We start from the raw sequence: 60,948 nt of genomic DNA, 5'->3' as shown, positions 1-60,948 counted from the left end.
AAAATTTGACAAACATACTTTTCCTCAGTGGGTTAAGCTTCTCTTGTAGTTTAGTAAACGCATAGTTTTAAGCTGAACAAGAAAAATGACTGAATAGTAAAACAACAATAATAAAAAAAAAACGAGAAAATTAATAGTAAATTTTTTTCTGAAAATCTTAGTTTTCGACTTATCGACCCCTAAAAATTGGTATTTACTGCATTTTTTAAATAAATTAAAAACAAAAAAAATGATTTTTTGTACATCCAATGAAATTTGTTAGTAGACACAGTAGAACAACCTGCTAATACAACATAACATCTATTGACAAGGGTCCTCCTTTTATAGCCGAGGCTGAACGGCGTTCCACATTGCAGTGAAACCATTTAGAGAAGCTTTAAAACACTCAGAAATGCCACCAGCATTACTGAGGTTGGATAATCCACCTCTGAAAAACCTTTTGGTGTTTGGTCCAAACTGGATGTGAACCCACGACCCTGTGCATGCAAGACGGGCATGGTAACCATTGCTCCCCGGTGGCTACCTCTGCAATAGCAACGCCATAAGACTAATAATAATTATTCAATATCTTCTCAAAATCAATAATCTTTATTGCAGTTGTTTTTTTTTTTCTTAAATGAAAAATATATCGGTAATAAAAGAAAATCGGTTACAAAATATAAAAGTTTGCAAAAATAAAACTAAAAAAATATATAAAGTATAGTACATGATTTGCATTAATCTAATATCTATAATGATCAGGTTTGAAGGGACCAGTTTGTGGGATACCCAAATATTTAGCTTGTTTGTCGGTCAACTTGGTCAACTTAACACCCAATTTCTCCAAATGTAAACTGGCGACTTCTTCATCCAAAAGTTTAGGTAAAACATGGACACCAACAGCATATTGTCCAGATTTTGTCCATAATTCAATTTGAGCCAACACCTGGTTAGTGAAGGAATTGGACATAACAAAACTGGGATGGCCATGAGCACAGCCAAGATTGACCAAACGACCTTCGGCCAAAACGATAACATGGCGACCATTGGGCAGGGTATAACGATCGACTTGAGGTTTAACATTGACCTTTTCGACGGCATTGGTATTCAACCAGGCTACATCGATTTCACAATCGAAATGACCAATATTGCAAACAACAGAATCATCATTCATATTCATGAAATGTTCACCGGTGATAATGTCAACGCAGCCAGTGGTAGTAACAAAAATAGTAGCTTCTTTGCTAGCCTCTTCCATGGTGGTAACTTCATAGCCTTCCATAGCGGCTTGCAAAGCATTAATGGGATCAATTTCAGTGATGATAACACGACCACCGAAACCCTTCAAAGCTTGGGCACAGCCCTTACCCACATCACCGTAACCGGCAACAACACAAACTTTTCCAGCAATCATGACATCTGTGGCACGTTTAATACCATCGATAAGAGATTCACGGCAACCGTATAAGTTATCAAATTTGCTCTGGAAAAAATTAGAAAACGAAAAAATTACGAATCGTCTAAAATACCGGCCTTCAGCCAATTTTTTTCAGGTCCATTGATTAGCATTAGAAAACAAAATTCAACATACTGAATCTGTGACCCTCATTCAACCTCTAAACAATAATTTAGGCTATATTCTTGTATGGTACTTCTATAGTTCTCTTATATTTACCTTGGTAACAGAATCATTGACATTGATAGCTGGTACACCCAAACGACCTTCTCTGAACATCTTATATAAATTGTGTACACCAGTGGTGGTTTCCTCGGACAAACCCTTGATACCCTTCAAATATTGTGGATATTTTTCATGGACCAGGTTAGTTAAATCACCGCCATCATCCAAGATCATATTCAAGGGTTGACCATCGGGGAAGACCAAAGTTTGTTCAATGCACCATTGATATTCTTCTTCGGTTTCGCCTTTCCAGGCATAAACTGGTACACCAGTTGCAGCAATAGCTGCAGCAGCATGATCCTGGGTACTGAAAATATTACAGCTGGACCATTGAACCTAAAATTTAAAGGAAGACAAAATAAAAATATTAACAAATTACGCCATTTGAAAGTAAAATTTTTAATAATACCCAAAGATGGAAAGCTTTCTATAGAGATAATGGGTAGTCACAAAAAATAGGAAAAAAATTTTTCTAAGAGATATTTTCTACTAGGAAATCAAATACATATATATGGTTGGCGTTATGGAATTTAATCATTTAAATGAATAATTTTTATTATCTACAAAACACTCTCTTTAGATTGCTATTAGACAATATATATAATGCGTAAACCCTCTAAAGAATAACAATGATGAAATTATATTCCGAGATTATCTTACGTTAATAACAACAACAACAAAAATCTAAAGATCTGTGATAACAGGAAGGAAGGTCTTCTAGAGATGACCCCTGACCACCTTTCATCGACGAAAAACTGATCTAAAAGTATTTTCGGTTTTGCCTCATTTGTGTATTGTACATAATACCCACATCACTTAGAAACATGACGCAAACAAACCATGGCTTTGTTTGGGAAGAGAAGTAAATCAAGCATGGTTCTATTTTGTATTTTAGTTGCCATAAATAATAAACAATATTTATAGGCTTATCAGTTTTGAGAGTTCCTGATTAATTCCAGATTTTTTTGAAAAGTAAAGTCTCGTTTAATAGCTATACTTATGATGTGGTGATTTTTAGGGTCTTAGGAGAATATTCAGGAATATTGGAATATAGTGACTTTTCACAAAAACGTTTTTTTTTTATTTTGGAGAATACGAAACAAGTCTATATTCAAAAAAAAAAAAAAAAAAACCAAATGAAAATGCTATAGATTTTAAAGGGTTCTAAAGGGCTTGTGATGAAAATTTCCAAAAATTAATTGCTTAAATAAATTGAAATAAAAAAGTAAATAAAGATGATCAAATATGTAATAATTATCTTTTGAATTTTGATTACATTTAATTTTTTTTTACATTACATTATATATTTTTTTTGTTTGGTTTCTTATTCGATCTTGTTTTGTTTAAATAAAATTCTATATTTTTGCCAAGCTGGAGATTTTTGTTTGTTTTGGCAAGCTTGGCAAAAATATAGAATTTTATTTTTTAAATCTCATTATTGCTCTACTTTATATATCTATCAACATATGGCCCATGGGGGCTCAGTTTGATTAAATAAATAATAATAAATGCTTGTTAATTTCAATGACTGGTGTAGTTGTTTGGTTGGTCTCTAGTTCCGGCCCTTAACTACCAAATAAATGGTAATGCATTTTCTTTATTTCCCTCCTGAGAAGATATTATAATTATAACATATAAAAAATATCACCAAAATTTTTCCAATTAAAATTTTAATTGAATTCTAAAAATTTTATCGTTTCAATAATTTTTTTAAATGAAACAAAATTAAATCACAGAAATGGTTAGTATCAAATAAATTTTTAATTACCCGTGTAAAAATTGAGAGATCTAATCATGTCTAATAATATCAAAGTATATATAATTATATCTGCTCAGATAGGGTCGTAGATATAAATAGATCTACGGAGATATGTTATGTATAGTGTTATATATGATTAGATCTGATTCAAGATCTCATTATATATGTTGTTATATCTATTTATATCAGTCATATCTGGTAAGATCTAATTATATATCGTCATATATGACATCATATCTAATTATATATACTATATATATCTCCATATCTAATTATATATATCGCATTAAATCATGAACCAGTTGTGTAACACGGATAAAAAATATTTGTATATGTTTGTGTGTAAAAATAATGTGTTTGTTATGAGAATACTAACGTGATATACTTGGTTACAAGCACGTATGTATGGTCGCACATCAAAACATATGGTGACATAACCAAAAAATCTTTATATGTTGTGACAGTTTCAAGAAACCCTTTTAAATATCATTTTGAAGTGTCTTCATAAAATGCTTAACTTTCAGACACAACCGTCTTTTTGTTTTCAAAAATGTCACCCCATAACTATCACCATTAGCAACGCCTGTTGTTATTAAATTTGAAAAAAATATATATCAAATATTTGATAATGCGAGTTTCATATTTTTATTTCATATAAAAATCGAATGTCTTCTCATTTTTCGAGGAAGATAAAGGAGTATGAGAAGCTGTGATAGGGTAAGTTTATTATTTTGTTCCTATTTTTATATATTGAATATTTTCTCTGTTTTAGGAGGATGAATTTATGGTAGTCCAGGATAAGATTAAAAGAAGACAGAGGAAGACAACGTAAAGATTTATGACCAGGCCATATCCGAAGTTGCGATAGAAGGAAGTATTTTCCAATATCAAAAAGAATACAAATTTGGAGATGATTTGCATTGTGAACCGGATAAATTCCCGTGCAATTAGTTATAGTATGGCATTTGGAGCTTCGCACAAACCATTCAATACAGCGCTGGTTTAAATTATTGGGTACGAGATGCAAATTTTGGTAAGTATATGTATTATTTGCAAATATATCTTTAAATACTGATAATTCTTCTGTATATTTTATATTTTTCAGAGTTTTCATTCCGAGTAGCAAAATAAAGGAATTGCGAGACTCATTTAAAGAACTGTTTGCAGAGAGCAATGTACTAACGCCTTGGGAAATTTAAATGCCAGGACCCTTGGTGGCTATGTATATATTTTGTTTTTTAATTCTTAGGCTTTTATACCTAGACATATATATAATGTACATATGTTTGATCCAACTTATAATATTAAATACTCTTTTCATTATAAAACAATAAAATAAATCTTTTTTATTAATTACTGTAATTTCACTAATTTTGGAAATTTGTAGATAAAATTATATATAATTAGATATATTAACATCTAATTATATCAAATTAGATATAATTAGATATAATTAGATGTGGGCCAAATTTGAGATCTGATCAGATCTAATTCCTTTAGAATTAGATCTGAACAGATATTACCATTTTTCGGATCTGTCCAGATCTGCCTACATATACTATCATATCTAATCAGATATGGCAGGAGATCTAATAATATCTGGCCAGATCCACCAATTTTTACACGGGTAGATCAATTAATTTGTTAATTGGCATTAGTGATTGATACTATCATTTCTGTGTTTGAAGAAATTTCAATTGAAATTACTTTCGTGATTGAAGACAAAAATATTTTTTCAAAATTTTCAAAAAAAAAAAAAAAAAAAAAAATGCCATTAAAAAAATTTCAAAATTAAAATATAGAATTTTCGCTTCAAATGAATTTACATTTCAAATGAAACATTTTTAATGAATTTACATTTGAAATGAAACTTTTCCCAACCAAATGAAATCTTTTTAAAATAAAATATGTCCTTGTTCAAATCAAATGACAATTTTTTCAATTCATAGAAAAGTTTCAGTTGATTTGAACAAGAATACATTTTATTTTTTTGACAAAAATAATTTTTCTGTGAAGCTTTTTTTACGAATTTTGAGGCTGCCTATGATTGAAAAATTCTTAATACCTTACAAAATTAAAATATAGAATTTTCGCTTCAAATGATTTTACATTTCAAACGAAACTTTTTCAAACTAAATGAAACCTTTTTAAAATAAAATGTATCCTTGTTCAAATCAAATGAAACTTTTTAATTCATATCGACTGTGTATCTGTCACACAAAGTCCATATGGGATCGGTTTGATTAATGGCGTTTTCGTTTCGCAAAAAAATATGTTGCCTTGTTGTCAAATGAATTTACATTTCAAATGAAACGTTTTCAATGAATTTACATTTGAAACGAAATGAAATCTTTTTAAAATAAAATATGTCCTTATTTAAATCATATGAAACTTTTTTCAATTCATATAAAAGTTTCAGTTGATTTGAACAAGGATACATTTTAAAATAATTTTTCTGTGAAGCTTTTTTTACGAATTTTAAGGCTTCCTATGATTGAAAAATTCTTAATACCTTACAAAATTAATATAGAGAATTTTCGCTTCAAATGATTTTATTTTATTTTATTTATTTAACTCATTTTACAACCAAGCCGAAATGGCCATATACGGTTACAGGGATACTCAAAATAAAGAATTACATTAAATTTACTTAAAAAAAATATAAAAATAATTAGGATTTTACACTTCGAACGAAACTTTTTCAAACCAAATGAAACCTTTTTAAAATAAAATGTATCAAATGAAACTTTTCAATTCATATCGATTGTGCATATGTCAACACAATGTCCATATGTGATCGGTTTGATTAATGGCATTTTCGTTTCACAAAAAAATATGTTGTCTTGGTGTTACACTACTTTTTTCCTCGTTATATTTTCGCAAGTTATTTTTTAATTCATAATATTGTGAGGTAAACAGACCGCATAAGCTGTGACAGTGTCCTTCATATTTTTCGAGAATGTTGCTCCCTTTTTCCCCAATCGAAATCGCCATACATAAATATAAAAAAATCAGAATCTTGTTCAATGCATTTACTTTCATTAGGAATTTTCAAAATTAATTTTATCTGCCAAAACTGTTATCGCTTCGAATTATTTGCACATTTTTGGGTGACAAAAATTTTAGTTGAAGATCATTTTGTTAAAAAATTATTTTTTTTTTGTTTTTTGAATTACATTCATTCCAAAATTGCTAAAAAAAATAATAAAAAAATCTTCAAACTATAAAAACAAAGCTTCAAAATCTAGCGAAACCCTTAATTCATTGTTCCAAAAAAAAGGAGCAATTTTATTTCTAAAAATATAGTATTCCCGTGAAAATTGTTTTGTATCTTGAGGTAAGGAGTTACACTCCAAACAAATGCTTCAGAATATTATGTTTTAAATTTTCTATGAGTATTTGAGATGTCCTTGTTGTACTCAAAAGTCGGAAAAAAGAGTAACAGAAGATGGTTTACACGATTTCAAAGCACTATAAAGAAAAACAAAGGAATCTAATCTCTAGATAAGTCTCAGCAGGGCACCTGATTTCCCATAGTGTACTTGGTCAGAATGATTTTGATTGTTATGAAAATGGAACTATCAAATATTCTTGTCTAGATCCCCATTATTTACATCTTTGGGTAACAAAATTGTTTCCAGAGTCCTTCTAATCAGCTCTTTCTTGTTCGCACGGTAGAAATTTAATATTATCAATGATTATTTTTAAGATATATCTCTGTTTATCTTAGAAAAGTTATAGTAAACACAATCGCAGAATTGTAGAAAATGATTATTTTAACAATGAAAGCTTTTCCAATTAAAAATTCAAAAATTTTAGAAAACCAAAATTCTGTTATTTTGACCTTTAATTCTACACTGTTTCATATGAATTGCTAAAATAATATTTTGATTTATAAAAGATTTTACTCAAAATGAAAAAAAGTTTCACTTGATTTGAATAAAAAAAAATAGATTTGAAAAATGCTATCCATTGCAAATTTAAAAGTTCATGCAAATATAACAACAATGCTAATTGCCGACAATTATTAATAATTAAACTATGAAAATTCCATGTTATGAAATTTCTAATTTTCTCTGCAATACCACATTCCCGAACAGCTCGTTCTATGATGTTTTAAAAAATACTAAGGACACTTTTTTAACTCGCCGCCTCCTTCTCCCTATTTATTCATTCCTTGCTTCATAATAATCACTTACCTCAGCTCCCAATTCGACCAACGTTTCAATGAGTACAGCAGTTTGAACCGTCATATGCAAGCAACCAGCAATACGGGCTCCCTTCAAAATCTTTGAAGGTCCGTACTTCTTACGACAAGCCATCAATCCCGGCATTTCATTCTCGGCGATTATAATAGCTTTACGCCCCCAATCAGCTAACTTAATATCAGCTGTTGAAATGTCAAAAGGTGTTGGTGTTGCATATCAGTGGAGGCATGGAGGACCGGCAAGATGAAATGTAGAAGAAAAGAAAAAAAAACAAAATTAGAAAACGTGCTTTTTCGTGGACATCATCAGGCAATAATGCTATCTCGTAATAAATCACATACAAATGCAGCACATTGATAACATTTCTAAGATGGTGAAAAACATCCAATAATTTCATTGCCGACATCTCAATGTAATACTCACCGACTTTGTAGGTAGGTTTCGACATTTTTCGTTTCTTGTTAATTTTTGCGAATTAAAATGATAAACTAAGTAAACACAAAACGGGATCTGAAAAATGTACAATAAAAAATACAACATAATTATTGTGAGAACATTTTAAGATGTATTTTTTTATTTATTTAAGGAACTAATACCCACGCGGTCAACTGACTACTGCTGTTGGCGCTGTACGACGATTCAAAGCAAAAAGAATCGGACTATTTATAAGTTCTGAAGACAGGGGCTGTGTTATCACACCACAGGTTATTCTCTGTGACGCCGTTTGAAATTCACAGTGACCACGTAGTATGAGTTATTATTCATAGGTGATTTCCATTTAGTGCTACCAAATTGCCGTTTTAAAACGATGTTGCTAATTACTACCCATTAAACACAGAAATAGCGTTTTTCAAATGCAACACTTTTCAAGTTTGAGGGCCAACTTTCATTATAAGGGCTGTTTTCTTTTAGCACTGGATATGCTAAGCAGTGGAGGACTAAACGAAAACAGAGTACTCGTTTATCCAGGACATCTACAAAAATATGCAACACTGTCATCAGCTGTTTAAAAACAATCACAGAAAAAAGTGAAATTTTGCATTTTTAATGTATGAAATGCTCCAATTAGTAATAAATATTTACTGCTGCGATTATTTATGATACTGTACCACTTTGAATTTCATGTTTTTCGAAAAAATAGTCACGATAAATTGCTATTGTGAATCGATGAAGCGTCAGTTTATCAAAATACAATCTGGCAACATCGGCGCGACTTGCACTGATGAGATGTTCTGGATAGAACACCAGTGCAACGATGTTCTGGATAGCCCATACAAATGTTGCATCCAGTGCAAAAAGAAAACAGCCCTCCCTGCCAACATTTTTTGAATTTGGGGGCGCTTCTGTGAATCCCCACTACGTCGAAAACAATCATATACGACATCAAAAACTCGTCGGAAAAGCGCCGTCACTATTGGGAAGTTGTACCACGCCAAGTTACTACGAAAAAGTTTCTCATCAGTGCAATTATTAGGTGCCTATTTAGATCAATTTCGAAGGACGCCAATAAGAACCCCTGCAAACTATCAGAAAAAGTGCATTTTAAGGTAATTGTAGAAGAATCATTGTGGTCAAGTAAAACACGATTGTGTAGATGTTTATTGATTTGATTAAACATTTATAATTTCTTATAAATATATCATTTTTAGGTTTATCTCATCACATTTAACATAATTTTTTGTATTAATAAAAGAATGATGTTGAGTTTTAAGTAGCAAGTTACATATTGCAGCGTCTATCAGCCAGTTTGTTTATTTTCGATGGAGACAGCGTGCCTGGAAAAATATTTGAAAAACGATCACTTTATTCTATTTTGGAATGTCGTAAATTGTTCACCATATACCTTTCACAATTTTAAGCGTAATATCTATGTTTTCAGAACTTTATTTTCATTTTTATTTAACTTAAATATAACAAGCTAGTTGCGCTTGGCGTTTCACAAAAAATAAAATGGCTCTTCTAACAGTAGTGATGGCAAAATACTTTCATGTACATTTTGTACTTTTTGATATGCTTCCCTCAACACAGTTCGCGAGTCTGTGGTAGCGATGAGGATGAAATGGAACTTTGAAATGCTGGCAGGGCTATAATGGCCCGTACACTGTTCGGTTTTCGCGTTGAAACTCCATACAAATCCAAAAAATGCGAAAAACTACCGAAATTTTTTCCATTTGTGATACTTTTTTTTCGAGTTGAAAAACTGACGTTTATAGCATGGCGCCATTTGCAATGTGAATTAAGAAATAATTTATTTATTAAAACTATTTGTGGGTTTAAAACGCATCCATCCTTTGTATATTTTTGTTTCTAAAATATACAAAGGATGGAGTTTCAACGCGAAAACCGAACAGAGTACCGGCAGATGAGCCGTTTATCTGCCTTTAATGCTTTTTCAATTTTTTTAAGAAAATTGAAGAAATCTTTGAAAATTGGTTGAAAATGATTGGAAAAAACTTTGAAAAATATACTACCATTAAATGCAAGGAAAAACATGCAGCTTCAATACTTCTATGTGCAACGAAAGTACTAAACGAAGTCGCTAAACCATAACATCCAATTTCTCATATCAAAAACAATCTTTCGTTCGACTAGAATGTCCAAGACAACTGAATATATAACGGAAAATCTGCTGTTTTCGCCATTTGAGACGAACGAAAGAGTTCGTTTCGGATATGAGAAATTGGTGAAATTTTTTTGGTATAAACCAAATTGGTACAAACTTGATGTCAGTTTAATATATATCTCATCAACAATTTAAAATCAATACATCGCTAATTAAACAACGAACATTTTTTGTTTGTTTGATGGACAGCATTGATGTTATCAGCAGAAAAATTCATTCAGGCAAAATAGTATGTTTAAGGATGTAGGTTACTTTTTTATAGGAAAAGAATGGATCCCTTTTTTATTACAAAAGAGTTTTCTGCAATATTTAAAAAAAAAAACAAAGGTGAAACCCCCTTCTAAAAATTTTGTCAGGCGGAACTGCTTTAAATGGTCTTAAACTAAAGGAAATTTCATATAGATAGCTTTTTTCACATTCCACCGTTGTCCGTAGCATAGTTTCCAAGCGCAACACATCTTAAACAACAGTTCTTAAAGATTACTTGCAGAATGATCCGATCGTTAGTGCAAACACATTTTTCGTAAACAACATTAACGATGGGATTATCGTGAAGAAACGCAGAATCCCACTACCCTGCCAACATTTTTTGAATTTGGGGGCGCTTCTGAGAATCCCCACTACGTCGAAAACAGTCGTATATGATATCCAAAACTCCTCGGAAAAGCGCCGTCACTATTGAGAAGTTGTACCACGCCAAGTTACTACAAGAAAGTATCGCATGAGTGCAATTATTATGTGCCCTTCTGGATATATTTAGAACGACGCCAATAAGAGCCCCTTCAAACAATCAGAGAAAGTGCATTTTAAGATAGTTGTAAAAGAATCATTGTGGACAAGTAAAACTCGATTGTTTAGATCTTTATTAATTTTATTAAACATTTATAATTATTATATGAATGAATACTAATAAAAAAAATCATAAATATAACATTTATAGGACTGTCACATCACATTTAACATATTTGTATGCATTAATAAACGATTGATGTTGATTTACATGTTGTAGCGTCTATCAGCCAGTGCTTTTATTCCCAATGGAAAATATTTAAAAAAAACTATCACTTTATTCCATTTGGAAAGTCAAAAATTGTTCACCAATATACCTTGTACAATTTTAAGGCCGGTACTATGTTCATTCTTGCGAAAAATTTTTATGGAAACCATTATTTCGCACATAGAAAGCGGCGTTTTTTAGGTAGCTTGGAGCGCTATTTTACAGGGAGCGATATTGGATTAAGTTGGTGGTTGTTGCTTGTTTTTACAAAATAACATTTTATTTTTCCTTGGGCAATTGATCTGCTATTCCTTTGATCCTTTGTATAGTTTCGGAACAAAAATATGGTCCGTGTTTGATTTATAAACCCGCACAAATAGTTTTTAATAAATAAATTATTTCTTAATTCACATTGCAAATGGCGCCGTGCTATAAACGTCAGTTTTTCAACACGAAAAAACAAAGTATCACAAATGGAAAAAATTTCGCAAATTTTTCGCATTTTTTGGTTTTGTATGGAGTTTCAACGCGAAAACCGAACAGAGTACCGGCCTTTAAGCGAAATAACTATGTTTTCAGCACTTCATTATCGTTTTTATTTAAAAAAATTATAAGAAGCTAGTTATGCTTGGTGTTTCACAAAATATAATGTTACGAATTTGATAATTATAGACATAAGTTTATTTAAATTAGTTTCCGTTAATTTAAAATTGTAACCATAAAATTTCGCTATCACTTGTTGGAATCATCTATTCATTTTCTCGTATTTTCCTGAATTTCTTTTATGTTCGTTTGTTTGCTTACCGAAATGTTAGTTCTTACTCTCTCATAGAATAGCAACCCCTTTGCTTTGTTATTCTGCATTCTCATTTCATCTCATTGTCTATTGTCATTGTTGTTGTAGTAATGCGAGCATATATCTATGTGAGTGTGTATGTGTTTGGCAGCCACCAGACGAATAACTTAATGGTCGTAGATCCTTCTAGCATTGCCAGAATATTGTAGTGCTACCAGAACGTTCTCGTATTGCCACACCGTCATATATAAAAACGCTCGCATGCTGCTAACGAGGCAGTTTAATTAAAGCGTCAAACCATGGCTGAACAAGAAGGTTAAATCATGGGCCCATATGATTAAAATTTTTTTATTTCGACAAAATTTTAAGATGTCAAAATCATATGTTTATGGTGGTTGCAGCTCTCCAAATGACACTGCATAGTAAATGCATCTCAAACAAACTTGCGCATTTATAGCTGGAGAATTGTTCGAAGATGACTTGAGTATCATGATAACATATTCCAGACCCAAAATACCACGCACATCAATTTTTAAACTGTATCATAACTGTTTTTGTTAATAGATGGCGAAGATCCATTTGACTGACTTCCATTCTTAACTTTGGCGGGTATTATAGTCGTATTTGTCTCATATCGGCGTTCCTCGGATGAATTATCCACTTCACAATCACTCATAGGTGACGCAATTAAATTTGAACCTTTATTTTAAGGCCGGTACTCTGTTCGGTTTTCGCGTTGAAACTCCATACAAAACCAAAAAATGCGAAAAATTTGCGAAATTTTTTCCATTTGTTATACTTTGTTTTTTCGTGTTGAAAAACTGACGTTTATAGCACGGCGCCATTTGCAATGTGAATTAAGAAATAATTTATTTATTAAAAACTATTTGTGCGGGTTTATAAATCAAACACGGACCATATTTTTGTTCCGAAACTATACAAAGGATCAAAGGAATAGCAGATCAATTGCCCAAGGAAAAATAAAATGTTATTTTGTAAAAACAAGCAACAACCACCAACTTAATCCAATATCGCTCCCTGTAAAATAGCGCTCCAAGCTACTTAAAAAAACGCCGCTTTCTATGTGCGAAATAATGGTTTCCATAAAAAATTTTCGCAAGAATGAACATAGTACCGGCCTTTACTCTGGATTTTAAATATTTTTTTCTGGACAATTGAAAGAATAAATAATTGCCACTTTTACCAATGCCATACGATTCCTTTATCAGCTGATTTTGACTTCTTAAAATTGTAAACAACATATTGAAATTTGTTGTTTTTGTTATCGTGATTCAACCTCCTTATTCAGCCATGCGTCAAACGAATAACTTCAGTGTGAACGAATTGTAAAGTGTGAAGTCATAGTAAATAAATTGTAGATTGTCGTTATTTAAAAGAACTGTGTTTTAATTGTCGGGTAATTAAAAACGCCTAAATATAAAAACGTAACAATAAAATGGCTCTTGTAACAATAGTGATGGCAACATACTTTCATGCGAATAGTGATGGCAAAATACTATCACAGTGTACGATTGTTGCAGTGTCACTTACGAGTCTGTGGTTGCGATGAGGATGAAATGGAACTCAGTATTATGAGATGTAATATAGTTTTATTTGGCCTGTTTCGGCTTTTTATATTACGTTGTTGAATAAATAAATAAATAAAAAAATAATACACTACACTAAATGGAACTTTGAAATGCTGGCAGGGTACTGGAACCCGGTTTTTTATCATTGATCGAGGCGGTATGTTGCACCAAGAGACCTTTCACAATTTTAAGGATAATAGCAATGTTTTCAGTGCTTAATTTTTGTTTTTATTCAAATAATTTTTAAGAAGCTATTCGTTCTTGATTTTCACAAAACATGCTATTTTTCATTAGATTTTGTGGCTTTGGCAGCACTGTTGTATATACGTCGTCGTTGAATTTAGATATGCTTTTCATATATACCTTAAAATTTATACAAACAGCTGATCATCATATTAAAAATATTCGTTTGTCCGTCCGATTCGATTTACGGAGGAAACAATGTGGAAGGAGATAACAATTTCACAAAAATCTTATTTTATTAAATGTTGTTTTATTGAGGATGATAAAAAACGCCTGATATGTACATTATACGATCGCAAGGATTTTCCATGGATAGCTGAACAAGAATTTTGCGATGTAAAACGCAAAGTTAAGGTAAAACAAGATCACGATGTGAAACGCATAGTTAATGTAAAACAGGAATATAAAATTAAACTACATTGTATCTTTTTGTAGCTATTGAACCGTCGATATGATTTCAATGAGGAAAATATACGTGATACACTTACAGGCGGTGAATTGGAATTGGCCACATTGGAGAAGGAAAATGAAAAGACGATATTGAAACTTAAATATCGTTTTAAAAATTGCCCTTTCAATTTCGAATGGTCAATGGTGAAACAAACAATGCAACAGGCATGTCTAAGTTGGAGTTGCACTAGTAATTTGGTTTTGTAACATGAACTTGTTTTACAGTTTCAGGAAATGTTTGTCAATCCTATGTTTTCAGCATTGCTTGGTTGTAAGGAACAAATCGATATTTTAAAAGATTGCCTAACGAAGAAAGATACTGAAATACTACAATATCGACGTGAGGGAGCAATATTGGGAAGAAGTAAGAACCATTTTAATATCATAACATGTATTTGCCTCAATGTGGTCTTTATCAAATTTTACATTTTAATGGAGCACTGTACTATGCACAAAACAAGCTACCACATGGCTGTTTGTAACGTATTTCTTTTCTAATACAATGTTGTTTTGTTTTCCCACCCCTTATGGAAGAAAACAAAAACTGTTTGAGTGAGGTAGTGTGTGTGTATAGGTATGCCATGGCCATGAAAACATAACGAAAGCAACAAGTCAGTCGAGTTGTGCACATAATGGAAAACCAAAGTCTACGATTAAAAAACTTTGTTCTTTTCAAAACGCCTACTACGATTTTATGTTTGTTGATTCGAAAATCAACTCCAGACGATTCGAATAAATTGAAGCCAAAATAAATTGATATACATTTTACAATTAGTTCCAGATGGAGGTGTGCCGAATATAGCGTGTATCGTTCCATGTTTTGGTATAGCCCTCATATAGACCGATCTATATATGTGACTTATTCGCCTTCTAGATACCGCAATTTTCAACCGATTTGCATAAAATTGAAAATATAGAGATACTTTGGATTCACAATGAGGTGTGCTAAATATGGTGAGCAACGGTCCATGTTTTGGTGAAGCCCCAATTTTGAACGATCTCCTGATTTGACTTCTTTTGAAATTCAACAAAGAGGTGTGACGAATATATCCATGGTTTAGTATAGCCAACCTATAAACCAATCTCCCGATTTGACTTCTTGGACTTAAAGACACCGCAATTTTTATCCCATTTGTTTGAAATTAGAAATCTGGAGGTATTTTAGGTGCACAAAGAGATGTGCCAAATATGAAATTGGAAATCTATAGATATTTTAGGTTCACAAAAAGATGTTCCAAATATAGTGTGTATCGGTCCATGTTTTGGTACAGCACCCATTTAGACCGATTTCCTGTTTTGACTTCTTGAGTGTCTAAGACACCCCAACTTTTATCCGATTTGTCTGAAATTCAAAATGTAAAGGTATTGTTGGTCCATAAAGAGGTGTGACGAATAAGGTGTATATCTGCCATGGGCAGGTATATTATGGCCCACATATATAGACCGATCAAATATGGTGTATTTCGGTCTATGAATTAGTATAGCACCCATATACATCGCAATTTTAATCCGATTTGCCTGAAATTGTAAATCTAGAGATACTTTAGGTTCACAAAGAAGTGAGCGGAATATGGTCCATGGTTTGGTATGGTCCCCATACAAACCGATCTTCCGATTTGACTTCTTGGACTTCTAACGTCGCAATTTTTATTCGATTTGCTTGAAATTGGTAATATGGCGGTAATTTAGCTCCACAAGGATGTCTGTTGAATATGTTACATGTTTTGGTATGCCCCCATATAGACCGATCTCCCGATTTGACTTCTAAACACCGCATTTTTTCTTCAATTTGCATTTACTTCGAAATCTAGTGGTATTATAAGCCCACAAATTCATGTGTCTGATTTGGTTTACAACAGCCTATATTTCGGTAAGGCAACCATATAGACTGATAACAAGTTTTGAATTTTTGGTTACTTAGATAGCGAAATTTTTATCCGATCGTCTTGAAATTGTAAAGGGTCTCCCTTTTTCTTGAGGGGATAGAAGCACGGTGAAATTTTTTTCTATAGAAATAACATTTTGAAAAAAATTAATTAATTGTAATTATTTTATTTTGGCCAAGTGGGCTTAGAATGAATAAATAAATTATATTTTGAGAAAATTTTCTATAGAAATAACGTTGACAAAATTTTCTATATAAATAAAATTTTGTCAAAATTTCTATAGAAATAAAATTTTAACAAAATGTTCTATAGAAATAAAATTTTGTCAAAATTTTCTATAGAAATAAAATTTTAACAAAATGTTCTATAGAAATAAAATTTTGACAAAATTTTCTATAGAAATGAAATTATGACAAAATTTTCTATAGAAATAAAATTTTGACAAAATTTTCTATAGAAATAAAATGTTGACAAAATTTTCTATAGAAATAAAATTTTGACAAAATTTTCTATCGAAATAAAATTTTGACAAAATTTTCTATAGAAATAAAATTTTGACAAAATTTTCTATAGAAATAAAATTATGACAAAATTTTCTATAGAAATAAAATTATGACAAAATTTTCTATAGAAATAAAATGTTGACAAAATTTTCTATAGAAATAAAATTTTGACAAAATTTTCTATAGAAATAAAATTTTGACAAAATTTTCTATAGAAATAAAATTTTGACAAAATTTTCTATAGAAATAAAATTTTGACAAAATTTTCTATAGAAATAAAATTTTGAAAAAATTTTCTATTGCAATAAAATTTTGATAAAATTTTCTATAGAAATAAAATTTTGAAAAAATTTTCTATAGAAATAAAATTTTGACAAAATGTTCTTTAGAAATTAAATTTTGACAAAAATTTCTATAGAAATTAAATTTTGACAAAAATTTCTATAGAAATAAAATTTTGACAAAAATATCTATAGAAATAAAATGACAAAATCTTCTATAGAAATAAAATTTTGACAAAAATGTCTATAGAAATAAAATTTTGACAAAATTTTCTATAGAAATAAAATTTTGACAAAATAAAATTTTGACAAAATTTTCTACAGAAATAAAATTTTGACAAAATTTTCTACAGAAATAAAATGTTGACAAAATTATCTATAGAAATAAAATTTTGACAAAATTTTCAATAGAAATAAAATTTAGAAAAAATTTTCTATAGAAATATAATGTTGACAAAATTTTCAATAGAAATAAAATTTTGAAAACATTTTTTTTTATTTCTATAGAAATAAAATTTTGACAAAATTTTCTATAGAAATGAAATTATGACAAAATTTTCTATAGAAATAAAATTTTGACAAAATTTTCTATAGAAATAAAATGTTGACAAAATTTTCTATAGAAATAAAATTTTGACAAAATTTTCTATCGAAATAAAATTTTGACAAAATTTTCTATAGAAATAAAATTTTGACAAAATTTTCTATAGAAATAAAATTATGACAAAATTTTCTATAGAAATAAAATTATGACAAAATTTTCTATAGAAATAAAATGTTGACAAAATTTTCTATAGAAATAAAATTTTGACAAAATTTTCTATAGAAATAAAATTTTGACAAAATTTTCTATAGAAATAAAATTTTGACAAAATTTTCTATAGAAATAAAATTTTGACAAAATTTTCTATAGAAATAAAATTTTGAAAAAATTTTCTATTGCAATAAAATTTTGATAAAATTTTCTATAGAAATAAAATTTTGAAAAAATTTTCTATAGAAATAAAATTTTGACAAAATGTTCTTTAGAAATTAAATTTTGACAAAAATTTCTATAGAAATTAAATTTTGACAAAAATTTCTATAGAAATAAAATTTTGACAAAAATATCTATAGAAATAAAATGACAAAATCTTCTATAGAAATAAAATTTTGACAAAAATGTCTATAGAAATAAAATTTTGACAAAATTTTCTATAGAAATAAAATTTTGACAAAATAAAATTTTGACAAAATTTTCTACAGAAATAAAATTTTGACAAAATTTTCTACAGAAATAAAATGTTGACAAAATTATCTATAGAAATAAAATTTTGACAAAATTTTCAATAGAAATAAAATTTAGAAAAAATTTTCTATAGAAATATAATGTTGACAAAATTTTCAATAGAAATAAAATTTTGAAAACATTTTTTTTTATTTCTATAGAAATAAAATTATGACAAAATTTTCTATAGAAATAAAATTTTGACAAAATTTTCTATAGAAATAAAATGTCGACAAAATTTTCTATAGAAATAAAATTTTGACAAAATTTTCTCTAGAAATAAAATTTTGACAAAATTTACTATAGAATAAAATGTTGACAAAATTTTCTATAGAAATATAATTTTGACAAAATTTTCTATAGAGATATAATTTTGACAAAATTTTATTTCTTTGTAAATTTTAATTTTCGTGTTATTTCAAGAATCTGATGTAGTCTCCAAATGTAGAAAATTTAAATGTAACATCGACAAGAGTACAATTTGAACCGATCTGCTTCGGAGAGTATTTTTAGCTAAAGAATGTCCAATAATTGTTCCAGTTTTACAAAATTTCCTTTGTTTTTTAATTTTTTAGAGACTTTGGCAACAAAAATTTTCGATTTCGCAGATTTTGATCGAAAATATGAAGAGCGTAATATTCTATTAGAGGATTTCAATGATTTGGGAAAATATGTTTTGGAACATAGTGAATCCAAGGAAAAGAACCTATTCTCTAGTCCCAAGAAAGAAAAACAAAACGATACAAAGACAATGGAAAAACCAGCACCATTCAGTCCAGGACAAAGGTATTTTTACGGTACTATTGATTAAAATTTTAAATTTTTAATTTATTATGAAATGATGCCTTTCAGAAAAAGGAAACAATTGAAACAACAAATGATGGAAACTGCATTAAATACCCGTGCAACAAGATTTGAATATGAAAGCAGTCAAAGTCAAGTTCTAAGCCAAGAAATGGAGAAAGTTATGCCAACAGGTGATAATGATGCTGGTCCAAGTAAGTTGCGAGCAAAGGAATCATCGACAAATTCTCCAGAGAAACCAATACAACCGATTCAAAGGTGAATTTTCTAATTACATTTTTCAATTTATTTATGACGTATACAATTTTGTGTAGTTAATATGGTACATGACAATTTACATATTCTTTGAATAAGAATATATGTAACAAAGATAAATATTAAAAATATTATAATACGCATGTAAATAGCTAATAATTGGCCACGCTTTGAAAACTTTTGGGTGAGAATATGAAAGTATCGACTTTACTTCACAAACAGTACCATAAATTATTTATTTTATTTGTGCATTTAAGTAACATAGTCGAAATATTCTAAGCCAGTTGCATAAATAATACAATTATTAACTTTATAATACAATATTTAAATTAGTTGGGACGGTAGTCGAAACTTTCTTTTCAGCGCCCAAACTCCAAACTCTAGCAAGATAAGTAAATGCTCAGATTTCTTCATACTATTTAATTCTTTTCAGAAGAGATAATATTTCTACATATATGGGAAATGGAGATAATAAAAATAATTCTGCAAAAAGTACAAAGGAAACTGCCAGCAACGATGAGAAGAAAAATTTGATATTATCGCCATCCAAGCCCAACAATCAACCAACCAAAAAATCACCAGAAAAAGGGTAAGATATATAAGTCGCTCAACTATTGCAATGTTAGCACATTTCAATTGTAGGATCCTTGTAGTTTGCGTCTCCACTAAATAATGAGCAATGCATGGACCGATATATTTTAAATTTAGCACTGCTCTTTGTGGACCTGCTGTTTTCATGCCTTCAGGAAGTCAAATCGTAGATCGGTCGTTATGGGGGCCATATCAAAACATGGGCCGATATATCCCAAATTTGCCAGAGATCTTTATGGACCTAATATACCTATAGATTTCCAATTTCATGAAAATCGGATAAAACTTGGGGCTTCCATCACCTCGAGAAGGCAAATTGGGTGATCGGCCCATATCGGGACCATATCAAAACATGGACCGATATATTCCAAATTTGGCTCATATCTTTACGGACCTAAAATACCTCTAGATTTTCAATTTCATGCAAGTCAGATTAAAATTGCGGCTTCCATGCCCTCCTTCACACTTTGTAATTTCAAAGCCCCATGGCCAAATTGGTTGATCGAGCGTTGTGGAGGCCATATTAAAACATGGGCCGATATAGACCATATTTGAAGTTGACCTGTCTGCAGGCAGACGAGTTAAGCATTTCATTATTGACATCGTTAGATCGTTTTAGAATTTCTCCCTGATCAAGAATCTATATATTTCATACAGTCGGAAATCTATATTTCGATGTGTTGCAAACGGAATGATTATAACGGAACTTATTATATCCCCGTCATCATCTATGGTGGTAGGTATAAAAATTGACTTCTGATTTTTATACCCACCACCATAGAATGGTGACGGGGGTATAATAAGTTTGTCATTCCGTTTGTAACACATCGAAATATCGATTTCCGACTATATAAAGTATATATATTCTTGATCAGGGAGAAATTCTAAGACGATATAACGATGTCCGCCTGTCTGTCTGTCTGTTGTAATCACGCTACAGTCTTCAATAATGAAGCAATCGTGCTGACATTTTGCACAAGCTCATTTTTTTTTCTACAGGCAGGTCAAGTTCGAAGATGGGCTATATCGGTCCAGGTTTTGATATAGTCCCCATATAAACCGACCTCCCGATTTGGCGTCTTGGGCTTATAGAAATCGTAGTTTTTATCCAAGTTGCCTGAAATTTGAAATCTAGAGGTATTTTGTGACCATAAATAGGTGTGCCAAAAATGGTGAGTATCGGTCCATGTTTTGGTATAGCCCCCATATAGACCGATCTCCCGATTTTACTTCTTGGGCTTATAGAAACCGCAGATTTTATTCAATTTACCTGAAATTGGAAATCTAGAGGTATTGTAGGACTACAAATACGTGTGCCAAAAATGGTGAGCATCGCTCCATGTTTTGGTATGGTCCCCATATAAACCGACCTCTCGGGCTTATAGAAACCGTAGTTTTTATCCAATTTGCCTGAAATTTAAAATCTAGAGGTATTTGAGGACCATCAAAAGGTGTGCCGAAAATGGTCCTTATCGTTCCATGTTTTGGTATAGCCCCCATATAGGCCGATATACCGATTTTAATTCTTGGGCTTCTAGAATCCGAAGTTTTTATCCAATTTGCCTGAAATTTGAAATCTAGAGGTATTTTCGGGCCATAAAGTGGTGTGCCGAAAACGGTGAGTATCGGTCCATATTTTAGTGTAGCCCCCATAAGAACGATCTCCCGATTTAACTCCTTGGGTTTCTAGACACCGTAGTTTGCCTGAAATTGTAAATACGCTGGTATTTTAGGTTCAAAAAACGTGTATCGGATTAAGTTTTTATCGGTCCATTTGGTAATGCCTCCATATAGACAGACTTCACCTCTTGAGGGTATAGAAGGCGCACTGATCATGAAAATTGCTTGAAACTCAATGTAAAATTTCCAGATTTTATTTGAGGACCATCAAAAGGTGTGCCGAAAATGGTCCTTATCGTTCCATGTTTTGGTATAGCCCCCATATAGGCCGATATACCGATTTTAATCCTTGGGCTTCTAGAATCCGAAGTTTTTATCCAATTTGCCTGAAATTTGAAATCTAGAGGTATTTTCGGGCCATAAAGTGGTGTGCCGAAAACGGTGAGTATCGGTCCATATTTTAGTGTAGCCCCCATAAGAACGATCTCCCGATTTAACTCCTTGGGTTTCTAGACACCGTAGTTTGCCTGAAATTGTAAATATTCTGGTATTTTAGGTTCAAAAAACGTGTATCGGATTATGTTTTTATCGGTCCATTTGGTAATGCCTCCATATAGACAGACTTCACCTCTTGAGGGTATAGAAGGCGCACTGATCATGAAAATTGCTTGAAACTCAATGTAAAATTTCCAGATTTTACTTCTCGAGTGAAAATCTACAGATTGCAAGAGATGTTAATGATTCCTCTAAAACTCAAACAAAAATGGTTCTTATAAATCCAGAATCTGATATAGTCCTCATAGCTGAAATCTTTAAATTTATCTTCGGGAAGTGTCCTCAAGCCCTCCTGAAATTTCAAAGGAAACCCTAATATTTAGTTCATGGGGGTGGGTATTTAAGATTCGGCCCGGCCGAACTTACTGCTTTATATACTTGTTTAATATTCGAAATATACAACTTTTGCAGAATTAATTTAAAATATTTCAACACTTTCCACATTTTGGTGAAGTCGATTTTTCATTTTTTTTTTAAAGTTTTCGAAATGCTTAAATAAATTGAAATATGTAAATAAATAAGCCGACTTTCAACTTTTGCGGTTAGAGAAAGTCGTCTTTTTTATGGCACAAGTAACTCTCTACTTTTTCATGAGTTAACATACCCCGAAGATCTCATTATATTCCCTTTCCCGCATACCAAAACACGCATACCAAAAAATGGTTCCAAAAAAATCGCATACCAAAAAAAAAACGGTTCCAAAAAAATGCGTATCAAAAAAAAAAAAAAACAACGCATTCCTAAAAAACGGTTTCAAAATTTTGACAAAATTTTCTATAGAAATGAAATTTTAATAAAATTTTCTATAGGAATAACATTTGACAAAATTTTGTATTCGTTGTTTAAAAAAATTTTCTAATTTTAAATTTAAAAAAAATATCAATAATTTTTTAACTGACTTACTTTTCCGAGTTTGATTAAAAAGTTAATTGCATAAATTATTTTTACAATTTTTTCAAAAAGTTGATCAGTCAAAATGTTGATTTTCGACTTCTCTATCACTAGATTGGGCCCAAACATATATTTACTAATTGCTAGTATTGAGATTATTTATACGCTTTCTATCATTTCAATCATTTTACAGAAAAGACAAATCTATGCCGGAGACAACAAATAAAAAAGGATTCAAATACGAAAGTAGTTCAAGCCAAACAGCAAGCAGTAGCAGCAGTCAATTGACCGAAGAATATATCCACAAGGGGAATTTGAAAAAACAATCAAATAATGATCAAGTTATTAAAAATGGACTAAAATCACCAAAAAAGAAGAAGGACAACAAAAGCGATACAGAAAGTGATGCATCGACCATCTTAATCATACCAAGACGAAGACAATCTAGACAATTGAGTCTATCTCAAGAAGATGAAAACGCCAATGATAATAAAAAAGAAAAACCTAAATCTCCTTCAAGCAGTCGTGGGCAATTATCAATGAGAAAACGTAAAGATTCCATTGAATTTTCCAGCGATACCGAAGATGAAGGAGTTTTAGCTGAAACCTCTCCGATAAGAAGAGAAAGACGTAAATGTCAAACAACACCAACTTCACTTGGTGGCAGTACAACAAATAGTTTTAGAAGCTCCATACAACGAAATACCAAAAGGTCTCTGAATTATGCTGATATAAGCGATTCTTCTGATAATGATGTGAGTGATGTTAGTACACCAAGAAAACGCAAACTTCTCAATATGAGTTTAAATCGAAGTCCAAAGAAATCTCCTAAAGCCATGCAAACAAATATAAAGAAAGCAATTGCAAAATCTGGCACGGATACAGACGATCCAATTGTCGTTGAGATTTCTACAGATTCCGAAATCACTGAAAATCCATCGACACCGTCTACAAAGCTAAGAAGAAAAGTTGTGGCCTCATCGTTGGCTCAAGAATCTCTTGCATTTTCAATTAAATCAAGAATAACACGGTCTTCACCACAAATTCTATCCGCACCCAAGCCGGTTGACAATTTACAATTGGTACCAAGTAGAACTATCGAAAAAAGTCTCAAAAAGAATTCAGATGGTTTAGTTATTGGAGAAATAACCTCACAATTGGAATCAATACGTAAGGAACTGGAGTCTTTGGAAGCTTTACGTTTGGCCGATTTAAAACGTCGTCCTTGTAAGGCATAATCAGTTTTTGTTTTTCATTTAGGACAGTTAGTAATTTTTTAGCTCTATAATTTTAATATACACATATTTTATTGACATGAATTATTTTAAAATTTATTGTAAATCACTAATTATTATTACTTACATAGCAAGTAATAATGTATATTTTTTATACTTGTAGTTTTAATAAGTAAATTTTATTAAATCTATTTTTTATAGATAAGTAAATTGTACGTATATGAAATTTTTAAGAAACTTTAATAAAGCTATTGTTGCATGTAAATGCAAAAAACACCTGAAAATTACAGCGATTATAGAGAGGGAAATTTATTAAAATGGTGTGTTGTTATTGCTGTAGCAGCTTGCAGAAGTGCAGGCGAAACATTATTCATCCAGGCTGAATTAAAGATTTTCTATAAAAAAAACGGTATTCAGTCGGGCTGAATAATAAAAAAAAAACAAAACATTATTTCTACAGAAATAAAATTCTGACAAAATTTTCTATAGATATAAATTTTTTACAAAATTTCGTATAGAAATTAGATTTTGACAAAATTTTGTAAAGAAATAAAATGTTGACAAAATTTTCTATAGAAATATAAAATTTTGACAAAATTTTCTACGGCAATAAAATTTTGGTAGTTTATTTTTGGCTCGAGTGGCAATCGTGATTTTTCTGTTATTGGGGATCGGTTTATTTGGGGGCTATATATAATATAGATTGATACGGGCCCATTTTGGCATGGTTGTTATCGGCCTATACTAGCGAAATGTGCCAAATTTCAACCGGATCGGATGAATTTTGCTCCTTCAAGAGGCTGCGGAAATCAAATCTGGGGATCGGTTTATATGGCGGCTATATATAATTATGAACCGATATGGACCAATTTTTGCATGGTTGTAAGATACCACATACTAAGACCACGTAGTAAGTTTCAACCGGATCGGATGAAGTTTGGTCCTCCAAGAGGCTCCGGAGGTCAAATCTGGAGAACGGTTTATATGGGGGCTATATATAATTATGGACCGATGTGGACCAATTCCGGCATGATTGGTAGAGACCCTATACTAACACCACGTACCAAATTTCAACCGGATCGGATGAAATTTGGTTCTCTTAGAGGCTCCGCAAGCAAAATCTGGGGATCGGTTTATATAAGGGCAATATATAATTATGGGCCGATGTGGATCAATTCCGGCATGGTTGTTAGAGACCCTATACTAACACCACGTACCAAATTTCAACCGGATCGGATGAATTTTGGTTCTCTTAGAGGCTCAGCAAGCCAAATCTGGGGATCGGTTTATATGGGGGCTAAATATAATTATGAACAGAGAATGAAGCCGACCCATTTTTGTCGGCGGCGGCTGATACTATTTTTTTGCCTCCGGCGGTGGCGGCTTGACGGCTAAGCCGATATAAATTTGTCTTATCGGCGGCGGACAATTATCCATAATAAAATCAATTTGATGTTATCTGAATGGTAATGAGATTAGTTGTACAACTTATCTTACAATCACATTTACATTTTATTCAAATGTTCTGAGCCAAATTTTTGCAGAATTATTATAGGAACTTGATACGGACGGATTTTGGACGGAAAGTTAAACATTTTGGCAAAAAATGCAACCATTATTAATAATTTTTTCTGATTCAAATCAATATTTTTGATTAATTGGCGGCTAACTTTGAGTCGAGATGAGTCGACAAATTCGGCGACGGCTTCGACTGGTAAAAACTAGTCGGCGGCGGCTAAAATCGGCGGCGCAACTCGGCGGCTTCATTCTCTGATTATGAACCGATTTGGACTAATTTTTGCATGGTTGTTAGAGACTATATACCAACACCATGTACCAAATTTCAGCCGGATCGGATGAAATTTGCTCCTCCAAGAGGCTCCGGAGGTCAAATCTGAGGATCGGTTTATATGGGGGCTATATATAATTATGAACCGTTGTGGACCAATTTTTGCATGGTTGTTGGAGACTATATACCAACACCATGTACCAAATTTCAGCCGGATCGGATGAAATTTGCTCCTCCAAGAGGCTCCGGAGGTCAAATCTGGGGATCGGTTTATATGGCGGCTATATATAATTATGAACCGATATGGACCAATTTTTTCATGCTTGTTAAAGACCATATACCAACACCATGTACCAAATTTCAACCGAATCGGATGAAATTTGGTTCTATTAAAGGCTCCGCAAGCCAAAACGGGGGATCGGTTTATATGGGGGCTATACGTAAAACTGAAACGATATGGCCCATTTGCAATAACATTCGACCTACATCAATAACAACTACTTGTGGCAAGTTTCAAGTCGATAGCTTGTTTCGTTTGGAAGTTAGCGTGAACAGACGGACGGACGGACAAGCTTCGATCGACTCAGAATTTCACCACGACCCAGAATATATACACTTTATGGGGTCTTAGAGCAATATTTCGATGTGTTACAAACGGAATGGAAAAGTTAATATACCCCCATCCTATGGTGGAGGGTATAAAACCTTTATTCAGCCAGGTTGAATTAAAATTTTTATATGAAAAACGTTATTCAAAAAGGCTGAATTAAAGTTTTTCTGTGAAAAACGTTATTCAGCCGGGCGGAATTAATTTTTTTTCTTGGAAAAACGTTATTCAGCCAGGCTGAATTAGAGTTTTTCTATGAAAAACGTTATTCAGCCAGACGGAATTAAATTTTTTCTATGAAAAACGTTATTCAGGCAGGCGGAATAAAAGTTTTTCTTAGAAAAACGTTATTCAGCCAAGCGGAATAAAATTTGTTCTATCTTTTACTATCTTCTATTTTCTTAGAAAAACGTTATTCAGCCAGGCTGAATTAAAGGTTTTCTATGAAAAACATTATTCAGCCAGGCGGAATTAAAGTTTTTCTATGAAAAACGTTATTCAGCCAGGCGGAATTAATTTTTTAACGTTATTCAGGCAGGCGGAATTAAAGTTTTTCTATTAAAAACGTTATTCATCCAGGCTGAATTAAAATTTTTATATGAAAAACGTTATTCAGACAGGCGGAATTAAAGTTTTTCAATGACGTTATTCAGCCAGACTGAATTAAAGTTTTTCTATGAAAAACGTTATTCAGCCAGGCTGAATAAAAATTTTTCTATGAAAAACGTTATTCAGTCAGGCGGAATTAAAGTTTTTCTATGAAAACTTTATTCAGCCAAGCGAAATTACAGTTTTTTCTATGAAAAACGTTATTCAGCCAGGCTGAATTACAGTTTTTCTACGAAAAACGTTATTCAGCCAGGCTGAATTAAAGTTTTTTATGAAAAACGTTATTCAGCCAGGCGGAATTAAAGTTTTTCTATGAAAAACGTTATTCAGCCGGGCTAAATTAAAGTTTTTCTATGGCGTTATTCAGCCAGGCGGAAAAAAATTTTTCTTAGAAAAACGTTATTCTGCCAGGCGGAATAAACGCTTGAAAAACGTTATTCAGCAAGGCTGAATTAAAGTTTTTTGTATAAAAGATGTTATTCATTAAGGTTGAATTAATTTTGTATTGTATAAAAAACGTTACTCAGTCAGGCTGAATTGAAGTTATTCTATAAAAAAAAATTATTCTGTGAATTTGATTTAAACTTTTTCTATAAAAATCCTTAGTTAGCCAGACTGGCGAGTCTAGAAAACTTATGCTTAGGAAAATGGGTAATTGGCTATGGTATTTTTTTATGTTTTAAAATTATTTTTTAAAAATAGAATAATCCAAAAAAAAATGTTACTGGGAATACTTTTTTCTTGGCGTATACTATAAAATCTAATAGCTTCTTTTTAATTGCTCATCGAGCTGAGGTGTTCGATGACTTGTCCCATTTCATTTTGTGGTCACCTTCAACCTATTATGGGGTAAATTTAAAATTGATTTCGTTTGAGAATTTATCATAATCCCTTTGATATTTAGGTACACCCCATTGGAAATATCGTAAATTAGATAAGATATCATAGTTTTGTCGATCTTTGTTATCATATGATAGGACGTCTCTGCTACCTTCTTGCATTACGCATTTGGAAAATGTTTAACATTGGAATTATATGTGTGTTTTTTTCAGGGAATGGGTAAATGATACGAAACTCAGTAGGTCCCTTTACGGTAAAAGAAGTGGACAAATTTAAATATTCGCAAAAATTCTACAAACGAAAATTACTTATATATCGAGGAAAAAATAAGACTGTTTTGAGAATAATGTATTCGAAGTTATTGATTTCGGTGTTATTAGGCTTAGCCTTTTATACAGATGTAAAGGCAACATGTAAGTTCTGTTTGAAGAAGATTCTCCTTAATGAGAACTTGCTACGTTGACAATATGATCGGTGTTAAATGAACGACAAAGAATATCGGTGTGAATTTTAAGATGATCGTAAACAGTAATATTTTCCATATAACATAGCTCCGTGATTTCGTAATATATAATCCGTGTTCGAGTAATGCCTAGCGATTGAATTGTAGATCCAAGTCTCAATAGTTGAATGTTACAGTGATTCAAACACAATTTGTGATTGATCTGCAGATTGCAGGCTCAGTGATAGTAGTTTCAGTGATTGAACTGTACAACGAAGTCTTAGTGATTTAAACACAGAAGAGCCTTAGTCATATATAGTGTAGTCTGGGTTGGAGTTATGTCAACTGTTGCCACTCGAACCAAAACTTCCAAACAAAAAAATCTTTTTATTGTCAAAATTTTATTTTTATAGAAAATTTTGTCAAAACATTATTTTTATAGAAAATTTTGTTAAAAATTAATTTTTTGTCAAAAATTTTATTATTTTGTCAAAATTTTATTTTTATAGAAAATTTTGTCAACATTTTAGTTTTATAGAAAATTTTGTTCAAAATTTTATTTTTATAGAAAATTTTGTCAAAAATTAATGTTTTGTCAAAAATTTTATTATTTTGTCACAATTTTATTATTATACAAAATGCTGTCAAAATTTTAATTTTATAGAAAATTTTGTCAACATTTTAGTTTTATAGAAAATTTTGTCAACATTTTATTTTTACAGAAAATTTTGTCAAAAATGTTATTATTTTGTCACAATTTTATTATTATACAAAATGTTGTCAAAATTTTAATTTTATAGAAAATTTTGTCAAAATTTTAATTTTATAGAAAATTTTGCCAAAATTTTAATTTTATAGAAAATTTTGTCAAAATTTTATTTTTATAAAAAACTTTTTATTTTATTTTATTATTCTGTCAAAATTTTATTTTTATAGAAAATTTTGTCAAAATTTTATTTTTATAGAAAATGTTGTCAAAATTTAATTTTTATAGAAAATTTTGTTAAAATTTAATTTTTATAGAAAATTTTGTCAAAATTTTATTTTTATATAAAACTTTGTCAAAATTTTATTTTATATAAAACTTTGTCAAAATTTTATTTTATACAAAATTTTGTCAAAATTTTATTTTTACACATAATTTTGTCAAAACTTTAATTCTATAGAAAATTTTGTCAAAATTTTATTTTTATACAAAATTTTATCAAAATTTTATTTCTGTAGAAAATTTTAGAAACATTTATAGAGAATTTTATGTAAACTTTATTTTTATAGAAATTACGTAGTACGAAATAAAAATAAGAAATAAAAATAAGATTAAGGGACTTGTAAGTTATATGAAAAGATGATGTACAGTGGGAGAAAAGATGATTCAATTTGTAAGAGGAAATTTCCCAAATGTTTTCTCCATAAGGAGTTAGCATAAAGGGCCCAAAATTGAGTTATCTCTCCCAGCCAGATCTATACTAAAGGCTGTGGAAAGGTTCATTCGCCCGAACCAGGCGTGTATAGATTTGTATCTGGCGTTTTCTTTTCAATGGCTCTATTAACCATGTTCCTTAATCTATATCTGTCCATAAAGCTCGAATAATAATTGTATAATTAGATATAATGCATTTGGACGTCAATTGCCTGTTTCGGTATCAGGCTAACATGTAATATAATAAGCAACGGTGAGCCCGTCGTAAAACTAGGAAAAACACGACTAATGTACGCGTTAGAATTGTTGTTGTATCCTGGAAACCAGTTTCTGTTAATTGTCATATGTTGTAGTTGACTGTAGAAACAATAAGCATTGTTCGACTGTTCACCACTTAGGTGAATTCTAACAAATTAGCTTTCTAAAAATAAATTTCGTGTTGTTGCATTACTATGTAACAAAACGAAATAAAAATAAGATTGAGGGACTTGTAAGTTATATGAAAAGATGATGTACAGTGGGAGAAAAGATGATTCAATTTGTAAGAGGAAATTTCCCAAATGTTTTCTCCATAAGGAGTTAGCATAAAGGGCCCAAAATTGAGTTATCTCTCCCAGCCAGATCTATACTAAAGGCTGTGGAAAGGTTCATTCGCCCGAACCGAAACACGTACAGTCCAGGCGTGTATAGATTTGTATCTGGCGTTTTCTTTTCAATGGCTCTATTAACCATGTTCCTTAATCTATATCTGTCCATAAAGCTCGAATAATAATTGTATAATTAGATTAATTTTTTTATTTTGTCAAAATTTTATTTTTATAAAAAATTTTGTCAAAATTTTAATTTTATAGAAATTTTTCTCAAAATTTTATTTTTATAGAAAATGTTAACAAAATTTTAATTTTATAGAAAATTTTGTCAAAATTTTATTTTTATAAAAAACTGTCAAAATTTTATTTTTATATAAAACTTTGTCAAAATTTTATTTTATACAAAATTTTGTCAAAATTTTATTTTGACACATAATTTTGTCAAAACTTTAATTTTATAGAAAATTTTGTCAAAATTTTATTTTTGTACAAAATTTTATTTCTCTACAAAATTTTGTCTACATTTTATTTTTATAGAAAATTTTGTCAAAATTTTATTTTTATAGAAACTTTTGTCAAAATTTTATTTTTATAGAACATTTTGTCAAAATTTTATTTTTATAGAAAACTTTGTCAAAATTTTATTTCTATAGAATTTTTTTTTAAGTTTATTTCTATAGAAAGTTTTGTCAAAAATTTATTTTTATAGAAAATTTTATCTAAACTTTATTATTATAGAACATTTTCTCATTCATTTTATTTTTATAGAAAATTACGTAAGGAACTGGAGTCTTTGGAAGCTTTACGTTTAGCCGATTTAAAACGTCGTCCTAAGGCTTAATCAGTTTTTTTAATTAGGACAGTTTGTAATTATTTAGCTCTATAACTTTTAATATACATATATTTTATTGACATGAATTATTTTAAAATTTGTTGTACATCACTAATTTTTATTACTTACATAGAAATTTTTGTCAAAATTTTATTTTTATAAAAAATTTTATCAAAAGTTTATTTCTGTAGAAAATTTAGTCAAAATTTTATTTTTATAGAAAATTTAGTCAAAATTTTATTTTTATAGAAAATTTTGTCAAAATTTTATTTTTATAGAATATTTTGTCAAAGTTTTATTTTTATAGAAAATTTTCTCAAATTTTTATTTCTGTAGAATTTTTTTTTCAAAGTTTATTTCTACAAAAAGTTTTGTCAAAATTTTATTTTTATAGAAAATATTATCTAAACTTTATTTTTATAGAACAGTTTGTCAAAATTTTATTTTTATAGAAAATTTTGTCAAAATTTTATATTTATAGAAAATTTTGTCAAAATTTTAATTTTATAGAAAATTTTGTCAAAATTTTATTTTTATATAAAACTATGTCAAAAAATTTTTTTATACATAATTTTGTCAAAATTTTATTTTTATACATAATTTTGTCAAAACTTTAATTTTATACAAAATTTTAATTTTATAGAAAATTTTGTCAAAATTGTAATTTTATAGAGAATTTTGTCAAAATTTTAGTTATATGCAAAATTTTATTTCTGTAGACAATTTTGTCAATATTTTATTTTTATACAAAATTTTGTCAAAATTTTATTTCTACACAGAAAAAAAAGTGTCTTGTAAATTTAAGGACCATTTTAACTTTCACATAGTTCAACAAATTTACTGTAATATAGTTCATTTTTCGTAACCACAACGAAAATTAACTTCGCTAAAGGAAAACTTATAAAAATTCAGTATATGATTTTTAGTTCACTAACTACGAAATGGAAAGGATTTTTCCTTAAATAAATTTCCAACACAGTAGTTAATGCATCGTTGATTCTATTATAAAAATACATGGGCAATATAAAAATCTTACTACGAAATGTGGACAATTTACTAGAAAAAATTTTGTATGGAAAAAAAATTTGTTGTAAAAATTAACTTAAAGACATTACTGATTCGTATTATGACTACCTACAGATTATTCCCCTTTTTATTATAAAGTGAAGTGTTTTTCCTCACACTGAAAATTTTAGATAAAGTAGAATAAAAAGTAGTTAATATAATCCTTGCCGGGTGTATATCATTTTTTATAGATTCCTCATAAATTTGGTATATATTTTACCTTAACTTATAGATAGAATTCCAACTAATCAATAAACGTGGTACTGGAAAATGAAGTGAGAAATCATTGCATCATGTGAGGGAGTTTTTAGAGACATTTTGTGTATATCTTGTATGATTGTTTTTTTTTTTGTTATTGCGTCATTTATGCTGTTGTTGGTTGTTTTGATTCTAGAGACAATTGAATGTTCATTGTGTGTTGTTGGTATCTTTTGTGGTGAGAGTTGTTTTCTTGCAATAGCGAGATCAGAAAGGGATCGTGTGTGTGTGTGTGGAGTTGTTTTTCTTTACGTCAGGTATGTATCCTTTATGGCTATTTGTGTCTTTGAGTTTTATTGCTGCATTCAGTTCTGTTGATGTATATATGAAGTGCACACGTGTATTTAATTTTGCAAAATTGTACGTGCGGTATTGGTGTTTATTAATGAAAATACATTTATTTCGAAACATTTTAGAAACTGAAAAGTGAATGATGTGATGTTAGAGAAATCAAAAACGCTTTTTATTGATAAAAACAAATAACAGATTAAGGAACTGTATATTTCTGTTAACAGTTTAAAATTAGTGCGGATTTTTAATTGATTTACATAAAAATATACAACATGAGTGGTATTAGGACGATCTATATTTATTCTACATCTGGATCACAGGTTGGAGATGCAACCATTTTTTTCAATCTATATTTTTTATGTTACGACAATTCCTACAGGTGAGTACTAAGTTCGAGTTTAGTCGCTAAAATTAAAAATAAATCACTAAGAAAAATATAAGATTATAAGTCTTCGATACAAATTTAAATATAACTTGATGGAGAATAGCCCAAACCAAGTTTTTTATAAAGATTATTTTTGTATAATCGATTATTAAATAAAACTTATCATGAAAATTGCGATTTTAGCCTCTAAACTCGAACTTAATATCCTCCTTAAATACTAAATGCTATACTGACAAGTGGAAATTATGTCTAATTTTATAATATTTTTTATTTCAAATATATTCTGAGAATAATTTCAAAAACGTCCCATTAGTCCATGGATATGATTCCAATAATGTACATACTGGATGGATTTTTCAATGTGGTAAGTTTTTCTATATACCGTATTTTGTCCGTTTTTAATAAAACCAAAATTTCAATTTATTAAAAATAATTATTTTCTCTTGCAGGTAGACAGGTCTTGTAATGGTAATTTTTTTGAATATTCTTACTGTTTAATACTAACTAAGCTGATATCCTTATTGGCTCTAGGAAATACTCTTGAAAACCGTAAGTTAAAAATCAATACGAACTATAGAATTTGATAATATTTTTCTTATATTTTATATAACTTTGCAATTTCAGATGCTTATAAGACAAATCCGCCCAACAAAAGTTAGCCAAAATCGATATTTTAATAAAACCAAAATTTCAATTTATTAAAAATAATTATTTTCTCTTGCAGGTAGACAGGTCTTGTAATGGTAATTTTTTTGAATATTCTTACTGTTTAATACTAACTAAGCTGATATCCTTATTGGCTCTAGGAAATACTCTTGAAAACCGTAAGTTAAAAATCAATATGAACTATAGAATTTGATAATATTTTTCTTATATTTTATATAACTTTGCAATTTCAGATGCTTATAAGACAAATCCGCCCAACAAAAGTTAGCCAAAATCGATGAAATTGGACAACAATTCAATGAATATAGCAACTTATGCCACATATATCTTTCATATGGATAGAAAACATGGAAATTTAAATTAATTAATTTAGTCCTAATAACATAGAATATTACTCCTTTGAAGAAGCAATTACTAACTACCGACAAGTAACTGCATCCAACGTACGAATAAAAATATTTCCTTTATTGTATATCATAAGCCATAGTTTTGTGTAATATAATAATAATTTTTTGAAATAAAATGCTGGTGGTTATAGAAAATTGACTTGTTTTGTACGAAAAATTTCTTAGTTGTATACAGGCTTGTTGTACCTTTGATTCCTCAATTTCTCTACTTTTTTTGGAAATTATACTGACAAACAGTTTATTTCAAACCAATTTCGTAATACAGGTTTCCCAAAAAATTGTTCATTTTTCCGGATAGCAGGAATATTTTGAATGAGTTTACGTATATTCTTCTCACAGCATAGTAATAATGAACTAAAATACGATGCAATTCATGAACTAATTTATAAGAAAATCATGAACTTATCTAGATGAAAAAAATCTTTGGCGCCAAATCATGGTCATTCTTACTATGGGTTAGTTCATTTTTCATAAAAAATAGTAAACTTTTTTTTCGGTGTATAGAAAGTTGGAGAGGAACATTTTGCAGAATCTACCAAGACATAAAGAATTCTACCAATCTAACAAACAGTAAAAAATCTACCATTTATGGTAGAATTATATACCAACTGTGGCAACCGTGGTTATGTCTCAGTCAAAGATAATTGAGAAGAAGATGCAGTCTTGTCATAGCAAAACTGAAGCACCAGAGGACTCTGCCAACAAAATATCATGAAGTTTGCGTCGACGTGTCTCTCAAATGTACTGCCGTTTGCGTCGGAAAATATCATAACATTTGTGTTTTTCATAAATTTCTGAATAAAATCCCACAAAAGCAATACCAAAACGATTGTAGAAAATTAAAATAAAACGTATGTGTATATTAAAGCGAATATTCATTATGGTTTTATGTGAATATTGCCGTTTAAATTTATTCCTGGGCAGAGCTGCTTTGGAAAAAATTGACAAATAAAACAATTTTTTTCTCATAGCCCTCTACACCTTGACATTTGTTTTCTCTTTATAAGAGCACAATGCTTAATCTTGTTATACTCAATTATCTTTGTCTCAGTCTCCATGCCAGACAACTATTTCGTAAATGAACTGCTATTTAAGTAAATGAACTGCCATCTAAGTCATAGTGATTGATCCCAAACCTAGTATGCGTGATAATGATTTTTTGCGAATACACTGAAATGGATATATTAACTTTTTCATTCCTTTTATAACACAACGAAATATTGGTCTGAGACCTCATAAAGTATATATGTTTTGGGTTGTGTCTGAGTCGATCTAGCGATATCCGTCCGCCCGTCTGTTGAAATTAAGCTAATTTCCGAATGAAACAAACTATCCACTTGAAACTTGGCACAAATAGTTGTTGTTGTTAATGTACACTCAAAAAAAGTTTACTTGGATCCAATGAATCTGGTACTGATTCCGAGCAAAAGATGCGGCTTCTTAAGTCTAAAGATTCAATAGTTGTGTTAATTCAGGGGCGATTTCTCTAAATCAAAAATGTGTTTCTTTACGTTAAGATAATTTGCCTCAGTACAAAGACATGCGACTTTAACGAAGGGATTTAATGAACAAAAATTTGAAGCAAAGATTATAAACTATAATCGTTATTTTAAGGAAATTTCTCCTTAATATTTTGTTAATTGCGCATCCTAATATTTATGTTGCACATTCTTTAATATCATGCATTGAAAATAATATTGATTTAATATGAAAAATTAAGCAACATAAATTTTAAAACAGACAATTTTCACAACGCTAAGCAAACATTTTTTTTAATAATAAAATTTTAATTAAAAGATTATTTAGTATAATCTAAAAATTTATTTTCATTCAGTTTAGGGCACATATCTTTGAAATTTTCATTTCTCCGCTAAAGTTGTCTGTCTTTGAAGTAAGGCAAATTTTCCTTAAAGTAAAAAAAAAAATTGTTGTCACGCGGATACATGTATCGCCTAAAAGTATGCACTCAATTTCAAGGTGTGATATTCGGTGATGAAATTAGATCTAATTAACAATAAAAATGAAACAAAATGATATTTTTCGCGTGTATTTGTCAACCTTTATTGCGAGTGACTCTTTTGAAGTCACTTTTTAGCGGTTTCCTTGCTATAAACTCAAAATTTCAAAGAAATATTTAAGTAAAAATCGTCGATAAGTTTTCTTTTAAAGAGAAACTCTAAAACATTTCCTTTGCAACTATGTACATATATTAAAAATGCCGTTTATTTCAGCACATGTCCCAACGAAGAAAGTTGAAAAGGATCCCAAAATTATAGGCGGCCAAGCAATCTCAATACAATCGGCACCATGGCAGGTGTCGGTGCGTCTTAAAGTCTATGAAGTAGAAATGTATGGCTATGGTCATATATGTGGAGGATCAGTCATTTCACAACGTGTTGTGGTAACAGCGGCTCATTGTATTCTTAAGTAAGTATGAGTTATTATAACATAATTATTACCATCTTCAGATGAAGGAGCTGACTTCAAACTATTTACAATTTAGAGGTTTTTATTTTTTTTTTTGTTTTTCTTCAAGTAATTAATTTTACTCTTGTTGCAAAACATCAAAAAATAGCTCTAATAAATACTTTCAAAGATTTTGTTTCCTTTTTACATCACAGTTGACGATTTTTATAGTGTATCTTATGCGTTCATACCTGTTTGTTAGATCCTTGATGTTTTAGTATATTTTGAAAAATATTCCTTTTCACAATTTTTTACAGAAATAAAATTTTCAAAAAATTTTGTATAGAAATAAAATGTTGAGAAAATTTTCTATAAAAATAAAATTTTGACAAAATGTTATAATAAAATGTTGGCCTTAAAAAAAGCTATGAGGGAATACTCTATTTGATATTACAGTATACAGCAATATCATAAAACTTGTGAACTATATTGTCTAACCTATATTGTTTTTTTTTCAGTCAAAATGTTAGTCCCATGTCCTATCGTAATCCCGGTGAATTTACTTTGGTTATGGGTTCAGCCTATTTATATCAAATCCCTCCGTACACCTTACAATACGATGTTCTACAAATAGCTGTACACATAGGATTCAATTTGGATACCATGGTAAATGATGTAGCCATGTTCATGATTAATGGTTATATTCCATGGTCTTGGCCCACAGTGAAAGCTATACCATTGAATAATATGGCCGAACCGAATGGAACATCTTGTACAGTTTCTGGATGGGGTAAAACCAGTTTGAATACTGTAAGTTAACATCATTCAAATGAAAGTGGAAACTCTAAAATTAATTGTATTTGCTTTTGAAATAATTTACAGGACATAGTCTCTGGTATCCTTATGGAAGCCACTGTCCCCATAGTAGGCTATGCAACATGTGATATCAATTATGGTAATATAACCACTGGTATGATATGTGCTGGTTATATGACTACTGGAGGTGTTGACGCATGTCAAGGGGATTCTGGTGGTCCATTGGTGTGCAATGGTTATTTGGCCGGAATTGTTTCGTGGGGTTATAGTTGTGCCCAACCTGGTTATCCTGGTGTCTATACAAATGTTTCATACTACAACAATTGGATTGTTACCAACAATCAATCTTTTAATTATAGTTTTTACTACAATACTGGTGTTAGTGATGGAAGAAAATTCCATTATTTGAGTATTCTATTGAGTTTGGGTGTATGGTATGTAATGGCCAAATGGTAGTAGGAACTATTTTTGTTGTTTTGTAAATATACAGAAGAAAAATACATTAATTTTTATGATTTTTTAATTTAACACTAATTTGTAATTTTTACACTACAAAAAAAAAATTGGACAAAATTTTCTATAGAAATAAATTTTGACAACATTTTCTATAGAAATTAAATTTGATACAATTTTCTATAGAAGTAAAATTTTGACAAAATTTTTTTTTATAGAAATTAAATTTTTACAAAATTTTCTATAGAAATAAAATGTTAACAAAATTTTCTATAAAAGAAATAAAATTTTGACAAAATTTTCTATAGAAATAACATTTTGACAATATTTTCTATATAAATAAAATTTTCACAAAATTTTTTATAGAAATAAAATTTAGACAAAATTTGCTATAAAAATAAATTTTCGACAAAATTTTCCGAAGAAGTAAAATTATGATAAAAGTTTCTATAGAAATAAAATTTTGATAACATTTTCTATAGAAATAAAATTTTGTCAAAATTTTCGATAGGAATAAAATTTTGATAAAATTGTCTATAGAAATAAAATTATGACAAAAGGTTCTACAGAAATAAAATTATCCGAAAGTTTGACTAAATTTTCCGCAGAAATAAAATTATGACCAAAGTTTCTATAGAAATAAAATGTTGGATAAATTTTCCATAGAAATAAAACTATGACCAAAGTCTCTACACTGAAAAAACAGTGAACCCACCAGGAAGAAAACTTTTGATTAATTTTAGAAAATTTTGAATATTTTTAGAAATTTTTAACTAAACAGTATTACAAGGAAAAAATTGGAGTTCAAAATTGCAAGAATGTCTTTAGTGACGTACGAAGTTCACAATGGACGCTTTTGTAGTAAAATTTACAAATTTGAGGAAATAATGAACTATTTTATGACATATAGGAATTTAGTAAATCTCTGTCCTTGACTTGTGTATAATTTTTCTCCGTCTTTAGTTCATTTAACTAACGTACGCAAAAAATTATTAGAGTAAATCAAACTTTCACCAAATATAAAAATATAGTTAATTTGGCTTTAGTGAAATAGTGAGTTCACTTTTTTTTGAGTGTATAGAAAAAAAAACAAGTAAGGAAAGTCTAAAGTCGGGCGGGGCCGACTATATTATACCCTGTACCACTTTGTAGATCTAAATTTTCGATACCATATCACATCCCTCAAATGTGTTGGGAGGCTATATATAAAGGTTTGTCCAAATGCATACATTTATACATTTAAATATAACGCGATCTTGACAGAATTTGATAGACTTCTACAAAATCTATAGACTCAAAATTTAAGTCGGCTAATGTACTAGGGTGGAACACTATGTTAGCAAAAAAAATATTGGAAACATTTAAATCTGAAGCAATTTTAAGGAAATTTCGCAAAAGTTTGACCATTTTTGTCGAAATCAGAAAAACATATATATGGGAGCTATATCTAATTCTGAACCGATTTCAACCAAATTTGGCACACATGGCTACAATGCTAATTCTACTCCCTGTGCAAAATTTCAACATCCTAATATGTTTAGAATTCCCATTTGGTTGCGGTCACTACCGACTTGAGAATGCGGGTTTGTTGGGGCGATGGTTAGGTTAGGTTATGTGGCAGCCCGATGTATCAGGCTCACTTAGACTATTCAGTCCATTGTGATACCACAGTGGTGAACTTCTCTCTTATCACTGAGTGCTGCCCGATTCCATGTTAAGCTCAATGACAAGGGACCTCCTTTTTATAGCCGAGTCCGAACGGCGTTCCACATTCCAGTGAAACCACTTAGAGAAGCTTTGAAACCCTCAGAAATGTCACCAGCATTACTGAGGTGGGATAATCCACCGCTGAAAAACTTTTTGGTGTTCGGTCGTAGCAGGAATCGAACCCACGACCTTGTGTATGCAAGGCGGGCATGCTAACCATTGCACCACGGTGGGCGATGGTATGAATCAACCGAAGCTTCACGAGTACTAAAGCGAGTGGCGCCGACCGCAGTCGAACTTCCGATAGCAGCATCCGATTCATCTTAACGCCATTCGTTTGCATCCCGACCATACCTAAGGTGATTAGTTGACATCCTACCTTTGTAGTTAACCACCTTCTCCCATCCCCTCTTTCTCAACAGGCTATACTAGCACCTCTCCCCTTAACGCGGTTCGTCCGCTTACGCGATTCATTCGCTTACGCAGTTCGGCTGCTTACGCGGTTCGTCCGTTTACGCGATTCGTTCTCATCACTCAAGTGCTAGTATAGCCGAACCCTCTCCTGTCTCTATTCTCGTTACAGAAACCGACACGACACCATCACGAGCACCAGCTGGTCCGACACTATCGGCATCCGTTAGCAAGCACCATTGGCTTGACACCATCGTCATCCCCGTACACGAACACCATCGGTCCGACATCATCGTCATCCGCATACATGAGCACCATCGACCCGACATTATCGTCATCCCCGTTCACGAGCACCATCAGCCCGACATCATCGTCATACCCGTACACAAACACCATCGGGCCGACACCATCGTCATCCGTTCACGAGCACCATCGTCCCGACATTATCGTCATCCCCGACACCATCGTCAACCCCGTACACGAACACCGTAGGCACTACGTCATCGTCATCCCCGTTTCCCGAACACCAGCGAGCCGACACCATCGCTACCCCCGTGTACGAGCACCATCGGCCGACATCATCAACATCGCACCGTTTCACCTTCGTCACCAGTCAACATCGAACCGTTTCAACATCATCATCGCCACCCGCCAGGATCGCACCTGTCCTCACCACCATACAGCCCACCAGCCCACTTTCCTTCAGTAAAATTCTATTAATTTCGTTGATTGAAGCCAAACAAACAGTCTTCGTGTACTATTTTAATTCATACTTGTTTCGTACGTTCATTTAGTTGAATTATTTGAGCTATATCTAAATCTGAACCGATTTCAATAAAATTTGGCACACTTGACTACACTACTAATTGTGCAAAATTTCAACCAAATTGGGGTAAAACTTTGGCTTCTGGGACCGTATTAGTCCATATCGGGCGAAAGATATATATGGGAGCAATATCTAAATCTGAACCGATTTCAATAAACTTTGGCACACTTGACTATAGTACTAATTGTTCTTCTTGTGCAAAATTTTAAGCAAATTAGGGTAAAACTCTGGCTTCTGGGGCCATATAAATCCATATCGGGCGAAATATATATGGGAGTTATGTCTAAATCTGAACCGATTTCTTCCAAAATCAATAGGGTTCTATTCAGACCCAAAACACATACTTGTGCCAAATTTGAAGTCAATTGGACTAAAACTGCGACCTAGACTTTGATTACAAAAATGTGTTCACGGACAGACGGACATGGCTATATCGACTCAGGAGCCCACTCTGGGTGTTGCAAATATATGTACTAACTTATAATACCCTTTTCCACAGTGTGGCGCAGGATATAACAATTAACAAAATTTTCTATGGAAACAAAATTTTCTATACAAATAAAACTTAACAAAATTTTCTATGGAAATAAAATTTAACAAAATTTTCTATAGAAATACAATTTTGATAAAAAATTTCTCTAGAAATACAATTTTGACAAAATTTTCTTTATAAATAAAACTTTGGCAAAATTTTATATAAAAATAAATTTTCGACAAAATTTTCCATAGAAATAAAATTATGACAAAAGTTTCTATAGAAATAAAATTTTTTATACAATTTTATATAGAAATAAATTTTTGAGAACATTTTCGATAGAAATAAAATATTGACAAAATTTTCGATAGAAATAAAATATTGACAAAATTTTCGATAGAAATAAAATTTTGATAAAATTGTCTGTAGAAATAAAATTATGACAAAAGTTTCTATAAAAATAAAATTATGACGAAAGTTTCTATATAAATAAAATTTTGACTAAATTTTCCACAGAAATAAAATTATGACCGGTTTCTATAGAAATAAAATTTTGACTAAATTTTCCATAGAAATAAAACTATGACCAAAGTTTCTATAGAAAAAAATTAACAAAATTTTACAAAATTTTCTATAGAAATAAAATTTTGATAAAAAACCAAAAAATTCTGTAGAAATACAATTTTGACAAAATTTTCTATAGAAATAAAGTTCTTAATAAAATTTTGACAAAATTTTCTAGAGAAATACAAATTTCCCAAATTTTCTATAGAAATAAAATTTTGACAAAAATTACTTTCGAAAGAAAATGTTGACAAATTTTTCTATAAAATAAAATTATGACAATAGTTTCTATAGAAATTTTTCTTAAAAAATTTTAAGAAAATTTTCCATAGAAATAAAATTTTGAGAAAATATTCTATAGAAATAAAATTCTGACAAAATTTTGTATAAAAATATAATTTTCACAAAATTTTCTATAGAAATAAAATTTTGACAAAATTTTCTATAGAAATAACATTTTGATAAATTTTTGTATATAAATACAATTTTGCCAAAGTTTTCTATAGAAATAAAATTTTGACAAAGTTTTCTATAGAAATAAAATTTTGACAAAATTTTCTATAAAAATAAAATTTTGACAAAATTTTTTCATAATAATCACAAAATTGTGAAAAAAATATGACAAAAGTTTCTATAAAAATAAAATTTTTTATACAATTTTCTATAGAAGTACATTTTTGAGAAAAGTTTCGATAGAAATAAAATTTTGTCAAAATTTTCTATAGAAATAAAATATTGACAAAATTTTCGACAGAAATAAAATTTTGATAAAATTGTCTGTACAAATAAAATTATGACAAAAGTTTCTATAGAAATAAAATTATGACGGAAGTTTCTATATAAATAAAATGTTGACTAAATTTTTCCCAGAAATAATATTAGGACCAGTTTCTATAGAAATACAATTTTGACTAAATTTTCCATAGAAATAAATCTATGACCAAAGTTTCTATAGAAAAAAAAGTAACAAAATTGTCTATAGAAACAAAATTTTACAAAATTTTCTATAGAAATAAAATTTTGATAAAAAACCAAAAATTTCTGTAGAAATAGAATTTTGACAAAATTTTATAAAATATAAAATTGTTTATATAAATTGTTTATAAAATTGTTTATATAAATAAAATTTTGACAAAATTTTCTAGAGAAATACAATTTTCCCAAATTTTCTATAAAAATAAAATTTTGACAAAAATTTCTTTCGAAATAAAATTTTAACAAATTTTTCTATAAAATAAAATTATGACAATAGTTTCTATAGAAATAAAATTTTGAAAATTTTTTCTATAGAAATACAATTTTAAGAAAAATTTCTATGGAAATAAAATTTTAAGAAAATTTTCCATAGAAATAAAGTTTTGAGAAAATATTCTATAAAAATAAAATTCTGACAAAATTTTGTATAGAAATAAAATTTTGACCAAATTTTCTATAGAAATAAAATTTTGACAAAATTTTCTATAGAAATAACATTTTGATAAAGTTTTGTATAGAAATAAAATGTGGACAAACTTTTCTATAGAAATAAAATTTTGACAAAGTTTTCTATAGAAATAAAATGTTGACAAAATTTTTTATAAAAATAAAATTTTGACAAAATTTTTTTATAATAATCACAAAATTGTGAAATAAATTTATGACAAAAGTTTCTATAGAAATAAAATTTTTTATACATTTTCTATAGAAATAAATTTTTGAGAACATTTTCGATAGAAATAAAATTTCGTCAAAATTTTCTATAGAAATAAAATATTGATAAAATTTTGGATAGAAATAAAATTATGACAAAAGTTTCTATAGAAATAAAATTATGACGAAAATTTCTATATAAATAAAATGTTGACTAAATTTTCCACAGAAATAAAATTATGACCAATTTCTATTTTTGGCTCGAGTGGCAACCGTTGTCCCTAGTGGGTACACGGGCAGACCTGGCAGAATTTAGTAGGAAATAAATTTTAATTTTTTGTTGATTGCCAATGATTTTTCTTTTATGGGAAATTAAAGTGTTTAGGTTGGGTTACATACTATGCGTGTTGAACTCCGTTCCAACAACCTATACCCAAAATCACAACCTGAATTTTTCTAAAATTGAATTGAATTCCAAATTATTGATTATGAATTGAAAATTAGAAAGTTACGAAATTGCTTGAATTAATATTAGCTAAGCGGTAACCCTGAAATCTTTCCCCGCTTCACGAAGAAAGCTTTCACTCAATTGAACTTAAACATATTTGTCCTTTTCATCTTCTGGAAAAAAATAATTGTTGTTTTGTTCTAAATAACAATGTCTGACCCTTTGTAAATTTTGTTTTTTGACTTGCAAAATTCACTTGTGCACAGACTTTAAAAAGGGTAAGCCGCTGCCACCCACAATAAAACACTTGCAACTCAAACTGAAATATCTATTGTTTTCTTATTTCTGTTTCCTTTTTTTATGATTCTGGGAGCATCATATTAATTGTACAGTCCATTCCAGTATACCCCGGAATTGTACAATGCGTTAATGCGTCCGTTTATTGAAGAGTTGAATTTTCTCTTTGAAAGCAATAGTTTCGTGCTTCAAACTGGAAAATATCAACCCTTCCATCACCCTTCCATCACCCTTCCATCACCCTTCCATCACCCTTCCATCAACGCACGGATTAACGCATGATATGTAACTCAACCTTTTGTTTTAACAATGTATTTTGGAAATTTCAAAAAGTGGAGACAGATTTAGTTCAATGTTCCCAAGAAATAGTTAATTTTTTCCATAAAACCGTTTACTTGTTTTTCGGTGCATCAATTTAAAAAGGCACAGTATGGTAGTGACGCCTGAAAATATGCAAAGAAAATTTTCTGTAGTAGGTAAATATATTTCATGGGAGAATCATGAAATATTAATCTCAAGGACTAATTCTAGATGAAAATGATTGTTGGGTTTATTTGGATCTAATTTGAAAAAAAAAACGCAACTTTATAATTTCATAGAAAATTCGCTGAAGAAGCCATTACACTGGAATGGGTAAAAACAAATGGGCCAATTCAATTACGCCTAAATCGATATGAGATATTATTTATCATATTTACACACTTCACATAGGTTATTTCCGTTGTTATTTCAATGGTTTTTGGAGTTTTGCTTTTTGTCTTTTGATAAGATATGGTGATGAGTGGCGTCACTTATAACGAATCAATCGCCATTGTAGTTCAGCCCGCTCCAGCTAAGGGGAATCCAGTTAAGATTGTGATTTTGAATTCGATAGACGTGGTTTATTTGTCATTAAAAAAATCTCTTAAAATGATTAAAAATATTTCGCTAATATTGTGTACAGTGGTGCTATCAGGTCTTATCACTGACATTGAAGCCAGTAAGTTGACCCAGAAAAAAATGGGATAGGGTAAATTTATTTACGCAGAACTATGGAAAATTCAAATAAAAAAAAATCGTGAATATGACATTCATTAGAATTTATGCTATGGTGTAAATTTGTGAGTGTGTGGGAGTTACGAATTTTTTGATATCGTTGGAAAAGAGGATCTCGATATTAGAATTGATTTTTTGGGTGAATTTTTATATCATGATCATTTGAGTTTGAAATCCAGAAATTATCCCAAGGGAAAATATAGATTTGTTACATTAGAAAAAAATAACACCTATATTTTTTCAATTCAATTAAAATTAAAAACAAATTTTTTTAAATGGAACACTTAATTTTTTAAGTTACATGGATGATTGATATTATCATTTTCGTGATTTAAAAAAATTTTATTTAAAATTAATTTGTTGTGAATTCGATTGAAAGCAAACAATTTTTTTCGTGAACGAACACATTTTAAAAATGTCAATTTCTTTAAACATTTTTTTACTTAAATTTTATATTTTGATTTTAAAACTATTACACAGAATTAAACGAACTTTTTTTTTAAATTTTCTATTTGTTCGGTGTTTTAGCAACACTAAATAAATGAAATATATTTGCTGTGTTGTGTCTCTCAGCTTAGAAATAATTCTGAAGAAAGAAATGTATATTCTTTCCTTGTACTTTTTTGATGGTAGCATAATTTAATTTTTATCAAATTTTCTTAATCAAAAAGTTATAAAAACTTGATATGAATGAGTAATGGAAAATTATGATCATGATAAGCATTACCAGTATTGCTCATTTCTTTTCCCGTTGATTCATTTTTGTTAAGGCCCAAATATGCTTAAGTTAAACCGAAGCTTCTGCACCTTTCACCAAAGGTGTTAAAAGTGGCATAAAAAGCACCATTGATAAAAAAGTGTCATACTCATTTAATAGTGGCACAATTGATTTCTTTTGCCAAAAGAAAAAAATATGACAGTTGCCCTCGTACACACAAAAATTTGTTTGTCTTCAATCTGGGCAAAGAACAGCTACTTTATTTTTCTATATTTGGCCGAGGAGGGGAGCCTCCCCTTTAACAGGTTGGCTGATAAGTCCCCGGTCTAACAAAAAAAGCACATTTTTTTGTCAAAATTCGTTTTTATTATTCAACATGTTCCCTTCAAGAGCGATACAACGATTATAATGACCTTCCAATTTTTTGATACCATTTTGGTAGTACTTCTTCGGTTTTGCCTTAAAATGAGCCTCAGTTTCGGCGATCACCTCTTCATTGCTGCCAAATTTTTTCCCTGCGAGCATCCTTTTGAGGTCTGAAAACAAGGAAAAGTCGCTGGGGCCAGATCTGGAGAATACGGTGGGTGGGGAAGCAATTCGAAGCCCAATTCATGAATTTTTGCCATTGTTCTCAATGACTTGTGGCACGGTGCGTTGTCTTGGTGGAACAACACTTTTTTCTTCTTCATATGGGGCCGTTTTGTCGCGATTTCGACCTTCAAACGCTCCAATAACGCCATATAATAGTCCTTGTTGATGGTTTTTCCCTTCTCAAGATAATCGATAAAAATTATTCCATGCGCATCCCAAAAAACAGAGGCCATTACTTTGCCAGCGGACTTTTGAGTATTTCCACGCTTCGGAGACGGTTCACCGGTCGCTGTCCACTCATCCAACTGTCGATTGGACTCAGGAGTGTAGTGATGGAGCCATGTTTCATCCATTGTCACATATCGACCGAATTTGGATTTTTTTGATGTTTTCGTCGGTAACCACCTCTTTCGGGCATCCACTGCGTTCACCGTCCTCCGTGCTCATTTCACCACGCTTGCATTTTGCATACCAATCAATTATTGTTGATTTCCCTGGGGAAATTTTTTGCTTCCACCGTATTTTTTTCCTTCAGAAAACAGTATTTTATCAAAACACGAAATTCCTATTTTCCATTTTTTCACAATAACAAAAGTTGCTTCACAAAAGACGCTCTATCTCACAAACTACTTAACTTACAGACGTCAAATATTGATACGAATCATTTGAAGGTTGGTAATATATAAAAATAATATGCATTTAATACTAGCGACGCCATCTATGTGTCAGACCGGGGACTATCAGCCAACCTGTTATCCGACTTTTTTTAAGGTCAGGGAAAAAACTAAATTTTGTCTACTTTACGTAGAACTTGGGGGATTATTATGAAATGTATGAGGTATATGATTTTTTTTTAATATTTGGTCGGGGAAAAATAAAAGGTCTCACTGTGCCCTTTTTTTCCCCCGACCAAATATTAAAAAAAAAAACGATTTGAAAACAGAACAATTAAAAAACAAAAAAATTGTTGACCCGACGTTTGTTAAGCCGGTCCGTTTTACATCTGCATAACCGCCCTATTTCTGTATATAAAAAGCAAGTAGTCCGATTTTTTTGAAATGTACGGGTCACGTGTGTGGAAACCATGGAGTGATTAATCAGTACTTCAGTTTTTGTGCCAGACTACCCCTGACCCTACTCTTTAGAAGAGTAAAAATCTTTTCGAATTTGTTTTCAGATCGAAGGATATGGTTGACTAAGTTAACGAAAATGTGTTTCGGGGGGCGCAGCGAAGCGGGCCGGGTTACGCTTGTTTCTATAGAAATAAAATTTCTTACAATATTTTCTATAGAAATAACATTTTGACTAGATTTTCTACAGAAATAAAATTTTGACAAAACTTTGTTTTTGACAATAAAATTTTGACGAAATTTTCTGTAGAAATAAAATTTTGACAACTTTTTTTATAGAAATAAAATGTTGACAATTTTTTTTATAGAAATAAAATTTTGGCAAAATTTTCTGTAGAAATAAAATTTTAACAAAATTTTCTGTAGAAATAAACATTTTGACAAATTTTTTTATAGAAATAAAATGTTGACAATTTTTTTACAGAAATAAAATTTTGTCAAAATTTTCTATAGAAATAAAATTTTGTCAAAATTTTCTATAGAAATAAAATTTTGACGAAATTTTCTGTAGAAATAAAATTTTGACAATTAAGATTTTTCGTTAGGTAGTTTTTGGTATTTTGGTTCTTTGAAATATTTGCATACTTTTAGGCGTACTTCTTAAAGAATGCATTTTGATAATGGAAATGTGTTCATATATTTCTTTTTTAAGCAATTCCATAAAATATTACCCTTTTATGGGATTGTCCAGAAGTGTGATGAATTAATACTGTTTTCTCACCACACATGAACATGCTTGCCGAAATCAGGTACATACGTGCACAGAAAAAAATATCACCAAAATATTTCCAATTAAAAAGTTAATCGAAGTTGAAAATTTTTTCAATTAATAAATTAATTGATACAATTAAATTTTAATCATGATATAAACATTAAGTTAATTAAGTCAATGATTGAAATTTTTAAAATGTTTAATTAAAAAATTAATTTATACAATTAACTTTTTAATCAAATTCGGAAGACTAATTCAGTTAAAAAAAGTGCTGATTTTTTTTTTACTTTCTTAATTAAAAATGTATTTCAAACAATCATTTGTTAATCCAAATAAAAACTCTAAGCCAATCTAACTAAGTAATTAAAAATAGTTACCCTTTTTAATTAATAAATTAATTGCGTTTTGCAATCAACATCAATTAAATTTTTAATTAATCAATTAAAAAATTAATTGAATTTTGCTGAAAAAATCAATGAATTTTTTAATCAAGAATTTTTTCTATGCCCAATTAAAACTGTGATTGATACTATCATTTTCGTGATTGAAGACATTTCAATTAAAAAAATAATTGGATCAATTAATTTGGTGATTGAATCAGAGAAAAAATTTTTTGTTTGTACAGACGGATGGACGGGCAAGCCATAGGTATTCAAATATCTTTATTAAAATTTTATTTTAATTATAGACACGTTGCCTTTAAATAGTACACTCGAAGAAACCTCTCCATCTATGGGAGCAAAAATTGTAGGAGGTTCAACAATTTCAATTAACGATGCAAATTATCAAGCATCGCTGCGTTTAGTCTCTAGAGAAAAGTCCCGCGGTTTTGGTTATGGTCATGTATGCGGTGGATCCATTATAACCCAGAGGATAATACTTACGGCAGCTCATTGCTTAATTAAGTAAGTGTAAGATTAGACGTTAGTTTCCCATAATTGGATGGACAAATGTCCATTAGTGTGCTCATCTATTTGGTGGGAAAAAATAGAATTTTTTTTATTATTTTTTTTTACATATTTCTAGTGCCAATACGGATCCTATAACAGATCGCAGCGCTGGTGAATTTCGTGTAGTGGTTGGTTCAGCGAATCTATATAAAAAGGATGCCAATACTTTGGAATATAATGTACAGGAGCTGGCAAAACATAATGGGTTTAGTACTGAGAATTTATACAATGATATTGCTTTGATATTTGTTAATGGTTACATTCCCTGGAATTGGCCTACGGCAAAGGCTATTAATCTGAATGCTGTGGCGGTAGCAGAAAATACTCCATGCACCATCAGTGGATGGGGTAAAACCGAAACGGTAAGTGATGTCAAAAGAGAAATGAGTTTTGACGTTGGCGAAATTAAATTTATTAATGGATTTGAAGCCTTAAGTTATGCTTTAGAAAAATTTTAATAATTTTAATAATATATAAAAAAAATTAAGATTTCAATTTGAGTTAAAAAAAAAATCATTCATTCATTGTAACTATTAACTATTACTTTTTTTCTCTATAGAGCCAAATACCCAGCACATTATTGGGTGCCACAGTTCCCATTGTATCGTATCCGCTATGTGAGAGCAGTTATGGTAAAATTCCGGAAACTATGATATGTGCAGGTTACATGGCTACTGGTGGTATAGATGCTTGTCAAGGTGATTCCGGTGGCCCCATGGTGTGCAACGGCAAACAAGTAGGAGTTGTGTCTTGGGGTGTTGGCTGTGGTCTACGAAATAATCCCGGTGTATATACCAATGTATCATCTTTCATAGATTGGATTACAATGGTGAATAGTACTTTTGATTATTCATTATATCGAAATGGTGGAAATTATTTATGCTCTTCTTATATTCGATTGCTTATAGTGTTGAGTAGTCTGTTATTGTATTATTTATTTTAAATTAATTATTTAATAATTATTTGTAAGTTTTGTAAATATGTATATATATGTATAAATATATGAATTATATAGAATTTATTTTATATTGTATTAAAGAAATCATACCTATTAAAATATTTAAAGAATTCAAAAACCTACATTATGTTTTCCGCTAAGTCCTCTAAGTGACATCGAAATGGAATTGCTCGTACTTTTTCTCAGAAATCGAGTTATTTTTTATAGAGATAAAATTTTGACAAAATTTTTCTTTAAATTAATAATAATCTATAAAAATAAAATTTTGACAACATTTTCTATAGAGATAAAATTTTGACAAAATTTTCTATAGAGATAAAATTTTGACAAAATTTTCTATAGAGATAAAATTTTGACAAAATTTTCTATAGAGATAAAATTTTGTCAAAATTTTCTATAGAGATAAAATTTTGTCAAAATTTTCTATAGAAATAAAATTCTGACAAAATTTTCTATAAAACTAAAATTTTGACAAAATTCTCTATAGAAATAAAATTTTGAAAAAATTCTCTATAGAAATAAAATTTTGAAAAAATTTTCTATAGAGATAAAATTGTGACAAAATTTTCTATAGAGATAAAATTGTGACAAAATTTTCTATAGAGATAAAATTTTGACAAAATTTTTTAAAGAGATAAAATTTTGACAAAATTTTCAATAGAGATAAAATTTTGACAACATTTGCTATAGAGATAAAATTTTGACAAAATTTTCTATATAGATAAAAGTTTGCCAAATTTTCGATAGAGATAAAATTTTGACATAATTTTCTATAGAGATAAAATTTCCACAACCTTTTCTATAGAGATAAAATTGTGACAACATTGTCTATACAGATAAAATTTTGACAAAACTTTCCATAGAGATAAAATTTTGACAAAATTTTCTATAGAGATAAAATGTTCACAAGCTTTTCTATAGAGATAAAATTTTGACAAAATTTTCGATAGAGATAAAATTTTGATAAAATTTTTTATAGAGATAAAATTTTGAAAAAATTTTCTATTGAGATAAAATTTTGACAAAATTTTCTATAGAGATACAATTTTGACAAAATTTTCTATATAGATAAAAGTTTGCCAAATTTTCTATAGAGATAAAATTTTCACAAAATTTTCTATAGATATAAAATTTTGACAAAATTTTCTATAGCGATAAAATTGTGACAAAATTTTCTATAGTGATACAATTTTGACAAAATTTTCTATAGAGATAAAATTTTGACAAAATTTTCTATAGAGATAAAATTTTGACAAAATTTTTAATAGAGATGCAATTTTGACGAAATATTCTATAAAGATAAAATTTTGACAAAATTTTCCATAAAAATAAAATTTTGACAAAATTTTCTGTAGAAATAAGATTTTGACCAAATCTTTTATAGATATAAAATTTTGACAAAATTTTCTATAGAAATAAAATTTTTACTAAATTTTCTATAGAAATAACATTCTATTCGTTTTGTTTTGTTATTGTTGGTTTTGTTCTTTAACCATTGTTGTTGTTTTTTTATTTCAGCTTAAAACCATACATTGACTAAACTACAAGTGTAGCTTAACCAACAGAGGAAAAGAATGTTTGTCAAATTTATTTGGGCAAAGCCCTATAGACTGCAAGATGGTTGGATGGACGCACGTTTCGGAATTACCACATTCCTCATCGGCATCCTCTACTTGCAGCAAAACTATAAACCAATTATCAGAATAAATTCAGGCAGTTCACTAAACCCAAAAGTAAATCACAATTGAACCTTCAGAAAAAAGGTTTTGTATGATAGCCGGCTTATGCCGAAATAAATTCGAAACAAACATATCTCTTTTCCTATGCCACTGTCAAATCATCGATTTGAGTGCAGTTGGCTGGGTTTATTTTGAGCGTGCTTCCTCTTCTTTTTCCATTCGTTTTGTTTTGTTATCTTGCAGTCTATAGGGCTTTGTCCAAATAAATTTGACAAACATTATTTTCCTCTGTTGGTTAAGCTACACTTGTAGTTTAGTCAATGTATGGTTTTCAGCTGAAATAAAAAAACAACAACAATGCTTAAAGAACAAAACCAACAATAACAAAACAAAACGAATGGAAAAAGAAGAGGAAGCACGCTCAAAATAAACCCAGCCAACTGCACTCAAATCGATGATTTGACAGTGGCATAGGAAAAGAGATAAAATTTTGACAAAATTTTCTATAGATATAAAATTTTGACAAAATTTTCTATAGAGATAAAATTTTAATAAAATTTTCTAAAGACATAAAATTTTGACAAAATTTTCTATAGAGATAAAATTTTCACAAAATTTTCTATAGAGATAAAATTTTGACAAAATTTTCTACAGATGTACAATTTTGACAAAATTTTTATAGAGATACACTTATGAGGAAATATTCTATAAAGATAAAATGTTGACAAAATTTTCTATAGAGATAAAATTTTGACAAAATTTTCCATAAAAATAAAATTTTGACAAAATTTTCCATAAAAATAAAATTTTGACAAAATTTTATGTAGAAATAAGATTTTGACCAAATCTTCTATAGATATAAAATTTTGACAAAATTTTCTATAGAAATAAAAATTTTACAGCATTTTCTATAGAAATAAAATTCTGACAAAATTTTCTATGAAAATAAAATTTTGACAAAATTTTGTATAGAAAAAAATTTTGACAAAATTTTCTATAGAGATAAAATTTTGACAAAATTTTCTATAGAGTTAAATTTTGATTTTCTGTAGAGTTAAATATAAAAGCTTGGCAAAATTTTCTATAGAGATAAAATTTTGACAGAATTTTCTCTAGAGATAAAATTTTGACAAAATTTTCTATAGAGATAAAATTTTGATAAAATTTTCTACAGATGTAAAATTTTGACAAAATGTTTATGGAGATACAATTTTGACAAAATTTTCTATAGAGATAAAATTTTGAGAAAATTTTCTATAGATATACAATTTTGACAAAATTTTCTATAGAAATAAGATTTTGACAAAGATTTCTATAGAAATAAGATTTTGACAAAGATTTCTATAGAAATAAGATTTTGACAGTTTTTTTTAGAAATAAAATTTTGATAAAATTTTTATAGAGATAAAATTTTGAAAAAATTTTCTATAGAGATAAAATTTTGAAAAAAATTTTCTATAAAAGTAAAATTTTGACAAAATTTACTATAAAAATAAAATGTTGACAAAATTTTCTATAGAAATACAATTTTGACAAAATTTTCTATAAAAATAAAATTTTGACAAAATTTTTTATAGAAATAGATATAAAATTTGGACAAAATTTTCTTTAGAAATAAATTTTGCCAAAATTTTCTTTAGAGACATTTTCTATAGAGATAACAAGTAAGGAAAGTCTAAAGTCGGGCGTGGCCGACTGTATTATACCCTGCACCACTTTGTAGATCTAAATTTTCGATACCATATCACATCCGTCAAATGTGTTGTGGGCTATATATAAAGGTTTGTCCCAAATAATTATATACATTTAAATACCACTCGATCTGGACAGAATTTGATAGACTTCTACAAAATCTATAGACTCAAAATTAAAGTCGGCTAATGCATTATGGGAAACATTTAAATATGAAGCAATTTTAAGGAAACTTCGCAAAAGTTTATTTATCGCTCGATATATATGTATTAGAAGTTTAGGAAAATTAGAGTCATTTTACAACTTTTCGACTAAGCAGTGGCGATTTTACAAGGAAAATTTTGGTATTTTGACCATTTATGTCGAAATCAGAAAAACATATATATGGGAGCTACACGCAAAAAAAACGTTTGGAAAACGTGTACCGTAAACGTTTTTCTTTTGTTAGAGTTTTTTGAATTGCTTCGAAAAATTTAAACTTTTATCACCAAAAAAATTCGTTTGTTACAACATTTTTATTTTTTCAATAAAAAAAGTTATTTTTGAAACAACAACGCAGTCCATTTCGTTTATATCAAACACTGTTCTTTTCTGACTTTTAGTTTTTAATAAGACACATTTTACAGTTCAAAATTTAATATACTACAATGTAATAATGAACATTTTTTTGGAATCTTCCGAACATATCTGGAATATATGTAAAAAAAAAAAACCAAAAAACAAAAAAAAACTTTGGTCGAAGCAGGGATCGAACCCACGACCCTTGGCATGCAAGTCGGACGTAGCAACCACTGCTCCACGGTGCCAAACTAAATGTTTGTTTCTGTTAAATAAACTTTGTTTATTCGGTTCGTGGGCGCCACAAGCTATGCTATATAAATATAACTTATATGGATATTTATCTATTGATGACCATAACAGGTACATAGCTCAGTGGTTAGTGTGTTGGCTTACAAAGTGCATGGTCCGCGGTTCGATTCTCCGTCCAGGCGAAAGGTAAAAAAAATTTTAAAAATTTATAAAATCGTATAATTTCTTCTACATTGTTGGTATTACAGGAAAAGGTGTTAAGAACTAAAAAACCTCGTGAATGTGAGAAAGATGTGAGGAAAAATACAATTAGCAAGAAAACAATGTTTTTTTTTTTTTGAGTTCGTCTTTATGAAATCCTGGAAAAGAATAAACGTTTATCACAAAAAGTATATACTTTTCTTCCAAATACACTTCCTTACAGCGAAAAGCAAATGAGAAACGAACTTTGTTTGTCTAAAATTTCGTTTGGGAGGAAAGAATTATTTTTTTGCGTGTATATGAACCGATTTCAACCAAATTTGGCACGCATAGCAACAATGCTAATTCTACTGCCTGTGCAAAATTTCAACTAAATCGGAGTTAAAGATTGGCCACTGTGGTCATATGAGTGTAAATCGTGCGAACGATATATATGGGAGCTATATCTAAATCTGAACCGATTTCAACCAAATTTGGCACGATTAGCTACAATGCTAATTCTACTCCCTGTGCAAAATTTCAACTAAATCGGAGCAAAAAATTGGCCTCTGTGGTCATATGAGTGTAAATCGGGCGAAAGCTATATATTGGAGCTATATCTAAATCTGAACCGATTTCAACCAAATTTGGCACGATTAGCTACAATGCTAATTCTACTCCCTGTGCAAAATTTCAACTAAATCGGAGCAAAAAATTGGCCTCTGTGGTCATATGAGTGTAAATCGGGCGAAAGCTATATATTAGAGCTATATATAAATCTGAACCGATTTCAATCAAATTTAGCACGCATACCTGTGCAAAATTTCAACCAAATTGGGCCAAAAATCTAGCTTCTGGGGCCATATAAGTCCATATCGGGCGAAAGATATATATGGGAGCTATATCTAAATCTGAACCAATTCTAATTCTAGTCCGTGTGCAAAATTTCAACTAAATCGGAGTAAAAAATTGGCATCTGTGGTCATATGAGTGTAAATCGGGCGAAAGCTATATATGGGAGCTATATATAAATCTGAACCGATTTCAATCAAATTTAGCACGCATACCTGTGCAAAATTTCAACCAAATTGGGCCAAAATTCTGGCTTTTGGGGCCATATTAGTCAATATCGGGCGAAAGATATGTATGGGAGCTATATCTAAATCTGAACCGATTTCAATCAAATTTTGCACACTTGACTATACTACTAATTGTACTCCTAGTGCAAAATTTCAACCAATTTCGGCCAAAAATCTGGCTTCTGGGGCCATATAAGTCCATATCGGGCGAAAGATATATATGGGAGTTATATAGCTAAATCTGAACCAATTTCAATCAAATGTTGCACACTTGACTATACGACTAAGTGTGATGTTTGAACAAATTTTCAAGTAAATCGGTATAAAACTCTGGCTGCTGGGTCCATATTAGTGCATATCGGGCGAAAGATATATATGGGAGCTATATCTAAATCTGAACCGATTTCTTCCAAAATCAATAGGGTTCTATTCTGCCCCAAATTAGGAACATGTGCCAAATTTGAAGGCGATTGGACTTAAATTGCGACCTAGACTTTGATCACAAAAATGTGTTCACAGACAGACGGACGGACAGACGGACATGGTTATATCGACTCAGGGGCCCACCCTGAGCATTATTGCCAAAGACAGACACATGGTTAGTGCATATCGGGCGAATGATATATATGGGAGCTATATCTAAATCTGAACCGATTTCTTCCAAAATCAATAGGGTTCTATTCTGCCCCAAATTAGGAACATGTGCCAAATTTGAAGGCGATTGGACTTAAATTGCGACCTAGACTTTGATCACAAAAATGTGTTCACAGACAGACGGACGGACAGACGGACATGGTTATATCGACTCAGGGACCCACCCTGAGCATTATTGCCAAAGACACCATGTGTCTATCTCGTCTCCTTCTGGGTGTTACAAACATATGCAATAACTTATTATACCCTGTTCCACAGTGTGGCGCAGGGTATAAAAAGTGGAAAAATAAACTGAAATTTGTTTCCTACTATCATATAGGCAGAACTCAAATTTAAAAGTGAATTTGGTATTAAAGGAATCGTTACTTTCAATTTCCGCTTGTTTGGCTTGGAATCAATACCCAAGTCTTTAGTGTAAAGACAAAATCTTTTAAACAAGTTTTTTTCATAGATCCAAACTCATTTTGGAAACAGTATGGTCCGATGACTCAGCCGGACTATAAACCGTACCAAATAGTAACACGTGGACAATGGAGATTTTTCTCAACTATAAGTCTTGAGTTTTTTCTAAACCCATATGCGACAATTTTGCTTTTTCACATAGCCACCGAGGTGGAAATGGGCCTTATCAATGAATGCTTCTCTACAACATTTTCACCATTTTTGTAGTACATTTTAATGCGTTGTTTACTAAAAATGAGACACTCATTTTTAGTAATAGCGATTTTTTTCCTGTGAAATGGCAAAAAATAAAATTAAAAGTAACACGTTTTTGGAAGCTCTATTACTGGTTGTTAATGTGGTCGGTTGGACTATTAAATATTAACTACTTATAGTGGCTCTCTAAATATTTTCTAACACTCTTATCATTGCTCGTTTATTATTGAAACGTATCAGTAATCAAAAACGTCATTTAAATGCTGACACCTAGTCAAATAACAGATTTCATATTTTAAGTAGAAAAAGATAGTTTTTTTTATATCTTATCTGTGAATTATTTTTTGAGAGTACTTGCAATAAATGAGGGAATAAAATTCATTAAAGTCGTTAAAATTAAAGTAAATTACAAATGAATTTTTTAAAAATTTAATTTCAAAGAGAAACCACTTGTAATTAGAATGTAATAGGAAAACTCGAAAGTTTAATTTATTCATTTAATTTAACGTTATTATATGTTACGGCATCGCATTATGTCGTAATATAATATTGTCATTCAATTACAACCAAAAAATTTGTTAGAAGACACAGCAGGTAAATCTGCTAAAATATCAAAACATATCGACTGGAAAAGTTAAAGCAAACATTGACTGCTATTCTAAATAACATAGAAATCGATTTAAACCATACACTGAAAAAAAATGACTTAATATGTAAGATTATATAACCTTAATTTTAGGACACGAGATTTACACAATATTAAAGAAAAATTTCAATAAAATAAAGAAATTTTATATAAACAAGATCATAATCAGTTTTCTTTGAACTTCGAACACAAACCTTTAAACTTTCTCCGTTAATGTTGAATGTCTCTGAAGTAAGGTAATTGTTTGTTTAAACTAAAGAAAAACATTTTTGATTTAAAGAAACACACTTTAGGATCTTTGGATTAAAGATAACAAGTATATACGGCCGTAAGTTCGGCCAGGCCGAAGCTTATGTACCCTCCATCATGGATTGCGTAGCAACACTGCCATCCACAATCGAATTACTTAAGTTGCGGTAACACTTGCCGATGGCAAGGTATCTTAAAACCTCCTAACACCATCTTCTAAATTGTATGTAAGTCCATACGTGGTATATATTAAATCAAAAAAGATCGATCCAATACGTATATAATTCAGTTTGAAAAAGTAGACATAAAATTTTGACAAAATTCTCTACAGAAATAAAATTTTAACAAAATTTTCTATAGAAATAAAATTTTGACAATGATGAAAATTTTATTATGAACCGAATAAAATTTTGACAAAATTTTCTATAGAAATAAAATTTTGACAAAATTTTCTATAGAAATAAAATTTTGACAAAATTTTCTATAGAAATAAAATTTTGGTAGATTATATTTGGCTCTAGTGGCAACCATGATTATGAACCGATATGGACCAATTTTTGTGTGATTGGACCAATTTTGGTATGGTTGTTAGCGATCATATAATAACACCACGTTCCTAATTTGAACCGGATCGAATGAATTTTGCTCCTCCAAGAGGCTCCGGAGGTCAAATCTGGAGAACGTTTTATATGGGGGCTATATATAATTATGGACCGATATGGACCACTTCTGGCACGGTTGTTAAAGATCATATACTAACACCATGTTCCAAATTACAACCGGATTGGATGAAATTTGCTTCTCTTGGAGACTTCGCAAGCCAAATCTGGGGATCGGTTTATATGGGGGCTGTATATAATTATGAACCGATGTGGACCAATTTTTGAACGGTTGTTAAAGATCATATACTAACACCATGTTCCAAATTACAACCGGATTGGATGAAATTTGCTTCTCTTTGAGGCTTTGCAAGCCAAATCTGGAGATCGGTTTATATGGGGTCTATATATAATTATGGACCGATGTGAACCAATTTTTGCATGGTTGTTAGAGACCACATACCAACATCATGTACCAAATTTCAGCCGGATCGGATGAAATATGCTTCTCCTAGAGGCTCCACAAGCCAAATCTGGGGATCGGTTTATATGGGGGCTGTTTATAATTATGAACCGATGTGGACCAATTTTTGAACGGTTGTTAGAGACCATATACCAATACCATGTACCAAATTTCAGCCGGATCGGATGAAATTTGCTTCTCTTTGAGGCTTTGCAAGCCAAATCTGGAGATCGGTTTATATGGGGTCTATATATAATTATGGACCGATGTGGACCAATTTTTGCATGGTTGTTAGAGACCATATATCAACATCATGTACCAAATTTCAGCCGGATCGGATGAAATATGCTTCTCCTAGAGGCTCCACAAGCCAAATCTGGGGATCGGTTTATATGGGCGCTATATATAATTATGGACCGATGTGGACCAATTTTTGAACGGTTGTTAGAGACCATATACCAATACCATGTACCAAATTTCAGCCGGATCGGATGAAATTTGCTTCTCTTTGAGGCTTCGCAAGCCAAATCTGGAGATCGGTTTATATGGGGTCTATATATAATTATGGACCGATGTGAACCAATTTTTGCATGGTTGTTAGAGACCATATACCAACATCATGTACCAAATTTCAGCCGGATCGGATGAAATATGCTTCTCCTAGAGGCTCCACAAGCCAAATCTGGGGATCGGTTTATATGGGGGCTATATATAATTAAGGACCGATATGGACCAATTTTTGCATGGTTGTTAGAGACCATATACCAACATCATGTACCAAATTTCAGCCGGATCGTATGAAATTTTCTTCTCTTTGAGGCTCCGCAAGCCAAATCTGGGGATCGGTTGATATAGGGGCTATATATAATTATGAACCGATGTGGACCAATTTTTGCATGGTTGTTAAAGACCATATGCCAACACCATATACCAAATTTCAGCCGGATCGGATGAAATATGCTTCTGTTAGAGGCTCCACAAGCCAAATCTGAGGGTCCCTCTATATGGGGCCTATACGTAAAAGTGGACCGATATGGCTTATTTTCAATACCGTCCGACCTACATCGATAACAACTACTTGTGCCAAGTTTCAAGTCGATAGCTTGTTTCGTTCGGAAGTTAGCGTGATTTCAACAGACGGACGGACGGACGGACATGCTTAGATTGACTCAGAATTTCACCACGACCCAGAATATATATACTTTATGGGGTCTTAGAGCAATATTTCGATGTGTTATAAACGGAATGACAAAGTTAATATACCCACATCCTATGATGGAGGGTATAAAAAGGCTTCAAATATATGATAAAACTTATTTTGAAGATTTTTTATTTTAAAATTTTCGTTTAAACTTTTTTCTTAAATTTATACTTTTAAACTGAAATTTTTTTGTAGATTAATGGCTTAATATATCGCAAACAAAACATGAAAAATAAATAAATAAGACTTGAATCCTATTTTAATTTGTATAGAACCTACACTTAAAAAAATACGTACGTGGTATTAAAGATTACGTAACCTAAATTTTAGGATGTGCAATTTAAACAATATCAAAGACAAATTTCTTTAAAACAATGAAATTTTAATTAAGAGAAAGTTTATAATTATAATTTTTTTATTAAATTTAGGACACAAATTTTGGAAATTTTCGACCCTCGGTTAAAATTGTATGTCTTTTAAAATTTTTTCTCAAAGAAGG

At 30.2% G+C, this 60,948-nt stretch overlaps 4 protein-coding genes across 5 annotated transcripts; 3 read left to right on the top strand and 1 right to left on the bottom strand.

Annotated features, from left to right (window-relative positions):
- Window positions 1-569: 569 nt before the first annotated feature.
- On the bottom strand, window positions 570-8,363 carry Ahcy (adenosylhomocysteinase). Its single transcript, XM_075302757.1, has 5 exons — window positions 8,228-8,363; window positions 8,051-8,137; window positions 7,619-7,809; window positions 1,655-1,996; window positions 570-1,462 (listed from the first exon to the last, which is right to left on the bottom strand). The coding sequence occupies exons 2-5, from the start codon at window positions 8,073-8,075 to the stop codon at window positions 722-724; spliced, it is 1,299 nt and encodes a 432-aa protein (XP_075158872.1). The 5' UTR covers window positions 8,076-8,137; window positions 8,228-8,363; the 3' UTR covers window positions 570-721.
- A 5,668-nt stretch (window positions 8,364-14,031) lies between these two features.
- LOC142232048 (uncharacterized) lies at window positions 14,032-24,497 on the top strand. Of its 2 annotated transcripts, none has more exons than XM_075302753.1 (7): window positions 14,032-14,229; window positions 14,311-14,490; window positions 14,551-14,689; window positions 18,838-19,048; window positions 19,115-19,324; window positions 19,758-19,910; window positions 23,172-24,497. In XM_075302753.1, the coding sequence occupies exons 1-7, from the start codon at window positions 14,074-14,076 to the stop codon at window positions 24,214-24,216; spliced, it is 2,094 nt and encodes a 697-aa protein (XP_075158868.1). In that variant the 5' UTR covers window positions 14,032-14,073; the 3' UTR covers window positions 24,217-24,497. The 2 variants fall into 2 exon arrangements, with proteins under 2 accessions (XP_075158868.1, XP_075158867.1); XM_075302752.1 differs by having other exon boundaries at window positions 14,033-14,229; window positions 19,755-19,910.
- A 3,791-nt stretch (window positions 24,498-28,288) lies between these two features.
- On the top strand, window positions 28,289-38,164 carry LOC142229703 (trypsin delta-like). The gene is made up of 4 exons (XM_075300278.1): window positions 28,289-28,471; window positions 36,646-36,841; window positions 37,339-37,630; window positions 37,703-38,164. The coding sequence occupies exons 1-4, from the start codon at window positions 28,405-28,407 to the stop codon at window positions 38,090-38,092; spliced, it is 945 nt and encodes a 314-aa protein (XP_075156393.1). The 5' UTR covers window positions 28,289-28,404; the 3' UTR covers window positions 38,093-38,164.
- Window positions 38,165-45,217: 7,053 nt separating this feature from the next.
- On the top strand, window positions 45,218-50,658 carry LOC142231425 (trypsin-like). Its single transcript, XM_075302033.1, has 4 exons — window positions 45,218-45,425; window positions 49,321-49,537; window positions 49,659-49,944; window positions 50,142-50,658. The coding sequence occupies exons 1-4, from the start codon at window positions 45,218-45,220 to the stop codon at window positions 50,523-50,525; spliced, it is 1,095 nt and encodes a 364-aa protein (XP_075158148.1). The 3' UTR covers window positions 50,526-50,658.
- The last annotated feature ends 10,290 nt before the right edge of the window (window positions 50,659-60,948 follow it).

This window comes from Haematobia irritans, chromosome 3 (assembly GCF_050003625.1).
Source record: "Haematobia irritans isolate KBUSLIRL chromosome 3, ASM5000362v1, whole genome shotgun sequence".
NCBI classification, from domain to species: domain Eukaryota; kingdom Metazoa; phylum Arthropoda; class Insecta; order Diptera; family Muscidae; genus Haematobia; species Haematobia irritans.
Note: the sequence above shows the minus strand (reverse complement) of the source record. Positions and strands in the feature narration are given on the sequence as shown.

Coding starts and splice junctions, on each gene's coding strand:
- LOC142232048 (XM_075302752.1), top strand. CDS start 14,074: ATGTGGAAGGAGATAACAATTTCACAAAAATCTTATTTTATTAAATGT. Junction 14,491..14,550: donor TGAAACAAACAATGCAACAG/GCATGTCTAAGT, acceptor CTTGTTTTACAG/TTTCAGGAAATGTTTGTCAA. Junction 19,911..23,171: donor AAAAAATCACCAGAAAAAGG/GTAAGATATATA, acceptor ATCATTTTACAG/AAAAGACAAATCTATGCCGG.
- LOC142231425 (XM_075302033.1), top strand. CDS start 45,218: ATGGTGATGAGTGGCGTCACTTATAACGAATCAATCGCCATTGTAGTT. Junction 49,538..49,658: donor GCAGCTCATTGCTTAATTAA/GTAAGTGTAAGA, acceptor ACATATTTCTAG/TGCCAATACGGATCCTATAA. Junction 49,945..50,141: donor GATGGGGTAAAACCGAAACG/GTAAGTGATGTC, acceptor TTTTCTCTATAG/AGCCAAATACCCAGCACATT.
- Ahcy (XM_075302757.1), bottom strand. CDS start 8,075: ATGTCGAAACCTACCTACAAAGTCG. Junction 1,997..7,618: donor TGGTCGAATTGGGAGCTGAG/GTAAGTGATTAT, acceptor TTTAAATTTTAG/GTTCAATGGTCCAGCTGTAA. Junction 1,463..1,654: donor TCAATGATTCTGTTACCAAG/GTAAATATAAGA, acceptor AATTTTTTCCAG/AGCAAATTTGATAACTTATA.
- LOC142229703 (XM_075300278.1), top strand. CDS start 28,405: ATGTATTCGAAGTTATTGATTTCGGTGTTATTAGGCTTAGCCTTTTAT. Junction 36,842..37,338: donor GCGGCTCATTGTATTCTTAA/GTAAGTATGAGT, acceptor TTTTTTTTTCAG/TCAAAATGTTAGTCCCATGT. Junction 37,631..37,702: donor GTAAAACCAGTTTGAATACT/GTAAGTTAACAT, acceptor AATAATTTACAG/GACATAGTCTCTGGTATCCT.